This window comes from Camelina sativa, chromosome 9 (genome assembly GCF_030686135.1).
Source record: "Camelina sativa cultivar CO46 ecotype springtype chromosome 9, ASM3068613v1".
Lineage (NCBI taxonomy): Eukaryota > Viridiplantae > Streptophyta > Magnoliopsida > Brassicales > Brassicaceae > Camelina > Camelina sativa.
This window is the reverse complement of record NC_141888.1, coordinates 6,466,740-6,538,828: the sequence shown is the minus strand read 5'-3', so window position 1 is coordinate 6,538,828 and position 72,089 is coordinate 6,466,740. Positions and strand designations below refer to the sequence as shown.

The window sequence follows — 72,089 nt, the reverse complement described above, 5'->3', positions numbered from 1 at the left end:
CGGGGCAAAACTACTCTCTAAATTGAGTTTATAGCTACGCATACTTTTATTGCGCCTGAGTATACTTGCAAGTGCAGCCTCATGTTTGTTATTGTAGACCGTAGAAAGCTTTTCTTCTGTAAACCAGAGCCCAAACTGCAGAGACAACCCTAGTAGCTCCTACTAACTTTTTACTTCGTAGACCATGAAACTCCAATATTTGATTTGACCCATTGTTCATAAGGAGGATGTCATCCTCTTTGTTCATTGACAACATCCACATCCTCATATATTGTTGGTAATATTTTATATAACAATTTTTATGTTTTACTTTAAAAGAAAACGAAAAAAATTAATATTTTGTTTAAAAATAAAAGCAAATTTGAGGATACATATATATCCCAATTTTTTTTGTTTGTGCTAAAATTTCTGGTTTTATATTGATTAAAGGGACTATGTATAATTAGTTACATAGATGAAAATAAAATAATAAGTGTCCTCATATCGACATCGACATCAAGATGAACAAACCAGTACAAGAGCAAACAACTTAAAGAGAGCCATAGAGAGAGAGGCTTGAAACCAAAACTTAAGAGTATCTTTGAACTACCCAAGGCTAAATCTCAAACTATATATTTAAAAAAAATATATTTGTTTTGTATGAAGACCACAATTTCACGGTTTTGTTTTACTTTTTAGAAATACCTGGAGCTGTCATCGCAGATGATTCACCACCCCGAGCCCACTATTGAAGAAACAGAGGATTTGTACGAGTTTCAAGCTGTCGCAGAATATACCTGAAGGACTTCAGACGAAACGGGAAAGTGTCAAGTTGTCTTTGCCAGCACAACACCTTGAAGACAACGCGGTGCATCGAGCGTGGTGATGCTGAGCATGGGCGAAAAAGGTGTCAGGCTAAAAGGTGTTCGTTGGAAGCTACAAGCAAGTGGAGTGTTGAAGTCAACATAATGATGAGGTTTCTCCTATGACTCATTGGACAAAGAGAGGTTCTTGAAGAACATGGTGCATAGGAGGATTTGCTGAATAAAGAAGAGTATGGTGAAGATTGTTGCTGTCTATAAAAGAGAAGCAATTCACATCCTTGTTCGGTTACCACTTTTATAGAGAGAAAAATGTGTGTTTAGATTTAAGCAAGAGAAATAATATTGCTTGAGGGTTTCATTGGTGAGTGAATAAAGAGTGAGCATAACTGTTGCTGTGCAGGTAAGGTTGGGTAGATTAGGATTGTTTCAGTGGCAAACCAGCTGTTGTGGTGTTGCATCAAACTGATCAAACAAGCTTGTAAAATAGTTGTTTGAGAAATTCTTAATAAAACTCAGTTTACTAATTTTCTGGTGTTCTTGTATTAGTATTCAAGGTTCTAGTTATTTCAACTATGCTTTTTAAGTCATGTGGAAATAGCGTCAAAATATTGAAACACACGTACGTTCCTCTCTCTTCTTTAAATAATTAACCAAGCCCATCGTATCCATGATAATTTGTGTCTTACGCTTCGATTTTTGTTAGTCTTTTAAACGTAATTTTTGTTTATTAAGTTCCTAGCTAACGATAATTATGACCCAAAGCAAGAATATGAACTAACATATCAACTAGTTGTATACTTAATACTTTAATGCATTGACAAATTCTTAAAAAACTATAATTTACATAAATATCTGATGCGATCAAACTCTATTTTCCGGGGAAGAAGTTGGTGGCGTAAGCCCAAGCATTATTGTTAGCCACAGGGTTTGCGATATGATCGAACAAGTTCTCAATCGGACCTTTACCGGTAACAATGGCTTGAACAAAGAATCCAAACATTGGGAACATCGCAAGACGACCGTTCTTGAGCTCCTTCACCTTCAATTTCGAGAAGAATTCTGGATCTTCTGCTAAGTTCAATGGGTCATAGGCCCCACCAGGGTAAAGTGGGTCAAGTCCTTCACCAAGAGATCTGTGTTCCCGCCTTGAACCACACGGCTTCACCAAATTTGACTCCGTTTTTTTGAGAGGATCACTAGGAAAAGGTGCAGCCTAAAGCGCCTAACATTGTCCATCTACTGTGGATTACTTCGGGCTCACGGTTCATTGTTTCGGGATGATGGATCGGCTGAGAGACCGGCAGTGTCCTAGCCGTAGTCTCCAGATTAGGTATGATGGCGTGTTTTCCGAGAATGGTCCTAGGTATTTGGGACGGTCTGGTCCGTACCTGTGACAATGTTGTTATAGATAATTAAATGAGCTTAGCTATACCAATACTGAGCAAGAAAAAGTTATTGGGTCGATAAGTAGAGTGTTGATTGGATTATTTCGACAAATTAGTTGATGTGCAGAGGTTCTTTATGGCCGTCAGCGAACAATTGGATTGTGTTCCTACTCAACATACTTCATGACGACTCTCTTCTTGGTTTATATAGTAGCTATATATGCTTGCAAATTGCGATTGTAGAAAAAATATCTGATTTATTTGCTAATTAAAGTTATTTTTTATATCTTTCTTTGGCTAAATGATTTTTATATACTGTAGTTTCATATAAAAGTTAGCTGATGGTATATTTTTTCAGAGACAGACCCCTTAAAAAACTTCAGATCTGATTGTCGCAAGTTTGTGATTTCAAAAAAAAAACTTAATGACTTATTTCACAAAATAATTATAATCAACATAACATTCAAGAACGGAAAATCCGCCCATTAGAAAATCCGGGGAATAAGCTACTCGACTGCTATCTTGGTTATATAAAAACATTTTTTTTTTTTTTTTTTTGAGATATCTCGAATCAAAAACTAACAATAATTAAGAACAACTTAAAAATAGAAAACCAATCTATAAAGTATAATAAACTAGATAAGGATTGGCGTAAATACACGATGCAAAAAAAGAATTATAGTTTTTTGTTTAAATTTGAATTTAAGTGGTACTCTCTACACACTTTTGTTTAGATTTAATCTGACATATTTTTTTGTCTTTAAACCGATTTCAACCTTAAACATTCTATTTTCCATTTAATATCTATTTTATCATAACAAAGTAGATATCTTATTATATAATAAGATATTATATATCATATTATCACTAAAAGTATTTAAATAAACATTCAAAAACAAAAAAAAACACAGTTTGATATTATAACAATGGTTTCTCTTTTTTAATATTGTGTATTTATTACATAATTTTGTGGCAAGAAAATAACCATTTATATCCTATCGGTTTTATCCTTTTTCAAAATTCAATTTAATAGCCAAAATTTTACAGTGTTTTCACTTATAATTATTAATATTAATAGTTTATGAGATTATATATATACATATTTTAATATATTCAACTGTTGTTGTCGTAAATATTTAATTTATTTTATATTTTACATTCCTTGGTAAAGGACAAGAATATATTTTAGATGAAATGAAATTTTATTTATTAGGTACGTATATAATTTGGAGGAAAACCTAATACATTTTTACTTCTCAATTCTGTTTTATCATATAAATATAAAATATTAATATTAATAAATTCACGTTTTTAAATAATAATTTTTTTTTTTATTTTCTTTTTTATTTTTTTTTTGTCAACCAAACATTAAATTAGAAGATAACTCCAAGATTGGTAACCCAAACCGGAGGAAAAGAGTTTACAAAAGAAGAAGCAAAAAGTAAAGATCTCGAAGAACGGGCAAGGCAATCTGCCCGTACATTGGTTGTGCGCGGAATCCTCGAAAGCTTGAAGGACGGGAAGGCTGAACATAGCACGCTGAACTCATCCAATAAATTGGAAAAGTCGGGCCATTCCTCAGGGGATTGCACCATCGCCACTAAATCTGCACAATCAGTCTCGAAAGTTTGACAGTCTATCCTTGCCGCCAATATGGATTCCATCGCCCAAATCAACGCATGAAGCTCCGAATGTAAGGGTGAAGGACCGCGTCGCTGGCTTCGTGCTCCTAGTAACAATGTTGTATCCTCATTATTACAAAACCACCAACCTAAACCTTCCAAGGAATCCAAAGCTTTCCAAGAACCATCAAGCTGACACCAGGGGACAGAATCCCGAACCTCCAGAGATGAGGGGACCAGAGAAACCGAATTAAAGGATTTTACCCCTTCCCATAACAGCTTATCAGACGTCGCCTGGTTAATAACCTCAACTGGGTCCGCCTCAATTCCCTGAAAAACTTTCTTATTCCTATCTTTCTAGATTGACCAAACAAGCCATGGTAGGGTAAAATGTAAGCCCGAGGCGACCGACTGAGGGGGCACCCTCCAATAAAGAAAATCTAAATTTGTGAAAATAGAATTATATGGGAAGCCATTCTGACCTAGATCAACTGAAAACAGATCCCAAATCCGACGCGAACGGGGACATTCAAAAAGAGCATGATTAATAGTCTCCACCACCAGACCGCATCTTTGACAAAGAGGGTCACACCGTACTCCCCGATAAGCCAGCCGTTCCATCACATGAAGGGATCCGGAAGCAATTTGCCAGAAGAAATGCTGTATCTTTGAGGGAACCTCAAGTTTCCAAGCCTGTGCCCTAAGAGCCGTACACGTCGGTCCACATTCGACCTCTCGAATTAACTCACGTGCTAAATGATAGCCGGATTTGACCGTAAACCTCCCTGATCTAGAATAATGCCAAATTAATTGATCCGCTTTAAAGGTTTTATTGATCTTTATCGAAAGAATAATTGGGATATCCGCCGGATCCATGTACTCTTCGAGAATTGGCATATGCCACTCCTTCGTATTGGGATTAATCAAATGATTAACCATGAGATTGGGATGTAATAACCTGCTACGGCCGTTTGCGGGTCTAGGCTGAATATCCGGAATCCACGGGTCTCGCCACACCGAAACATTACATCCCGAGCCTATTGCCCATCTAGATCCATGTTCCACCAAGCCCTTAGTGGAGAAGATACTCCGCCACGCGAAGGAAGGGGAGTAGGGCTTCTTAGCCTTTAGATGATGTTTCTTTCGAAAATATCTACCTCGCATAACCCGAGCCATCAGAGATGATGGACATTGAATTAACAGCCAATATTGCTTAGCTAGCATTGCGTCATTGAATTGTTCCAGGGCGCGAAAACCTATACCGCCATCACATTTATCCTTACACATCTTATCCCATGCTACCCAGTGTAAACCTCGTGCCTTATCGTTGGATGTCCACCAAAACTTTGAGATGGCACTTGTTAGATTAGACATTAATTCCACTGGCAATTTATAACAAGACATTACATGGGTAGGGAGAGCCAAAACAACCGATTTAATCATAACTTCCTTACCACCCTTCGATAAAAGCTTAGCCGACCAACCATTCACACGGTCATCCAACCGCTCCTTAACATAACTAAAAACCTTAGTTTTCGAGCCCTGTAAATTTTCAGGGATTCCCAACTAGGAACCCATACCACCTTCTTTAGTAATACCCATAATAGAGTGTAACTGAGTTCTTACTTCTGGGGGAACTTTTTTACCAAACATAATGGAAGACTTCTCCAAATTAACCTCCTGACCCGACGCTTTCCCGTAATCACCTATAATTTCCATAACTGTGGTACATTCAGCTGCCTCTGCCTTACAGAAAAACAAACTATCATCAGCAAACAACAAATGTGAGATGGTGGGACAATCCCGAGCTAACTTGATACCCGTGATCCTCTTAGCTCGTTCTGCCTTCTTAATGTTGGCAATTAAGACCTCCGTACATAAAATAAACAAATAGGGGGATAAAGGGTCCCCCTGTCGAAGCCCTCTCTGTGGCCTAATAAGACCCCTAGGTTGACCATTAATGAGAACCTGATACGAGACTGAAGATACACACCACATAATCCATGAAATCCATTTGCTATGAAAACCCATCTTGACCATAATCGCCTCCAGAAAATCCCACTCAACCCGATCATAAGCCTTACTCATATCCGTCTTAAAGGCCAAGAACTCCGATTTACATTGTGGATTGGTATTTAAGCCGTGAAACATTTCCTGAGCCACCAAAATATTATCTGTAATTAGACAACCAGAAACAAAAGCCGATTGGGTCTATGAGACCAGAGATGGGAGAAACCGTTTAAGCCGAAAGCACAGTACTTTAGATATGATCTTATAACACACATTACAAAGGCTAATCGGTCTAAATTCTGTCATCCGTTCATAATGAGACAAATATTCGTTTCGTTTAACCGAGGATCAAAACGGTCAGTACGGAAAAATTCTTTTATCAGAGCTATCAAATCTCTTTTGAGAGATGACCAAAACCTCTGGAAAAACATTGCCGTCATCCCATCGGGTCATGGTGTCTTCTCGGGATGCATAGCAAATAGAGCTTTGCGTACCTCTGATTCTGTGATCTCCCTGATTAGGGACCTATTCATACCCTCTGTGATGAAATGAGGAACTTCATGTAACATCTGTGGGAAACCCCTCACCTCAGTCCGTTTAAAGAGATCCGCAAAATAATTTGTTGCAATATCCTCCATACCCAAGTCCGACTCCGTCCAGGTATCATCAGGCCCGTATAGACCAATAATCCTATTTTTTACCCTCTGCTGCTTCGTGGATGCATGGAAATATTTCGTATTTTTATCACCCACTCGTAACCAAAACTTCCTACTTTTCTGCTGCCAGTAAATCACCGCATCCCAATAAGCCTCCTTCAGTTTCCTTTCAATACTACAGATTTCCTCCTGTGAAATTGAATCTTCCATCTTAGCCTCCTGTAATGCCGCCTTCAAAGAGGAAATAACCGAAGGCCCAGTAGCAACACTATTCTTCCGCCACCAAGAAATCGAATTCCGGCAATTTTTAATTTATTTTTAGTTAACTGATTAAAAATGAATGAATTTGAAAAGGGGGAAAAGCAAAAATGCCCCTTTTTCTCTTCCACTTTTTAAAAATGCCTTTGGGAAGGATCCATTTTTAAGGGTACACTTTTTTTTGGTAAAAAAGACTATTTTACCCTTAATGAAGGAAACCTAATTTTCTCTTCACTTCGCCGTGCTTCTCTCCTTCTTCCTCAACCGACGATTCTCGATCCTTCTTCACTTCGTTCATCGGCGATTTTCGCAGCGATTCTGCGTGGCGATTCTCGATCCTTCTTCGCGGCGATTCTGCGCTTTCGTCTCTCGTACACGTAATTCCCGACATCGATTCCTGTTCTATCGCAGGCAGGTTCCTTCTTTCTTTGTTTCTTTCTGGGTTTATCAATTTGGACTATCGCTTTTTTAAATTTAGGGCTTTTAGATTTCTTTGTTATCGATTTGGAATATGTAAACTCTTTTAAATTTGGATTTATGTTCTCGTAAAACAGTTTTTAAAAGCCCCTTCAGTTTCTTTGATATCGATCCAGATTCAGATCTGACGCATTCAGATCAGATCGATAATTGTGTTTGATATGGATTTGAAATTAGTAAAGTCTTGTAAATTTGGATTTTTGTTATCTCTTGTAAAACACTTTTTAGAAAGTCCCTGTTAAACCATTTGATATCAATTTTCAGATCGGTCGTAGTTGAATTATGTCGTTAAAGTGTGTTGATAAGATGACTTCAGATCGATAACGTGTGATGTTGATTTTTAAAAATTCTTTTAAAACTCTTGTAAATCCGTTGAAAAGTCTAATTAAGTGTGTTTCTTTAACAGATGGCATCAAGTGATTTTGAAGCCCTTGCACTACCAGAACCAATATATGGTATGGGTTTTGAACCAATTGTTGGAGCAAACATATGTCAACATTCGGACTTAAGCCTAGTTGCCAAAGTTAAACATGCATTAGGAAAAGCATCTTTCACAAAGCTTCAATCTTCCTTCCTTGGGCCTATCATCAATCTTTCGGCCAGAGACATCAAATTTTCTGGGAAATTATTCCACTACCTGATGCTGAGAAGGCTGAAGACAAGAGGGAGAAACTTATGGTTTACAGTCGACATGCAACCTCTTCGGTTCTCCATGAGAGAGTTCTTCCTTACAACAGGTAATTATAAAGTGTTTGCAATGGTTTTAAAACCCTTTTAAAACCCTTCAAAACCTTTTAAAACCCTTTTAAAACCCCTTTAAATTTTAAAATTGTTAAAAGCCCGTTAAAACCCTTTTAAAAATCTTTTAAAACTCTTTTAAACTCTTTTAAAACCCTTTTAAAACTCTATTGTAAAAGGATTTTTCCCGTTTTAGAAGTTTTAAAATCCTTTTAAAATTCTATTGTAAAAGGGTTTTTCCCATTTTAGAAGTTTTAAAACCCTTTTAAAACTCTTTTAAAAGAGATTTCAAAGGGTTTTAAAACAGTTTATATTAGGCAAAGTTTGAACAAACTAACATCATTGTTTTATTAAACATAGGGATTCAATGCGACCCAATTCATAGAAAACCAAGGAATAACGGCAAAGATCCAATTAGTGAAGCATATTCTTGGGCGGTGAGAGGAGATTACACTTTAACTCAACTTCAATATCGACTATTTAATGAACTAGAAGAGGGTGAAGAACCTTTGGATGAAAAGGAAAAGGAATGCCTCGCTGCAGTGGTATTAACAGAAGGTATTTTGATGACACCATATTCATTACAGAAGATACCTCTGTCTAGGCTTAATCATGCATCGGATTTCGAGATGTATACAGCCCAACCATGGGGCAAGGAAGCGTATAACATTCTCGCCACATGCATTCAGAAATTCGATAAAGATTCTTGGTCAAAAGGTCAGTATAGTGTCAAGGGATTTCCCATGGCATTATATATATGGGCCTTGAGTGCTGTTCCAATTTTTGGTGATACATTTGGGAGAAGATGTAATTTTTCCAGAACATTCTATCCACTGATTCTCAACTGGCAATCAAGTCGATATGCAAGGTTTGGTGATATTGTTGATGCTATTAAGACAGCAACTTGTGTAAGTTTTGAATTCTATTAAAAGTGTAGTTTTGATTATTCATTGGTTATCTATATTTGATGAGTTTTGTTTTGATGGATTTTGATTATTTTTGTAGGTTGAAGTCAAAACAATAATTGGAAATCCAGAAGAATATAAGCATTTGGTTGATAAAGATGAAAATGATTTTGAAGAAGTTATTGGCTTGGTTATGAAAGGCTATAGGTTGAAGAAAGAAGAATGGTCTTCTAGATTAGTTGATATTTACTATGCTTTGTGAGAGTTGGGTGACAAAATGGGGAAAAAATGCCAGTCTTTGAGAAACATGAGAAAATGGAGAAAAATTTGTCAGAAATTCTGAAAACTTGACATAATCCTTTTTATGTTAGAAGACTTCAATAAAAAACTAGAAGCCATTGAAGAAGCTGTCAAAACCACATCAGAGAAAGATAAGGATAAAGGAGTAAGATTCCAAGATCGCACGTTTTCGCATATATTGGACACTAAACTCTTTAAACTGAGCTCCTTTTTTTTCTTTTCCCTTTGCAGTCTCACGAAGATGAAGATGGACAGAATAGAAATGTAGAGATTATAAATGAAGAGGTCAGTATCTATTTTAAAAGTTTTAAAAGTCCCACATCAAAGTTTTCTGTTTTAAAAGTGTTTTTAATGGATTTGCAACATAACACTGATTAATGGGCAACCATAGTGACTTAAACCTTTTAAAACCCTTTTAAAACAGAATGTAAAACCTTTAAAATGATGTTGTTATATGTTCTTTTGTTTTGTTGCAGGCTGGCAAACAAAATGTTGATGGAGATATTGCTAGAGAAGATTTCGTAGAAAGCCAGTTTGCAGATTCTGTCCGTCCGTCAAACACACAAGATGGGAGCTACGCTGGAGATGATTAAAACACCCAAAAAACTGGTGGTGATGATGGTAATTACTTTGAAGAAACACCAAAGGTACATATATCTAGTATTTTTATAAGTTCTCAAATACCCTTTTAAAAGCCTGTTGTAAACCACAATTGTTATCATCTTTGAAGGATAAATTTCCTTCTCCACGCCCTTCTACACCAAAATTTGATCTTCTTTCTGAAAAAGATGAGGATAGTGGAAAAGATAAAAGCATGGGTAAAGAGAAGGGAGCAAGCAGTAAGAAGAGAGTTTTGAGAGAGAGAAAACAGGTAAATCATTATTTTTTTATATAGTTGTTATGAGTATTTTAAAAGATTTCATCAAGTAAACCAAGCAATGATGAGCTGCAGAGAAAGTCTAAGCAAAGCAATGATGGTGATGATGATGTTATGAACAGAAAAGAGGTTAGTATCTAGTTGTATAATGTTTTACATTTTATTAATGTTTACAAAAAATTGTGATTTTCTTGAGGCACTACAGAGGAAGAAGCGTAAACCAAGTGACAATCCAGATGCTGATATTCAAGCTAGAGAAGGGGTATGTATCTAACTTAATTATTTCTATGAGATATTTAAATTGTTTTCCAGTGTATCGATATAAAGTGCGAAATTTTTTTGTTTTGTAAAGCCACAGAAAAAGAAGAGTAAATCTGATGATGTTGGTGGAGTGCAATGAAAAAGTGAACGAAATACAATTCCTTCTATTCACACTCAGCCGCCTTACACGGCTGAGAAGAAGAAGGACCCAATACTTTATCCTTTTTCCAAAGTTGATAAGACCCGGTTAGAAGTATTTAGTGACTAGAAGAATTCAAGGAAAACAAAGTAAGTTTTAGTTTCTAGCAACAAAAGTAAAAGTTCAATTAGTCTTTTAACAGATGTATTCATGGTTTTGTAAGTATGCATGGTTATTCTGTTTATTTTTGGATGTAGGCAACTAACAATTCTGGGTAAAAAAGTTGATGCTAGGTGGTTCACAACACTAGAGACGCCAGGGAAGTCGTTAACAACAATGGTATGATTACAAAGCTTAAGGTTTTACAATGTGTTGTTAACGTTTCATGGGGTTTTAAAAAAGTTTTAAAGAGATTTAAAAGGGTTTTTAAAAGTTTTTACAAGAGGTTTAAAAGGTTTTAAAAGGAATTAAAATATGTCTTTTAAGCGTTTTCAAAGTTTTACAATGTGTTTAAATTGGTTTACAAGATGATGTGTGACCGGGTCTGAGCTTATTTATATGAATTATTTGACAACAAGACTTGTTCTAATCCGTTTTTTGTTGTTGTTTAGCATGTTGTTGTTGTTTAGCATGTTGATACAGTTGTGAAGTTGTTAAGCAGAAGAGAAGAAAGTCATCCGCACTTCTATAAAAGCAAAGCATTGACGTTGGCTGGAACATCTTTTTTGAGAGAGATTGATAAATATTACTCAATATTCATTGACAACAAAGATGAATATGAGTTCCCTGAAGAAGGATTCAGTCAACTCTTCAAAGAAGCACCTACAAACAAAATATTGGCGCCAATGTTGGTTAAGGAAAGGCTTTGGATGCCATTGATGATCAATTTGGAGAATAAGGAGTTGATTATCTACGACTTAGGTAAGCATTTCTACACCAACAAAATTAAAGACAAACAGGTGGGTGCATATGCTGTTGTAATGCCTTATATTGCCCAGAAGAAGTTTGGGATGAAAAATGATACAGAGAAATCTCCGTTCAGAATCAGTATTATAAATTGCATACCTCAGGTAAATACTGTTGAGCTTGTTTTCTAGTTTTTTGATATGGTCTCTGTAAATACTGTGGACTCTTCACTTTGTTTTTTCTTGATAAGTTGATAAGATTAAAAATGTTAAGTTACTCCTTTTATATATATACTTCGTTTAAGTTTAGGTATTTACAATGAAGTTTAAAACGTTGTTTATCATTTCCGAATCCTTTTAAAAACATTTTAAAACTCTTGTAAATCCTATAAAATTTATTGAAATACCCAAAAAAAACCCTCTTAATCCTTTTAAAATACGTTTTAAAACACTTGTAAATCCTTTAAATTCATTGAAATACCCAAAACAAGACCCTTTTAAACCTTTTAAAATCCGTTTTAAAACGCTTGTAAAAACTTTTAAATGGTTTTAATACTATAAAACGTAATTTATATTTTAAAAGATTTTACAATGTTTTTGTATAATAAGGATGAAAGCCCTAGGCCTAGGCCCAATAGTAAAAAATAACCTCCCCTCCCCCCCTGTATCAATTGTCCCTAAAAGTCAAGGGTTCCTCTTTCAAAAAGTACAGTTTTCCGTCTGGGAGGTTGAAAGTCGCGAAATTCACTCGAATCTGTATTTGCTTAAATTGGGTTCTCGATTTCGTCGGATTGCAGACACGAAATCGTCGGATTTAAAGTAGGAGTCGACTGATTGGGTACGCGAGGACTTCAAATTGCAATTTTCTTTGTCGAATTACGGACTCTTCTTCTCCCTCGTTTTTCCTCAGTCCTCTATTCGAATTCGTCGTCTCTTCTTCTCCCATTTGTAAGTTTGGTTTGGAATTAAATTTTGACTTCAATTTCTATTTCAATATGAATTTTTATGATGTTTTGGTGAACTTGGAATACGAAGGTTGGAAATTTATCAATGTCTTTAAAAAGTTTTATATTGGTTTTAAAATAGGATTTATAAGGGATCTTGGGTGCATGCCATGAATATGTTCTCTGTAAACAATGTTGACAGGTTTTGCGATATGAGTAATTTTGAAGATTTTGCGAAGAAACTGTGCTTTCCAAAAAGATTAATCACGCCAGGCACAGAGGGAGATACATTAGAAAGAGTTACTAAATATTCTTCAGAGCAAGCTGTTTTGGCGACTGTAAAGGATGCATTAAAAAAAAAAGAGTTCCAACAGTTAGAGAAGTCTTTCTTGGGTCCAATTATAGAATTTGTCCACCACTTACTACAGAGGAGGATTTTGTCTGCGAAAAACGAGCTCTGGTTTGCATTTGATGATCAACCTATGCGATTTTCGCTAAGGGAATTCGTCATTACAACAGGCCTTCCTGTAGGCACTGTTCCATCAGGTACTGTTACATCGAAAAAAGATTTGTGGATGAATGATAAATGACCTGCAAACGTCTTCTTGATACTTTGAAAGTTAAAAGAAAAGACATGAAAGCTGAGGAAAGAATTAGATTAGGTGCTTTGATACTAGTGGAGGGGATATTGATAGCTCAAAATCCAGTAGTTCAAATTCCCTTAAAGAATTTGCTGAGAGCCAGTAGTTTTGAGAATTACTGTAAGTATCCTTGGGGTGAAATTGCTTACGAATCATTAGTGAGAGATGTGAAACAAATGACTGTGGGAACGTTGGCAAAGAAACAGTATGGAATGGCTGGCTTTCCATTTGCAATCCAAATCTGGTTGTTATCTTCAGTTCGACAGCTAGGGGAACATTTTGGTGTTAGGGAAAGCATTTCAAGCCAAAATCAACATCTCCCACTAATCTTGCAATGGCAAAAGACATCTTCCCCAAAATTCAATGAAATAAAATTTGTTCTCGAGTCTTGCAAGATACCATTACTTCTCTAGAACTATTTTTTTTTGTTTTCCAACAGTTTTAAAACACATTGTAAACCCTTTTAAAAAAATGTTAGTAACGTAATTTTGATTTACAATGTGTTTTAAACTGGTTTACAAGACTTTACAAGGGATTTCTAGAGTTATAAAAGAGTTTTAAAAGGTTTTACAATATCTGTATAAGACTTTTGAGATATAATATGAATCGATTTATCTTTGCAGTTTGAAGTGAAAACAATTGTCGGTGATCCCGATGAATATAGCCATTTGGTTATGCCACCGAATGATGAAGACAAGGATTTTGACGAAGTTGTTAAACTTGTAATCCAAGGCTATAGGATGACTAAGGAGGAATGAATTCAAGGATTTATTCAAGTTGAAAAAGGAGAACAAAATCAAAAAAGCGTGTGAGAGGAGCTGCAAGGCCATTCTTGAATCAAACTAACAAAAAAAAAAGAATATCTTTTAGTGAGAAAATTGACATGATTTTAAAAACATGTCAACTTACTCACAAAAGATTAGTGAAACTGGAGAATCATGTGGGGATCACTGCTGCTGCAACACCACAGTGGGAATCAAGGGCATTTCAAGAAGAGGAAGTACCAGCCTCGGCAACTGCATTTCAAGAAGAGGAAGTACCAGCCTCTGCAACTGCTTTCCAAGAAGAGGAAGTACCAGCCTCTGCAACTGCATTTCAAGAAGAGGAAGTACCACCTCTGCAACTGCTTTCCAAGAAGAGGAAGTACAAGCCTCTGCCACTTCTTTTCAAGAAGAGGAAGTACGAGCCTCTGCCCCCGATTTTGAAGAAGAGGAAGTACCAGCTTCTCCAAGTGAATTTGTAAGTGAAAAAAAAACTTAATTCCTTTTAAAATCATTTTTAAAGTGTTTTAAAGAGTTTTTAACAAAATCATATAATCGTTTTCAAAGGTTTTGCTAGTGTTTTAAATAGTATTAAACAAAATTTACAACATTTCGAGGTATCTAAAGAAGATAATCAAGATTATCAACATGAGAAACATACTGACTTGAGAGGGGATCCAAGTGTTATTCCTGAAGAAAATACCCAGGATACTAATGAAAATAATCCACAAGAAGAGGATATGAATAATGATAAGGTATGTGTTACTTGAATATGATCGACAAATTTTAAAAACCTTGTAAAAATATATTTGAAAATAATTTACATATGGTTAAAAAAAATATCATTATTTATGCAGGATGAGAAGCCTAACAGTGTTGATGATGTATACTCAAGCCAAGAAGAAGCGTACACTATTATATCGGATGACGAAGAGTGTATTAATATTTCAGATACTGATGAAGACCCAAGCCAAGAAGAAGCTCCCACTCAACAAGAAGACCCAAGCCAAGAAGAAGCTCCCACTCAACAAGAAGATCCAAGCCAACAAGAAGCTCCCACTCAACAAGAAGACCCAAGCCAACAACAATATCACACCAGCCAGGAAATGGGCAGTTGTAAGTTGTTGAAGTCTTTATTATAAATGATTTTTCCTGTTGAAAATGACATATAATATTTTGTTTCTTATGTTTGTATTAGTGCAAACACCTACTACGCAGGAGAACAATATAAGTGACGAAGAAATGAAACAAATCGAGGAAGTTATAACTTCTTGGACGAAGAGCGAGGACATCAAAACTATGCTTTCGTCAATTGATAAAGTAAGTTTGAAAAAATCATATACTTGTTATCATAGGCGTTAAACATTAATAAAATTTGGATGTTCTACATTGTAGTATCTTTGGCAAGGGAATAAGTGGGAAAAAGTCTATGGCATGGATTTGATGACTAAAGAAGATGTAAAAAAAGTAACAAGGAAGGCAATATTAATTCTTCATCCTGACAAAATTCCTAAAGATGTTACTCCACAAATGAGATACCTTGGTACCAGAATGTTTTCAAAATTAAAGGTTAGTGAACCTCGACTTTTGTTAGATTTTATGCACATTTTACTGTTATTTAATATTAACTTATATTTTTGTTTTCTTTTGCAGGAGTACAAGGACAAATACTTAGGTTAAGGAATTTGGCATCTTGCTGGTCGCATCAAGAAGAATAATGAATGGCAAAGTATTTCAATGTTTAGTTTGCAAGTAGATTTTTTAAAATTGTCTTTTTAATGTTATGTTATTTCTTTTCGCTTGTAAAACTTTTTAAATGGTGTTAATCCTATAAACAGTTTAGTTATAAGTAGTTTGTTCAAACTCGCCTAATATACGAGGTTATTGCTTAAAAAACTGTTTTAAAAAAGGGTTTTAAAAGCTTTTAAAAGGGTTTTAAAACGTTTTAAAAGGTTAAATCTTCTAAAACGGGTTAATATTCTTTTAAGTTTTAAGGGTTTAAAAGGTTTTAAGAGAGCTTTAAAAGTTTTAAAACCTTTTTAGTGGGTTTTAAAACTTTTTAAACGGGCTTTTACAACTTTTCAAAGGTTTTAAAAGAGTTTTAGAAGTTTTTGAAAACTTTTTTAACATCTTTTAAAAGCTTTTAAAAACCCTTTTAAAACCATTGAAACCCTTTTAAAAACCATTTAAAAATTATTGCTGGTATATAAACGTGATCACATCAAGAAGAATAATGAATAGAATAGTATTTCAATATTTAGTTTGCAAGTAGATTTAAAAAAATTGTCCTTTTAATGTTAAGTTATTTCTTTTCGCTTGTAAAACCTTTTAAATGGTGTTAATCCTATAAATGGTGTTAAACTGTTTATAGGTTTTAAAAGGTTTTAAAACCATTTTAAAAGGTTTTAAAAGGTTTTAAAACCATTTTAAAAGGTTCTAAAACCATTTTAAAAGGTTTTAAAACCATTTTAAAATCTTTAAAAAGATTAAATCTTCTAAAACGGGTTATTATTCTTTTAAGTTTTAAGGGTTTAAAAGGTTTTAAGAGAGGTTTAAAAATTTTAATAACCTTTTAAGAGAGGCATATAAACCTTTACAAGTTGTTTCTAATATTTTAAAACAGTAAACTCTGAATAAAATATTTTTTAAAAAGAAGTTTACAAGAGCAGAGACTGAAATATTTTATTAAAAAGAACAAAAACAAGATAAATTATTCAAGAGTTCTTAAAAATAGATATGAACTATTTAAGTTCATATTTCAGTTTTCTCTCCCAGCATATTGATTAGTCATCTCTCTAGCCATGGCTTCAAACCTTCTCCTATCAGATTTGTAGAGGTTGGCAAGATATTCAATGGTCTGTTCCTCATCAAACACCACTGGTTCAATCAACTTCTCCACTAATCCCTTGAAAAGCTTAACAATCGGCATGGGGATCCAACAGTCGGTCCTCAAAACTTTTAGGTAAATGCCACCACTATCTGATACATTTGGGTGGCAAATTCTTGTGATGAAAACAACCTGCATTATCAAGAAATTTTATTTAAAAAAATATTGAGTTGCTGCAAAAAAAGGAGTCCTAATAAACAGGCTTGCTAAAATAAAAAGGAGTATAATCAAAAATAGATACCTTGGGGGGACTTCTTGGGTAATCAGGTGGAAAACTAAGCCTAAGTTTAAACACTCCCCCTTCATAAGGGGTGTTCACCGGTCCGATTAGAGTGGCCTCCCAACGAAAAATGTCGTCATCAACAATTACTAAAAAAAAGGCAAACACTCAATCTCTTTTATCCTTAACAGTAAAACAAATCTAATCTGAAGATGTATGTGTTTACCTGCTGTGACGTTTGGCGAAAGATCCCTGTTCAGATATTTCAGATCAGTTCTTATATGGCTTGAAGGAGAACGACGGGCCATTTCTGACGGATTGAAGGAAGAAGGTAAATAGATTTTTTGAATCTGGGAGATGATTTAGGAGACAAAAGTTTGATTTTTCGAATCTGAGAGATGATTAAGGAGTTATCATGAGACAAAAAGTATATATAATAGACGAAGCGTCGCTTTGGTTTACAAAAAGTAAATCTTCAACGCTTAATAAAAACCGAACCAAAGCGACGATTCGCGTAATACCCCTTCAATAAATTAACCCTTTGAAATCTTATCCCTTAAAATCTTACCCCTTCGCTGTTTCGAAGTGACTCTTCGCATATTACCCCTTCAATCGTCTTCCACAAAAAAAACTTAAGTGATTCGAAATCAAAATTTGAAATCGTCTCTATCTCTTCAAATCATCTAAAATCGTTGGAGGGTTTTGCTTGGTGTTTGATTACAAAGCAGTGAAGGAGACTAAAGATACCCAGACCTTAAATCAGAGGAAAATTAGGGGTTTTGCAGTGAAGGAGACGGATCGAATTTGTCAAATTTAGGGTATGAGCTTGTTCTGAAATCAGAGGAAATTTAGGGTTTTTGCAGTGAGAGAGAAGAGAGAGAGAGAGATGAAGAAGAGTAAGAGGAAGGGGAAGGGGAAGGGGAAGAGAGAGAGAGTGTGGCGACTTGCTTTTTACAAGAGTATATATATATGGTTTTTAATCGTTGGAGGGTTTTACAAGAGTATATATGGTTTTTAACATGTTTTAAAAGGGTTTACAAGTTGTTTGTAAATGATTTTAAAACAGTACAACTTGCTATTTTAAAAGACATTACAAGTTGTTTATAATGATTTAAAACAGTAAAATCATTATAATCATTTATAATCATTATAAAATCATTATAAATCTGAAAAAATTCTAAGAAATTGGAGTTTACAACACCACAGACTGAAAATATTTTATTAAAAAGAACAAATTCAAGTTGAATTAAAGAGAGAGAGAGAGAGTTAGATAGCAGCTACACAACTAGATTTGTTGTGTCCACACTGACCGCACCTACTGCATTTGTATTGTTTTGAATTTGTCTTAGCTTTTCCATACTCCCATGAACTAGCTATTCTATTTTTCTTTCGCCTGCCACTATGTATACGAGTAGAAGGTGGCCGAATAAAAGTACTAACACTCTCTGGAATCTCCCAATACTCCATATCACCTACTGGGTGAATGCTCTCTGAATATCCTAAACGCCATCTGTAAAATAAAAAAGAGGAAGATAAGACTTATAGAACTTTGATAAACCTTTGAAAAACCTTGTAAAACCTTGTAAAACCTTGTAAAACCTTTTTAAACTGTTTATAAACCTTATAAATAACTTATAAAACCTTTTAAAACATTGTAAAAACCTGTCGGATCCGTTACTTTAGCAAACTTTTAAAAACCTTATTAAAGAAGAGAGTTATAACCTTTCAGTGGAATGATAATCATCAACAAACATGTTTTCATTGAGATTGACATGTTTGGCAGCAGCAATTCCATGTGCACAAGGGAATTTGTCAATATCAAACATACAGCATGTGCATTTCCTTGTGTCCAAATTCATCATATATGTCTTTAAAGCTGCTTTAACCTCGAAGACATTTTCATTTACTTGACTAACTTCAAGCCAGCGGGTAGTATTATTATAAGATTCATTCATCTTATTCCCAACTTTTGGAGTAACAGCATATGGATGTCGACAGCTCTCCTCACGTCGTTCATTAAACCACCTAGTCAAAATAGACCTGATTGTATCAAACAGGCAGACAATTGGATACTCACGAGTCTCTTTTAACCTGGAGTTAATGGACTCAGCACAATTAGATGTCATGATGTTGTACCGGTTAGAAGGAGAATATGCACATGACCATTTCCTAATATCAGCTTGCCAAAGATAATCTCCAAGATCCGGATCACCATTGGAAATTTGACTGAACAAATAATCAAAATCATACTGAGTGTAAGCTCTTGAAGCATCATAAACAACTGGAAGAAGAGAAGCAGAAGCTCTAAATCGTGTTTCCAGGTTCTTTTGCAAGTGGAAAGTGTAGATCCCATGATGTGCATGTACATAATTTACTAAAAGTGCAGTTGCAATTGAAGAAGCCCGATCAGACACGAAAACTAGATCCTTTTCATCAGGAATAATAGTCTTCAAACACCGCAAAAACCAATCCCATGATGCATCATTCTCAGAATCAACAACGGCAAAAGCAATAGGATACAACTGAAAATTACCATCCTGAGCTGATGCAGCAAGCAAAGTCCCTTTATATTTTGATTTGAAATGGGCGCCATCAATAGAAATAACTTTTCTCATCAACTTAAAACCTCTAATTGATACACCAAAAGCCAGAAAACCATATCTAAACTTATTATCAGAATCAGCTTTGATGTAAGTGATAGTACCTGGATTCTTCTTTTCTATCATGTGAAACCAACTCGGTAAAACCTCATAACTATCAGCAGGTATACCCCTAGCAAGTTCTGATGCATGTTCTTGAGCTCTCCATGCTTTTGAGTACGAGACACCAACTCCATGGTCATTCCTAAAAATTTCCATGAGCTGTTTGGGTCTGAGAGGAAGCTTTCCTCCTGCAAAATGGTTACTAACCAAACCAGCCAAAGTCCTTGCAGATGCTTGGCGATGATTAACATTCCTTAAAGCAGAGTCACAGCTGTGCTGACTAATATACTTTCGAACAACAAAGCTATCTGATGCTTTAGCCTTAGTTGCACATAGCCTCCATCTACATTTTTCATCAATACATTTAAGAACATACCTCTTGTTGTCTGACTTAAAAGTATGAAACTCAAAACTATGCTTGACTGCATACATCCGCATCTGACTTCTCATTTATGTTTTGTCTTTGAATAACTTTCCACAAAACAGTGAACCAGATGGATACCCAACAGAGGTTGTCATGTTACGAGGAACACCCTCGACATATGGATTTGGTATTGGTTGACCCTGAAAGTACAAATCAATGGTTATTTAAAAGGTTTTACAAGTTATTTAAAAGGTTTTACAAGTTATCTCAAAGGATTTAATAAGGTTTACAACCGTTTTCAAAAGGTTTTTTAAAGTGTTTAAATGTAAGTTACCTGAGTATGAGTAGAAGTAAAATCATCAGAAGTGCCAGTATATTGACTTGAAGAAGCAACAGGAGAACAATAAAAACGAGGAACACCCTCGACATATGGATTTGGTATTGGTTGACCCTGAAAGTACAAATCAATGGTTATTTAAAAGGTTTTACAAGTTATTTAAAAGGTTTTACAAGTTATTTAAAAGGGTTACAAGTTATTTAAAAGGATTTAATAAGGTTTACAACCGTTTTCAAAAGGTTTTTTAAAGTGTTTAAATGTAAGTTACCTGAGTATGAGTAGCAGTAAAATCATCAGAAGTGCCAGTATATTGACTTGAAGAAGCAGCAGGAGGAACACTCTCGACATATGGATTTGGTATTGGTTGACCCTGAAAGTACAAATCAATGGTTTTTTAAAAGATTTTACAAGTGATTTCAGAGGATTTAATAAGGTTTACAACTGTTTTCAAAGGTTTTTAAAACGGGTTGAAAAGGCAATTAAAACATTTATACCATTGTAAGTTACCTGAGTATGAGTATAAACATCAATAGCATTCCCAACTAACAGATTTGAGCTTGTTTGATCCTGAAAGGATTTGTAAAGTATTGAAAACGTTTTACAAGTGTTTTCAAAGAATTTTATAAGGATTTGTAACAGCAGTAAATTCTAAAGTAGAAAGTTACCTGAGTAACAGCAGTAACACTTTCAATAAAAGGAGTAGAGCTAGGTTGACCCTGATAAAGAAACATTCCTCAAATCAGTTACTTTTCTAAAAATATATTAGAAAGAACAAGAGAATGAGTTTACTAAAAATACCTGCTCTACAGTCTCACAAAAATCCTCAACAGTAACACATAGATGAAGAACTCCTCCACTTTGTGCATATTTGAGTTTAAAAGCTTCAAGCTGCCTATTATTTCTAATAAAGATAGGAATACTACCTATAGTAGAAGACTTAGCAGGCAATGTATAACTAAGCTTTAAACATTGTGCCTGAATATCAATGTCAAAATCTTCTAATAGAATCTTTACCAACTCACTAAATCTAGTATTCTCATCAATGTTAATCAAAGAAGCTCCCCTTTCATTATCCATCTCAAATTCCCAATGAATGTTGTTGTTCAACTTCCACAAACCACATACTGAATACAATTCAATCATTTGTACACCCAAACAAATCCTGAGAAAACAAACCAAGAAAACTACATTAAAAGAAGAAAGATCCGAACAACTATATCAAAGAATAACAGTAAATGTCCAAAAGATCTAATGAAGGACTTTATTATCACGAACATATCTAAAAGAGTAAGTGCTTAAGACCTAAAAAAATTCTGACATCAAATTTGAAATCGAAACAAACAATCTAATAGATAACACAAAATTGAAATTGAAATCAAAACAAAAAAAACAGAAACAAGCTTACACGATGGGAGAAAAGGACTTTATTATCACGAACAGATCTAAAAGAGCAAGTGATTAAGACCTAAAAAAATTCAATTTATAACGGCGGAGGAGAGATTTGCTTTATAAGACCTAAAAATTCAATTGCTCAATACAATGGGAGAAACACTTACACGAAGGGGATAGAAGAGACGACGAACTAAAGAGAGAACTAAGACGACGGGAGAAACAGTGATAACGGCGGAGGAGAGAACCGACCGGAGAAGGAGAGATGTCTCCAGAGAAGAAGAGACGAAGACGAAGACAATGGGAGAAACAGTGATAACGTCGGAGGAGAGATCCGACTGGAGAAGGAGAGATGTCTCCGGAGAAGAAGAGACGAAGACGAAGAAGATATAATTATAAAACAAGGGCAAAAATGTCTTTAAAAAATAAAGGAAGGGTATAATTAAAAATGATCATCAGAAGGGGTATTATTAAAAAGTGGTATCAAAGAAGGGGCATTAGTAAGAAATTCTCATTTGAAAATTAGATTTTATAGAGATTTTTGTTACCAAATGTAAATTTTCTAAATATCATATTTTAATATATTTTTCAGTTAAATATTATAGATAGTATGACATAGGTTATGTTTGATTATAAGGATGTATTACTTTTAATTATTTTAGATAATTTAATCCTTAATGAGATTTTCTTTGTTCTTAATGCTAATGGAAAACAATGTGATATTCTACATTTTGGGAAGTCATTTTAAAAAAAATTCTTCCCAAATAAGAGTAGTAGGGTGGCAAAACATTGTAGTTGATTTTTTATTGTTTTAATTTTAATAATATATATAGTATATTATATAATCATAGTTGAAGATAATTAACTGGTTAAAATGAATGAATTTGAAAAATCAGATTTGGTAAAGATTTTTTTAACCACATATGAATTTTCTAAATATCATATTTTTATATCTATTTCAATTATTATTATTGTTGAAGAAGAGAAAATTCAATTTAAATGAAAATAAAAGAGTGCAAACTTCAATTTTTCCCTCCCTCTCCATGGAGTGGCCGACTTCCGCTTGCACCATCATTTCCTGGAAGATCCCTGTATTTAATGAGAGGAGAAATAAAGATGCGGAGTTAAAAAGAAATATCATTCGATGGAGGGTTAAGCAGACTTCTGGCGAGAAAAAGGGTCATGGTCGAGCTCAGTTAGAGGAGCCTTCTGCTATGATCGAGGACCATTCGATGGAGGTAACTGTGGATCAGGGTTTAGGTGAAGGGGATGAGGATGTGGAGGATCAGGCCTTTAATGTAAGTACCGATGATCTGTTAGAAGATGGAGAATTTGAGGATGTGGATAATCCAGCGGATGTGGATAATCCAGCGGATTCAAGGACAGAGGTGGAGCCGACTCTTGACGCTAATACTGAGGCTGGTTTAGCTGCGGAGGATACTAATATCCAAGGTAATCCTGTCTCTGATTCTTTAAAATTAAGTTTGAAGAATATGAATTCTGCCATGGGATCTATCAATTTGGGGAGAACGGTTAGCTTTAAAGATAGAGTGGGTAGTCCGCAGGTATAATTATAAAACAAGGGCAAAAATGTCTTTAAAAAATAAAGGAAGGGTATAATTAAAAATGATCATCAGAAGGGGTATTATTAAAAAGGGGTATCAAAGAAGGGGCATTAGTAAGAAATTCTCATTTGAAAATTAGATTTTATAGAGATTTTTGTTACCAAATGTAAATTTTCTAAATATCATATTTTAATATATTTTTCAGTTAAATATTATAGATAGTATGACATAGGTTATGTTTGATTATAAGGATGTATTACTTTTAATTATTTTAGATAATTTAATCCTTAATGAGATTTTCTTTGTTCTTAATGCTAATGGAAAACAATGTGATATTCTACATTTTGGGAAGTCATTTTTAAAAAAATTCTTCCCAAATAAGAGTAGTAGGGTGGCAAAACATTGTAGTTGATTTTTTATTGTTTTAATTTTAATAATATATATAGTATATTATATAATCATAGTGGAAGATAATTAACTGGTTAAAATGAATGAATTTGAAAAATCAGATTTGGTAAAGATTTTTTTAACCAAATATGAATTTTCTAAATATCATATTTTTATATCTATTTCAATTATTATTATTGTTGAAGAAGAGAAAATTCAATTTAAATGAAAATAAAAGAGTGCAAACTTCAATTTTTCCCTCCCTCTCCACGGAGTGGCCGACTTCCGCTTGCACCATCATTTCCTGGAAGATCCCTGTATTTAATGAGAGGAGAAATAAAGATGCGGAGTTAAAAAGAAATATCATTCGATGGAGGGTTAAGCAGACTTCTGGCGAGAAAAAGGGTCATGGTCGAGCTCAGTTAGAGGAGCCTTCTGCTATGATCGAGGACCATTCGATGGAGGTAACTGTGGATCAGGGTTTAGGTGAAGGGGATGAGGATGTGGAGGATCAGGCCTTTAATGTAAGTACCGATGATCTGTTAGAAGATGGAGAATTTGAGGATGTGGATAATCCAGCGGATTCAAGGACAGAGGTGGAGCCGACTCTTGACGCTAATACTGAGGCTGGTTTAGCTGCGGAGGATACTAATATCCAAGGTAATCCTGTCTCTGATTTTTTAAAATTGGGTTTGAAGAATATGAATTCTGCCATGGGATCTATCAATTTGGGGAGAACGGTTAGCTTTAAAGATAGAGTGGGTAGTCCGCAGGCTAGAAAAGGAATGCATAGTTCAAAGAAGGTTGTTTTGCCTCTGGCTTCACCCGGGAAAAGACTCTTAGCTAAAGCCTTATCTTTGAAACCTGCAGGAAAGGGCACTAAACAGGTGACAGTGGGTAAGCAAGGCCAAAAGGCCAAAGACGACATTCCGATGGGAGGAGGAAGTCGTCATCTTAAGAGAGGAATGGGGGCTCTTCCGAAACCTCCGGCTCAAACGTGAAAATACTAAGCTGGAACTGTCAGGGCATTGGGGCGGACCTGACAGAAAATTATTTGGGCGATTTATGGAGAAAACATAGACCCGACATTTTATTTTTATCAGAAACAAAAAAATGTTTTTCTTATTTACAAAAATTTCAGAATAAGTTTGGTTATAATAAATTGTATACTGTTGAAACTCGTGGGGCAAGCGGTGGTCTAGCTTTATTTTTTATGGATGAAATAAAACTTTCAATTCTATTTCATAGTGATCGTATTATAGATACACAAGCGTTTATTGGTCAACAATTGGTTTGTATGTCTTTTGTTTATGGTGATCCGGTACCCCAAAATAGAGGAAAAGTTTGGGATAAATTAATGGATATTGGCTCATTTCATGTTGATCCTTGGTTTTTAATTGGTGATTTTAATGAATTAGTGGGTAATCATGAAAAGCAAGGTGGTGCTTTGCGCTCAGCTTCATCCTTTATACATTTTACTTCAATGCTTCGCCATTGTGGACTGCTTGAATTTCCATGCTATGGTGAACAACTTTCTTGGCGAGGGAATCGATGCAATAATCAGGTGGTTCGCTGTCGTTTGGACAGCGCATTGGGAAATGAGGATTGGCATAGTTTTTACCCTAATTCGAGGGTAGATTATCTAGAGATGATTGGTTCTAACCATTGTCCAATTTTAGCAACTTGTCTGACGAGAATGGGGAGACGACTCCGTCAGTTCCGGTTTGATAAACGCTGGTTGGGTAAGGAGGGTATTGGTGATGCATTTGAGTCAGGGTGGAATCATACGAACAATTTTCGGGTTCCAGGTTTTGTGGATAAAATAAGGAATTGTAGGAATTCAATATCTTGGTGGCGGAAAAATAATGTAAGTTCCGGTCCTTCGCTTATCTCTTCGATGAAGGCAGCTTTACAGGAGGCGAAGATGGATGATTCGATTTCCCAGGAAGAGATTCGGGAGATTGAAAGGAAATTAAAGGAGGCGTATCGGGATGAGGAAATTTATTGGCAACAGAAAAGCAGAAAATTCTGTTGCGGGTTGGGGACAAAAACACTAAGTATTTCCACGCCTCTACTAAACAGAGGAGGGTGCGGAATAGGATAGTGGGTTTATTTGATACGGATAATGTTTGGAATGAATCACCCAAAGGCATGGAGCATATTGCTACAAAATACTTCGAGGAACTTTTCAAGCATTCGGATAGTAGGGGTATTTCTGAGGTGCTGCAGGAAATTACTCCAATCATTACGGACAGTATGAACAGGGACCTAACTAGGGACATTTCTAAAGCGGAAGTCCGTAAGGCGTTGTTTTCCATGCATCCGGAGAAAACTCCAGGTCCGGACGGAATGACAGCCTTGTTTTTCCAACGGTTCTGGTCTTCTTTGAAAGGGGATTTGGTGGCTCTGATTAGAGAGTTCTTTCGAACAGGTGGTTTTGATCCCCGATTAAATGAGACAAATATTTGTCTCATTCCTAAAGTAGATAGGCCGCAGCGTATGGCAGAGTTTCGGCCCATCAGTCTCTGTAATGTGAGCTACAAAATAATTTCTAAAGTATTGTGTTTTCGACTTAAACGCTTCTTGCCTCTTCTGGTTTCGGAGACCCAGTCGGCCTTTGTTTCTGGTCGTTTAATTACAGATAATATTCTGGTGGCGCAAGAGATGTTTCATGGGCTCAACACTAACCGTCGCTATAATTCGGAGTTTCTGGCTTTCAAAACGGATATGAGTAAGGCCTATGATCGAGTCGAATGGGATTTTTTGGAAGCGGTACTGGTCAAATTGGGTTTTGATAGGAAATGGATTTCATGGATTATGTGGTGTGTGTCTTCAGTGTCGTATCAAGTTCTTATGAATGGTCAGCCTCGGGGTTCTATTATACCACAGAGGGGATTACGTCAGGGAGATCCTCTGTCACTGTATTTGTTTATACTTTGCACCGAGGTTTTGATAGCAAATATTAAAAAGGCAGAACGAGAGAAGCGATTAACGTATATTAAAATCGCTTATGGTAGTCCTACAGTTTTGCAATTATTGTTTGCCGATGATAGTCTGTTCTTCTGTAAGGCAGAAGCAACGGAATGCCTGACGATCATGGAAATTATCAGTAATTATGGCAAAGCCTCAGGGCAGGAGGTTAATCTAGACAAATCTTCAATAATGTTTGGCAAGAAGGTTCCTCCTGAGAAAAGGGATATTTTGAAGTCGGTTATTGGTATTTCTAAACAGGGCGGTATGGGCTCTTATTTGGGTATTCCTGAAAGTCTCCAAGGTTCGAAAACGAGGGTTTTTGGCTATGTTAAGGATAGGATGGATGATCGAGTCAACGATTGGAATGCCAAGTTTTTATCGAAGGGTGGTAAGGAGATTATGATTAAATCGGTAGCTGTGACAACCCGTCCCGTGGACCCCACTAGCCTCACTGCTAGCCCGCTAGCCTCACTGCTAGCCGGCCCAACAGACCCCAAGCTGGCCCTGCAGGGCATCGATCCTAACCCCTCACTGGGCAAATGGAACTATTCATCCAAATCCACAGTAGGTTATTGGTGTACCAGGCGTTCCTCGAACCCTGGTCCCCACCCTTTAACAACCTTCCCACAGGACAAGCTGTCACCAATTGATGACCTGCAGATCAATTGGTGACAGCTTGTCCTGTGGGAAGGTTGTTAAAGGGTGGGGACCAGGGTTCGAGGAACGCCTGGTACACCAATAACCTACTGTGGATTTGGATGAATAGTTCCATTTGCCCAGTGAGGGGTTAGGATCGATGCCCTGCAGGGCCAGCTTGGGGTCTGTTGGGCCGGCTAGCGGTGGGCTAGTGGGGTCCACGGACGGTCCGTTGGGGCAGCTAGCGGTGGGCTAGTGGGGTCCACGGGACGGGTTGTCACAGTAGCGCTGGCACTTCTGACTCATGAAATGTCATGTTATAAATTGCCGCAGGAGTTGACAACTAAATTAACGAGTGCCATTTCTACCTTTTGGTGGAAGTCCAATGATAGGACTCGAGGTCTACATTGGATGGCTTGGGATAAATTGTGTAAAGATAAATGTGAAGGAGGATTAGGCTTCAGAGCTCTGGAACAATTTAATGATGCCATGCTAGCGAAACAGTTTTGGCGGCTAATTCAACATCCGACGTCCTTAATAGCTCGGGTCTTGCGAGGGCGTTATTTTAGGAATAAGCACCCTCTTATGGCCAACAAACCATATAATCCCTCTTTCGCATGGAGGAGTATTTTTTCAACAAAAGAATTGGTCAAACAAGGAGCACAGTGGGCGGTAGGCTCAGGTTGCTCTATTTTGGTTTGGCGGGACCCATGGATACCAGATATTCAACCACGACCAGAAAATGGGCGGGGAAGACGCTGGTTACCGAGTTTAATGGTGAATCACTTAATTAATCCGGCTACGAAGGATTGGCATTTGCCTACCCTGGAGGAGTTCTTGGATCCAGAGGATATCCTGATTATTCGGAGCATGGAGGTCAGTAAAGTCCAGAAACCAGATAGATTAGTCTGGCACTTTACTAAGTCAGGGAAGTATACAGTGAAATCCAGATACCGGTTAGCCCGTGATTCAGCGGCGGAGGTTGAATTCGGCCCGACATGTATGGCCCTCAGGGCCCAGTCATGGAAACTTAACGTTCCCCCGAAGGTTCAACATTTCTTTTGGCAGATTGGCTCGGGTACTCTCCCTGTGCTAGAACGGCTATGGTATAGGGGTGTCCGGTGTGATAATACATGCAAGCGATGTGTGTCTGCAATAGAAACAATTAATCATGCTCTTTTTGAGTGCCCTCGTTCGCGAGATGTTTGGGCCATGTCACCGATATCGTTAATTCTGGACGGTTTCCCTTTTGATTCAATCTATGCAAATTTAGATTTTATTTTTTGGCGGGCGGCTTCCCAATCGAGGGATTCTGATATAGCTTCAACCCTCCCCTGGATCATTTGGTCACTATGGAAATATAGGAATAAAAAAGTTTTCCAGGGTTTACAGGCTGAACCTATGGATATCTTAAACCAGGCAAATAATGATAAATTTTTGTGGGAGGAGGCCAAGTCTTTCTCGGGGAGTTATCCGCATCCTCCGCCATTGGTGGAGGACAGGAGGTCATTTCCTCGGTGTCAGATTGATGGTTCATGGAAAAGTTCCGACCCCCTACAAGGTTTGGGTTGGTGGTACTGTAATGGTGATGATTCGACGCTTCTCTTGGGTGCTCGGAGTCATAGACGCGGTCATACTTCCTTACACGCAGAGATACAAGCTTTGATCTGGGCCATGGAGTCTTTGTTAGCGGCTGGTGTCGATTGTCAGAACTTTGAGACAGATTGTGTAGAATTAGTGGCGATGGTGCAAACACCTGAGGATTGGCCCGTTTCTCGAACCTGCTGGAGGAGTTATTTTCGCTCAGATATTCTTTTCCTTCCTTCACCCTGACCAGGATCACCCGAGAGTTCAATGTGAGGGCAGATTGTCTTGCCCGTTCTTCAAGGTCGTTACCTTCTGAAATTTCATTTATAAATCTGGGAGTTACCTTTTAATTTAATTAATGTTTGGTTGAAAAAAAAAATATATATCATTATTAAAAAGAATTCTATTATATATATATATGATTCCTGTTATAGGGATGGATATTTCGGTTTAAGTTTGGGTTTGGTTCGGTGTGGTTAATACTGTTTTCATAAAATTCTAACCATACTCAACCAAAGTTAGTTTGGTTTGGTTTGGTTTGTATCGAGGTCGGATTATATTCGGTTTGGTTTGGCTTGGCTTTAATTCAGTTCGATTTTTCCACAAAATAGAGCTTTCATTTCATTTAAGAAGAGTCAATACAGATGGAGTGCCGTAGCCAATCCGGTAAAGATACATAATCAGTATAGGAAACATTGTCTAAACAGCCATATTTTGCTAAGTTATGAGCAGCAATATTACATTCTCTCTTTGTAAAAAGAAAGGAAATTGAATCAAACTTTGATATCCAATGTTGTATGTCGTGAAGGAAGTTTGCCAAGGATCTATTATTCTAAATACCATTTAAAATGTTGATGAGATTCACGCAGTCATCTTCAAAGATAATATTAGTGTAACCTCTGATCCATGAATGTTGTAGTCCAAGAAGTAGGGCTTTTGTTTCTGCTTCAAGGGGAGATTCAGCATAACCAAGGACAGAAGGACCCCAATAGAGAGGTAACCCGAGATGGTTATGAATTATCCAACCACCTATGGCTTGAGATGTGTTCCTATCACAAGCGGCATCAAAGTTACATTTCACCGACGAATGTGGTGGCGCTTTCCATTGATGTGTTTGTTGAAGTGATTCTTGAGTATTCTCCCGATGCACTTTAATGTCTATCCATTCTTGTACTTCGGCTTTGGCTTGTAGAACTGTTTTTGATGCACTTTCTCTGTAATTGTAAAAAACTGTGTTGTTCGCCTTCCAAATTATCCATAGTAACCATAGTGGTTGTAGAGCCATCCGACGAGGAATATCTTGTCTTTGTGAAAAATCAATTAAGTTCAAGATATTTTCCTATGCATTGTCAGGCAATTCAGTTCGATTTTATTCAGTTTAAAAAACAATTAATGTAACAAAAACAAAATTCATTGTCCTTTGATAATAATTATATATATATATTATATATATAATAAACAAGTTGTAAGTTGAGAAATTCAAAGAATCCATGAAAATTTTACTTAAAATAATAACAATATTAATATTAAATGTTTAGTGATTATAAGAAAATAAAAATGAAACAAACCAAACAATGTAAAAAGATAGAAAAGTATAATTTCTTGTAAGAAGAACCTTTGAGGTATTTACAATCTTTACTTTAAAACTTAGGGTTAAAATTTTAGAGATAATTAAATCTAATCTAACATAAATGAATTCATACAGAATATAAGATTATGATTACATATTATACAATAATTATGAATATTATTTAAAGAAATAAGGATATCTTTATATTAGAATTTTGAAGAAATATGAATATTATTAATTATTTAATAAATAAAATAAATATTATTAATTATTTCATAATAATTATTGTATAATATGTAATTTTAAGAAATAAGGATATCTTTACAACCCGAACCGTTTGGGTTGAGAAGAAACTTAACCAAATGGTTTGAGTTCGGTTGGGTCGGTTCGGTTCGGTTAAAATGCCCACCCCTAATTTCCTGCATTATTAAAAAGAACTAGATTATGACCCGCGGTACACCTCAAGGTAAGTTTTTCTTTTAATTTTTTTTTTGTTAATGTACTATTTTAATACTAATTTTACTAATATACTCTTTTGTTAATTTTAATGGTTTAGTATATAAACAGTGGTATACCGTACAATAATTTTTATTTACTACAATCTTAAGTAAATCAGTTTGATCTGACATATTTTATATTGGTGTTGTTAAAACATTAAAATGAGGATTTAACCCGTATTGAAATATCATATTACTGATAGTTTACTTTTTAGTATTATTAATTCAATCATGTAACGTCATATAACCCGTCATGTAATATAACTCGTTTGTGTAATTTTGAAAATTTAATATGTTTAAATATTTAAAATTTTAAACTTTTTATTAAGTTTAGATATATCAGTTATAAATTATAAACTTCTTAAAATTTTATAATTTACTATATAAAGTAAATTTACTATATATGTATGTTGAACACACACTTTTTATATTAATTGAGTAATATATGTTTGTTTTAAAAAATTCAAATCACAATATCTGAAGGAAAAATACAATTGTTTTATTAACTTTATGTATTATATGATGATTCACTACATTTAAATTTTAAAATAAAAAAGAGATGATAGGAGAATAATTTTTTAATCTGGAATAAATCTTCTAAATATCTATATTAATTATAAAACATTATATATATAGATATTTAAAATATTTTAACTGTGTTTCGTTATAAGGATAGTAGAGAAAGTTAACAAAAGTTGTTTGGATATGAATATATGCATTAAATAGCATTCAATTTAAAAACTTTCCAAAAAATATTTTTGAGCAAAAACTGATGCAAATATACTAGTATAGATTATATCCACAAATGCTACTTGATTTTATCCTCTTTTTTTTTTTGTCAAACGATTTTATCCTTATTTCTTTAAATTTCTATTCTAAAAGATTTTGTAAAGATATCAAATATGTGATAAGTTAGAACTAATACTGAAGGATATCTTGTGCTAACAATAGTAATGCAGATGCGTGTGTATATATAGTACCAGAAACACAAAAACCAAGTTAACCTACACAGAAAAATTAAATAAAATATATAATGAAAATCGTTTCAGTTTTTCTATTTGTTTTATGCTTGGCCATGTATCCGGTGCCAAAATTAGAATCGCGAACGAACTCAGATTCAAGAAACTCCTTTGGATGAGGTGTTATTCCAAAACTAATGTATTAGGTCCAAACATAATACCAGTCAGTCAAGATTCTATAACTTCGTTTCGCCCTAACATTTGGGGTAGGACTCGTTTCATGTGTACTTTAAAACAAGAACCTAACTATAGACATTATCAGAATTTTACAGCATTTAAGCAATATAGTGGTCTTGATGGTGGAGGCTTATGGGATTGGAGAGCCCGAAATATATTTAAAGAAAGAAGGTAGCCAAAAGTCGACTGATATGCATAAAGTATATGACTGGATAAATTAAAAATGTTATTAAGCTGTGTGAAAATAAAAAAGTCTTATATTTAAGTTAATATAAATATAAGATTTTAGGGTATAACTTAAAGGATAAATATATCTATATTAACATTTTTGAAGTACATTTTGGTTTATGCCCTTTAAGTTTTATTTATTTAATTTTTTTTACAACATTAACCCCTAAAATAATTCCATAAATAACATTACAGAGAAACTCAAATACTAATCTTTCTAAAATTTACTAACATTTGTTACATTTGTTGCCATAAAATCTTAACAACATCTATACATTCTGATTCTTCCAAAAACAACTCTACCCATTAAAGTTTTAACCCATTAAATCTCCCAAAACTATTTTTATGGATGCTAGAATCTCTCAAATTTAAATGATATACAACAGATTTTCCATAACAAAAATTTACAACAGATTCTCCATAATTATATTAACATTAATAAATTTCCTAAACCGAAAATCCAATTATAAAATGTCTTATTAAATATGTTGAAAACACCCCATATAATTTGGTTTATTTTTTATTTTTTGAGGAATTACCAAAAAAATTAAAATTCTATTAATTATCATAAACTATATATATATTGACATGGAAAAGTTATAAACTATAAAAATATGCTAATTTGGTAAAACAATTAACATAATTAAACTTGATAAAAAAAACTTATTTTGATTATTATTTTTTTATGCAAAAACTTATTTTGATTTTGGTGAGACGAGTTGACATTAATCCCATATAGGGAGTTAAGTGGAATTGTTTGTTTTAAAACACTTTTAGATGTGTACCAGGAGATAAATGTATTACTAGACTATACATATACCACACGGGTTAAAACCTTGAAAACACTACAAAATCCTATACTTTGAATACTTATATCATATACATGTAAACTTTTATATTTCTAAAATTAATAAAACAATAATAAAATAACAAATAAATAAAATATAAATTTTAAATTTTTAAAATTAAAAATATTGTCCCGCGGTGTACCGCGGGTTAAATCCTAGTTAATATTATATTTTGTGCATGTGTTTTATCCTTTAAGTTATCCTTTAAGTTAACATATAAATCTTATATTATATTTTGTGAAATTTTCTAGAGTATAACTTAAAGGATAAATATAATATGATTTATGTATACCATAACTAATATGAGTATTATAAGATATCTTCACATGTAAGATACATATTTGTTATAACTTAGAACTAATACTGAAGGATATCTTGTGCTAACAATATTAATACAGAGGTGGGTGTGGGTGTGTGTATATACTATATAGCACCAGAAACAACCATAAAAAAAAAACTAACAAAAACAAACATATACCCAGAAAAAAAAATTATGAAAAACCTTTCAGTTTTTATAATTGTTTTTTGCATTTACATGTTTGACCATGTATCCGGCGGCATGTTCAGAATTGGGAACAAACTCATTCGAAAAGCTCTTATGGATACGATGTTATTCCAAAGATGGCGTAATAGGTCCAAAAATAATACCAACTGGACAGGATTGTAAAATTGGTTTTATGGCTGTCATTTGGGGTACAACTTGTTACATGTGTACTTTGAAACAATGACTAAATTATAAACATTATCAGAATTTTATAGCATTTAGGCAATTCAATTGGTTTGATGAAGGAAATCTGTGGGATTGGAGAGCTAGAGAAGATGGGATCTATTTAAAGAGATAAGATATTTTCAAAAATGATAATATGCATAAAGTGTATGATTGGTTGACTTAAAAAAATTATAACAAGCTATGTCAAAATAAAAAGGTTGTACTATTATTTTAAAGTAAAATTTATATGGCAAATTTATATATAGATAAACCAAAAAGCATCAGAAAAATATAACGTAAATATGTAATTAAAAACACAAAAATAAAGTACAACTCGTTACGTACCAAAGACAGAAAGAAAAGCTCAGATTCGTTATGTACCGAAGAAAGCAAGAAGAAGCTCATATTCATTACACGAAAATTCTATTATATTAAAACGTGAAAATGTCTTTTACTATTCGCACTACTAAATCTATACTAGTATTTTTGCAGCAGTTTTTGCTCAAAAATCTGTTTTGGAAAGTTTTTGCATTTAATACCATTGAATGCTTATATTCATATCCAAACAAGTTTAGTTAATTTTCTCTATTATCCTTATAACAGAACAGAATTAAAATATTTTAAATATCCATATATATAATATTTTATAGTTAATATAGATATTTAGAATATTTCTTTTATATTAAAAAAATTATTCTCCTATCATCTTTAAAAAAAAAAAAAATTAAATGTAGTGAATCATCATATAATACATAAAGTTAAATAAAAATGTGTATTTTATTCTACATATATTGTGATTTGATTTTTTAAAACGAACATATATTACTTAATTAATATAAAAAGTGTGTGTTAAACATACATATATAGTAAATTTACAGTATATAGTAAATTACAGAATTTTAAGAAAATTATAATTTATAACTGATATATCTAAACTTAATAAAAAGTTAAAAAAATATAAATATTTAAACATACTAAAATTTCAAAATAACACAAACGAGTTAATATTACATGACGGGTTATATGACATTACATGATTGAACTGATAATACTAAAAAATAAACTATCAGTAATATGATATTTCAATACGAAATAAATCCTCATTTTAATGTTTTAACAACACCAATATAAAAAAAAATTATTGTGCGGCATACCACGGTTTATATATTAAATCACTAAAATTAACAAAAGAATATATTAGTAAAATTAGTATTAAAATAGTACATTAACAAGAAAAAATTTAAAAAACTTACCCCGCGGTATACCGCGGATCATAATCTAGTATATATATCTAAGTACAACAATGTGGGAAACGAAAATCCCATTAATCACCCAAATATCCCAACAGTAAAAAAAAAAGTATATACAATAGTTTACAAGGAATCAAACAAGAGCAACTTTGGTAGATAACCATGAGTTTAAAAAGAATAGAGAAAATAGCCTTGTGTCAGAATTTATTGGTAAATAACGTTTTGTGGAGTGGGAGAAATACTAAAATATCCCTACGTTATTTTGTTTTTACGGAATGGAACACTTATCATTTACGAGATCTAATGTTATATAATTCTAAAAAATCACATGATATATTGATATAATAGTGTAAAATTATTAAAATTCATGTGATTTTGTGATATAACATGATATATGGGCAAAATATCTATGTTGTTGTGTAGAATTGTTAAAACTCATGTGATTATGTGAAATAACATGATATATGGACAAAAACATCATGTGATTCTATTTCATAGCATGAAATTTTATACGTATTTTGAATATCAGATCTAATTTTAGATGTTACGTCGGTGAGTGGCGGAGAACTCCGACGGAGGAGAAAACAGAGAATAGACTGTGATGAAAGAAGGATAGATTTCCAGAGAGAAAGAAAGATAAAATTGGTGGTAAAGAGATCTGATGAAAGAGAGATAAGAGAAAAAGAAAAAAAAAAAGATTAAATCTGAGGGTGGTAGCGAGAAAATAAAAAATTAAAAGGAATTAAAGAGATTATGAATATGGTGGTGATGGTGGCTGGACAATGGCATAAGAGAGATAGATATGGAGGAGAGAAGATGACTGAAAGAAAGAGAAAAAGAAGAGAAAGAAAGAGAAAAAAGGAAGAAGGAAGAAGAAGAGCTTCGCAATTTTAAGTTGCATGGTCGACAGAACTACATGGGTCATAGTTATTTTATGAATTAATTCCAAAAGTATAGTCATCTAGTATATATACTCATCAAACAATGTCCATAGAAGCAAGTCTAAGCTGTTTCTCAAGAGGCAAGTGATCTCTGAAGGCTACACAAATGTAATGCATTACTTTCATAATCATTGGTGCTTTTTCTCTTTCGCTTCCCTCAATCTGCTGTGAGCTTAGCCTTGCATTGGCGTCTGTGTCAGTTGCAAAATTGTAAATACGTTCCAATGAAGTCCATAGAAACGAGATGAAAGGCTCTGCGACCACTTCATAGATGGGATCAGACAGGAGAGAATTTATGGTAACAGACATATCGCTCAACACCGTGGAGCGGTCTAAAGTGAGAAACGGCATGTATTCGCAGCAGATGCTACAGAGAAGGCCAACAAAGAGAATTGCCTGTAAAAGGATAAAAGCAGATTTCAACATAGAAGAAAGAAAAATTTCTTTTGATGAATGAGTTATTGACATTGACATTGAGGCTTACAGTTGAAGGATGGCTAGAAACGCAGCTGATTTCAACTGCATCAACGAGCCACTGTCTTTTGATTCCTCCTTCGGCGTGATGCAGAGCCGCTACTATCTCAATCAACACGTCCCAAATACCTAACAAATACGGAAACTTTGATTGTACAATGATCTTTGATTGTACATATCTAGCTTACATATAGCAATTGAGGATAGTAACTGACCTGACTGTTCACAATTTAATATAATAGCCTTCAGTTTTCCTAACTCGGAAAATGGAATTGAGCCAAGTTTTGCTAGCTTGGCTTTTGCCTGGATCTTCTTAAGATCACCTTGGAAGTCTGTCTTTCCGTTTCCAGGTTCAACATTTGAAACCTGATACGAGAAAAAAAAAACACACACAATTAAACGATGAGATGTCCACAAAGATGGTACGTAGCTTACAAACTGGCAAACAAAAGATGCATGATGCAGATATTACATACCTGCAGGAATTTGTATAACCAATCCAGACGCGACTTCTGCAAACATCTAACTGCCTCTGACCACTCTTTCACCGAACCCATCTGATCTGGTATAGGAGATTGTGATGCTACTGGTAAGACAGCAAAAACCAACTCTATGCATTTTTCAATCTTTGTGATGTATTCTGAAGAATCAAGCGAAGTTTCTTCAAGACACTGACTCAGGCCCTTCCAACAAGAGACCCTCAATGAGCTCTTCTGTTCACAGCTATATGCTTGGTCTGAAGATAGCGAGATTACAAAGCAAGAGACATCGTCAAACAATTTATTCATTCTTGAACCTGAGAATATTCTCATTAAATACCCTAGATGACAGAGCAGGCATGACTGGAGACTTTGCTCTAGCGCCTTGAATCTGGCTAGTTCAGACAATTCGTCCAGAAAAGCTAGAAGTTCATCAAATTCTCTTGCGTGGGCTAATGAAAATTTGAAGCACTCTTCCCTAAGAGTTCCTTCCTTGGGAACATCCCCTGATTGCGATACATCAGTCTGAGTGTCTTGTTTCATTAATCGTCTTATTGTTGCTCCCCAGTCCAAGTTTGGCAATCTTGGAGCATGAGACAAACACCGCAAAGCACTTTCCAGTGTGCCAATATTCAGAGGGCTACCCGCCTAAAATTCAACAAAGATTAATAAGTATGAGAACAGATTGCGGTCTATTTCCAAACTAATCTCCTTATACTTTACTATAGCAGCAACATAATGAAAACAATTTCAAGTTTTTTTTTGTTCCACCTACAAGAATCAAGAAAGCCTTTAAGTTTAACAGACATACCAAAGGAAATCTTGGATTTGTCAGGCCTTGAGCAAGTTTCATGACCATGGTATGTTCAGGAACATTGTGAGAGATGGAATTACGATGAGAGGCATCAGATTGGTTTTCATTGCTGAGACTTGATGCTTCCTCGGACCGCATGTAATTTCTAAGAATTGAGATTGCCCATGCAGCATAATGTTGGAGCTGGCGATCCTTGGTATTTTGCGCGATAAGAAATATTTCTTGCACAACTGGCGTCAACTGCTGAGTAAAATATGCGTTTGAAAGCAAAGGACCTGACACATAAGAGATTTCCTGTAGCAAAATAAATGAATGTTAGGAACCCAAACACATTTATCTAAATGGAAATAAATCAAGTAATGATCTTGACAAAAAGATAGACCAAAGAACTAACGTTTTCATCAGAACTGGCTGGAGGAGCACGGGGTAGCGGATGGGAATACACCAAATTCCCAGCACCTGCTCCTAAAACATTAACAACTCCGAGCATGCCTCCAAAGTGAGCAACCGGTGGGTAAAGTCCAGAGTAACATGTCTTGAACAGTTCTAGCAACCCTTTAACAGACTCAATCTTAACAGGGTGGATACCTTCATTCAAAACAGAACCAAGGAGGTCTCCCGCCCCAATACAGGATGCCATCAACAACCTCTTACGTAAAGCACCAGACTTTCTAACAATAACCAACTCGGAAATAAGGTCCTTGAAACAACCGATTAGATGATCTACCTCATGTGCATCAAACAGTTCTACTTTTTGGCAGAAAGTGATCACAATAGGAAGTGCAAGGCAGGAACCAACTGAAAACAGTCTCACTGATACCTTACAATCAGAACCCGAAGTTTGCTTAAGAGAATCTGCATATGGGATCCATGATACAATCAGGTTTTTAATCTTTACAACAGCGTCTTTCTTCCCAGCTCTGTATACTGCACCAACTGACATCCCCAAACCTATAATGAGTCCAGCTATACCCCATGTATCATCATCAAAATCATCAGAACTCTCATCCAACAGCTGAGGTAAACCTATAACGTTGTCTTCCTTTCCAGGTGGGAACAGTGCAGACAAGCTTTCTAGGATATCACACGGAGTGTGCAGGAAACAATGTAATATTGAAGATAGCAACCTCAGTATCCTCCCTAGGAGCCGTTCTTCTTGGTTCCAGTAAGAGTCCCTGTCCATATCAGAGCTCGCAGAGGCTTCATTCAGAGTGAGCAGATCTTGGCATGAAAAACCCAATCCAACGCCACAGGCTCCTTTTACAAGAGTGCTTTTACTGCTACACAAAACCTGAAAGACATGAGAAATATTTTTAAGTGGAAATGTAAGGAGTGAGAAAGACCAAGACTGATTGTGCATGCAAATTTACTACAAAGTATGCGTTTTCACAAAAGAGTTAGCACTGTAAATTTTTCCCGTAACTCATAGGTATAGGAAGTACCTCAAGAAGCCCAGATATATTCTGAAATTTCTGCTTGTGGTCAGTCACATGTAGGGACGACGAAATCAATCCAAGAGAAATAGCAGCCGTCCACTGACGGTGTTCATGCTCATGCTCCAACAACCAACTCAACAGAAATTTTGATGCAGTCGCTTTAATATTATGAGCAGCAGCTGGCAAAGCCTGAAACAACAAACAGATTAAAATACGTATTGAGACAGTTGACCACTACAGATATGGAAACACATTTCTATGAAATCTTACTGCACATAGTGCACCCAGCGCCAGTGCTATGTTTTCTGCACACCTCGGAAGAGCTTCTTCTGCCATATGTGCCAAACTCTTCATGAAAAGCACAACATAATCCCAATTAATGTTTGAACACTTAGAATGAAGCATCCGAATTAAGCTGCAACAGAAAAAAACTATCTCAAACCTTCATGATTTTGTTTGCAGCATTAGAGGTTTTATCCAATGGTAATTCTTTAGTCGTTGCATCAATGGACAATATATTAGCTCTCATCCAACGCCGCATAAAAGCTTTCAGTGATTGCAGGGAAATAAGAGCAAGGGAAATATTTCTTGAGAGCTGGAGTGATTTGACTACTACTTTAAATGCCTCCTCATATTGACCATGAACATCACGAAAGCTCTGCGATCAACAATATGAAAGTCAGTATGCAGAAGTATAGAAAATCTCCTAGCAGAAATTTGAATTTACAATACTTACTCTTGATGACCCAAACTTCACATCTCTAGGGTTATAAGATAGACATAATAATGCCGCACCAGGTAGTTCACCAGTCTTCATTTCTTTCCCTGTGAATCAGATGGTGCTGCACTTAGTTTATGTGGAGTACAAAGAATATTACATAACTGATTATTTGGAATATTTAGCGAAAAGGTATACATAACGAATAGAACTGAGTATTTCATAATGCAACTGTATCATAAGTTTCAAAGCACAGCAAGAACTGAAAATTATTAAGTTAAGTTAGTTATTAGGCATAAAAGGAGCACAAGTAAAAATTCCCAATCTCAAGGTTTTATTTATTTATTCCAATTCACTAATTGTGTTAACAATTTAAGGACTATTTTAGTTGAAAATCAAACTACACCTGCGGGGAAGATGACCTGAGGTATCACATCCAGCAACTTTTCAATCTTATTACCAGGAAGTTTTTTCTGTCTTACATATCTACGCCGGACGCTGTTAGGTCAGAAAGAGAAGTAATTTTAATATGATGATGATGAGATTCTAAACCAGGAAAAGTTTCGTTACATTACAAGCTCTATACCTGTGCTCATGAATCATGATCTTGATTGAAAGGTCTTCTAAAGCATTCAAAATTTTCGCATTTGTCTCCGAGAAGAACATATATGCACAATTATTGTTGAAGTCAGAATTTTTTTTTTTCCATAAATGATACCTGAAAAAAATGGATCATGATTAGATAAAAGTGTTATATTAATAGTTTAGAGCCAAAGATGGTCTGGAACATACCAAAAGAAGACGTACAAGAGACTGAAATCCAATACTTACCTCATATTGACCCAGGGCCACTATGGCAGACACTCGTGCCTTTGTCCATAGGGAATCAAGAGGCATCTGCATAGAGCTCCCAATTTCCCACAAAATGTTCAAAACGTTTTCTGCATCTTCCGGATATGCTTCGGCATCCATTGCACCCCACTTTAGAAGAAGGCATACACTGCAACATATTCACCAAAGCAATGCTAGTTATACATCAAATATTTTTTGAGACACCTCAAACAGCAATGGCTAGAAGATCCATGCACCAATTTAGACACCTCAATTGTGCCTATAAATATGATTTGGGATGTTAGCTCTGCTAACCTATAAGCAAGGAGTGGATCCAGTTTGATGTTTTGAGCATGTTTCTTAATGACACCCCATGCAGTATAGAAATCTGGATAAACAAAGCAAAAGTTAAGATAAAAAATGAGTAAATAGAAAGGCATTAAGTCACACAAATAAGTATTAAGATAGTACCAATGACATCGGCTTCACAGAGATGGGAAAGACTCTGAAAACCAAGTGCTCGAACTTGACAGTCTTGGCTTTCTATACAGGCCTATCAAAGTAGGAATCCAGTTGAAAATATTGAAGGCACTCCAAAATTTCCAATATACAGCCAAAGCAGCAACAGCAAACGTTACTTGAGAAACTATACCTGAACAGACAAGATTAGGTCTACTCCCCTATCAGGGTGTCTCTTGCATACATCGTGAATGGAAGCAGCCATACTAATGCAGATATGTCTCTCTGAAATAAAGTCTATGAATCCTTTTGGGCGCAACACCTCCTGAATATTTAAAATAATTGGTACCATAGAAGTACATATAAGTAAGAATAGCAAGCTGACTTTATCAATCTCGAACAAAATTTCACATTGGTAAGAAGAGCTTACTTGCAGACTCGAAAAGGCACGGTCATTGACTACCCAGGTCTGGCAAAGTAATCTAATGGCTGTAGCATACAAAAGACTAAAATAAACAATCATCAGAGCTACTCATGTCGACTCCATTTTATGACAGTCAGAAACGGAAACAAGGTAGAGCCCAAAAACCCAATTCAACAAGTTTGGTAAATGTAGGTTAAAGCATGAAACATCACATACTAATCTTTTGGCTTACAAATCAACCTTTTATCATATATTATATAAGCCGAGTATCAAAGTTAATGGAACCACTTATAGCTGCTTGCAAAGACTACCCGTTTACCACATAGAAAAGGTGAAAATCGAGCGCAAGCACCCGGTAAGGGCTTCAACCCAGAATCAACTATTATAAACACGATTAAAAAAATATGATACACAAGAAATTATCAGAAAAAGGTGTACTGACCCTTTCGCATCCTTGTGCAGCATTGGAGTAATAGTCTGAACTACAAGCGGAATCATCACCTGTTGTGCAGCTAATGACGGGAGTAACCCCAGAAGTTTGGACTGCATATCAAAGAAATAAATTGAGAACTAGACTAAAGGAGTGCTAATAGAAGGGACCAGCACTTGGATTTGAGATACATAAATGAATGAGAGTAGCTCACCAATAGACTCTGACAAGGGACGTGTGTTCGAGATAACAAGTTGCTGTAATATAGAACAGCTAGCAACAGCGGGACACTCATCTTAGGATCAATGCCACCAATAATATTCAAAGAATCAATACCATCAGCTCCTAGGGACGGATGCATCACCATGACACCAGCAACAGCACCAAGTAAAATAGGTATCTCTTGCGAAAGACAAAACGATGCAGCCTTTTTTTTATCCCAAAACCGTTCAGTGTGTTCCCTAAGTAGTGAATTCCAAGTCACTGGTCCAGAATAAGTTTCCTGTTTTTCACTTTCATTGGGGTAAGCCACTCCGAGGAAGGAGGACGTGGAAGGTGCGTAATCATTCTGAAAGAAAAAATAAGAACATTCAAAGAATTAGTGAGCAATTTGATTCTGAGTTACTTTTGTGTAACACTTTGATAGACATAAATTAAAATAAACATGTTTATCTCCAACCCTCAAAGGAGTAATTATATGAAATAACCAAACCCATGAGTGGATCTATGTAACTCATTATATACAGATTCTGAAAGAAAATAGCAGGTTTCTCCACAAGAACTAAACCTGATGCCAGAGTTGCTGCATGACCCTAAACACGACAGAGCCCACCCTGCTGAGTGGTGAATCTCCCTTACTTGTGTGGAGCTCAATCTTTGGTGAATTTGACATTGTTACCAAGACATTTTCTACGATGGAAAGAACCTTACTTGCTGCTACTTTGACTGATTTAGAAGGAGAAGACATCAGTGCTACGATAGGGAACAGTAATAGAGACTCCACACTTGAAGAGGCTGCATCTTTCACCGACAAGTTTTCTACGAAAGGATTGCAAATAATCAAATTCTTAGTCCAAAAAAATACACATATAGAAAAAAGGATGAGGACACAACAGGTTGAAAGGAGTAAATCAGCTACTACGCTATCAGACAGCAAATCGAGTAAGAGGGCAATGAAAAGAAAGATGGATCTACAATATACCATTTTCAGTTTTCCATTTGAGCAGAAAAAGTAGGAACTTCAAAATAGAGAGTTGTTCATGCTCAACATTGGATTTGGCAAGCATGAAAACGAGCGAGAGAACCACCAAAGATAATTCAGGTGAGTATGGTAATCCAACGTCTTTCTGAACAGCCAACAAGTGCTTCAAAGATTCGATAACATACTCTTGTTCGGTTGTTTGGACATGAGGAGAAGAGCAAAGAAGAAGTACACTATCTACCAGTTGCACACCGAGAAGATGAACTTCTGTTACTTCCTGGTAGTATAGATAAATGAATGAATATCCAACAATGAGCACAAATTTTGAGATGAATGAATGATGAAATTAGCAACATACCGATCCAGTTCCAACCAAGTCTCTCACTACCACAGTATAAGCATCCGCTAGAGTCTTGACAATGCAGCTGAAATTTCTATTGTCCTGAAAAGTATCAGAAATTTAGAACTGGATCCTAATACTGCACCCAATTATTTGCCTTTACCAAAGTGGCTGCTAATTCATGCATACTTACTTCCAGATTTTTTCCTGGTATATATTTTAGGCAACGCATAAGCAATCTGACTATTGGCAGTGCTTCCTGGCCGGATGAGCAACAAAGGGAAGCCATCGATGAAATCAATTCCCTCGCAAACAACGATGAAGACGAATCTGCAAGTGGAATCCGAAGTACTGTGAAATTCAAGAACGGCTCCAAGAATTCACATACTCCCACCATTCCTAATCGCCGGTTATGCATCAGAAAGAGTGATACTTGATGAAGAAGCTCCGTATGTGTCTCCGCTCTGCTAGAAAGAATCTGAAACCAACAACAAGAAGCAATCAAAGACTAATTACAACAATTCACATAGAACAATACGAACGAATCAATGAAAATCACATACCCTAACAAACGGATGATTCTCCGTAGAACTAAACGTCCAATTCCCATCCTTCTGTTCATAACCAATACGAATCAAAAACCCTAACCCCTTCACGAACAGCGAAACCAATTTCGTATCGCATCCTTCGAGAGCTGATTGAAGTTCCAACAAACCACGAGAGAGGTTTAAAACGGAGTCTGATACTAATCGACATAGCTCACGAACGGATTGATCAACGACAGTGATAGATTCTGAAGTGAGGCAGAAGGAGATAGCTTCTCTTCCAGCTTCGGATTCTGATCCTAATCGTTCTGGAGCAGATCGTAACTTAGAGAAGACGGAGATTACTGCGAATCTTTGTATGGAAGGTTGAGGTACACGAGTTTTCTCTAGTAACGGAGCATACGAAGCCATCGCTTTGACCGGAAATAGAGAGAGAAGACAACGGCTAGTTTGGAGGCGTGAACGGTGGGGTTTGGAATTTACAGCGCCGGGAAGAGGAAGTCCGATCAAGTTAGAATAGAAATTGACAAAAAAAAAAAAAAAAAAAAAAAATTAAATTTAATAAGTTAATTTACCTCTTTGGATTTTTCTAAACAAACCAAACCGAACTGAACCGAACCAAAATTGTTAGAATAGGATGACCAACCGAACCGGGAAATTGCGTGAATTTTTAGCTCTTGAATTTTTTATTGATTATGCAGCGGCAAATTACATATTGTTTTTTAATTTGTTTTTATCTCGTGGTACCACGGAGTCAATCCTATTATATGATATTTTTTGTTTTATTAGTAAAGTCTTTAAATTTTCAACATGTAGTATACCAATTTAGATTTACTTACAACATCACAAAAAAAACCGCTAATTTATGTATCTTATTTTTTCACATAATTCATTCCAAAGTAATTACTAGGAACAACAAATTTGTTTTAAAAACTTCAACTTTTTTTTTAGAGGTCGTATTAATTTGGAAAATTTTCATCAGACAGTTAAATACTTTAATGTTAATATTTTAAAGTTACTTAATGCAAAAGATACTCAAATGGTATTAAAATATGTAATTTGTATATTATATACTTATCTAATGAAAAAGGAAGACAAGATAATTTTGAGTTTGAGGCTTTTAATTCAAGGTCAGAGAAAACGATTAATACAGAAAAATCATAGTTAAATAATGAATCATGTGTACCTAACTTCAAATACATGTACAAGATCTACACACTTACATTACGTTAATAAAAAATGCTAGTTATGATAAATTCACTTTGACTTTTGTTGAACTTTTCATGGTATATTTTCTAAATTTACAACTACAGGTAGAATCATCAAATGGGTTAGGTATATGGAATTAAAGTTTTTAAAATATCATTCAATAATTTTATGTTACATTTAAGTTTTAAGCAATCATTTGTAGCCCTATTCATTTTAAGCAATCATTTGCACCTTTTATATAGCTGATTATTCGCTATATTCACTCTTTATTTTCAGTCTGACCGCTGATCAAGTGCTTCTTCACCCCTTTGTTTGGAACAATGATAAGAAAGTTGATTTCTTCTAGAAGCGGTTACGGTTATACGATTACGGTTATTTAATAATATGATATGGTTGTTATTATTTGATGTTATAACACAATTGATATTATTTATTTATAATTAATATGTATTTTTAGTGTACTCATATTTCTAAATATCATATGATTTATATTAAATAAATAACTATTAGTATATTTTATTACATTTTTAAAACGGTTATTGTTAACAAATTATGGTTTAACTATGCAGTGAACCAACGATTTTGATAAGGTTATAGTTAATTAACAGTTATAGTTAATATAATTTAATCATATATTTACTCTTAACAGTTATGATTTTTAACTATTTTATACAATTATAGTCCGAAATATGGTTACGATTTAATTTTGGTCATGCTTGGTTTCAACCATGTATAATACACACTTAGAACTGAGGCACTTCTGCCTCTTCGTCGACATGTATTTAGTGTTTATGTTGTTTCTTTTTCCTTCCCACCGTCCAAGACAACCATTGTTTTCCAGCAACTGATGGGGATTCAGATTCACTTGATGTATATACTCTGGATTTTAATATCTTACGATTGCATTTTTAAGAATATCTATATTAAGAAGGAGTTTTCGTCTCAGAACTCCCTAAATTTTTTTGACAAATCTCTTATCTCTCTCTCTATTCTTCATACCCTCACTTTTTTTAGTAAGAGATGGTGAGACGATTTTAGCCTTCTAATTTCATTGATTTAGATTAAAATTTTTAAATAAAAAAACATATCCAGCTCTCGTTTTCGACCCGATAAACCCACTCGAAACCCACCTGGTTACTCACGTCTCAATCCAGCCGCCGGCGATTCTTCCGTCGTCGGAGCTCCTACCGCTGTCGTTCTTCACCAAATCAAGTTGAATCAAGTTGTTCTTCAAAATGCAGGTGCGTTACTTCACTTTAGAGTTGCTTTTGGTTGAATTTGTTTTTGATTTGTAAATATAGAAATTCAATTGGATTTAGATCGAAGAAAGCTTAGCACATTGGGTGTTTTACAAAGGTTTATGGGTCGATTGAGCTATCTATTAGATAAGAAAGGGATTTGGCTTTCGATTTCAGTGAATTAACTCGATTAGAACTCGTGTACCATTCGATTCGATTTTGATAGGAGAGAGAAGGTGGTCAAACTGGTAATACTGATATTTTTAGTAAAACTAGTAAAACTACTAGTAGTACTAATTATGATTTTTTTATATTGGTTGGTTTGGCAGGATACAATATGCGAGAACGTCAGCCTACATTTTAAATATGAAGGACGCATGTATAGTATAATGTTTAAGAGAAATATAACATTGTTGATGTTAAAAGCAAGGATACAGAGGAAGCTTGGGTTTGTTGAAAGTAACGTTCAGTTGCAGCTGAGCTACAAGCCACTACTGGTAGAAACATTGGAGCATTGTGAGCTTAATGATGATGAGGATGTTAATGTTTATCTAGACTCCGTTAATTATGAGAAGCGAAGATGTATGTTGTTTGTGAATGTCATCCCTTCTGAGCCTCAGCCTGAGCAAGTTCCCATAGTGCCCATAGTGCCCACAGTGCCCACAGTGCCCACAGTGCCCACAGTGCCCATAGGGGACCAAAGTTCTGTTGGTATGAACTATGAAAACCAACATGCGAAGGATGGTGAAATCGGACCTAACGCCATTGTTGTCTACGTAGGCAAAGAAAAGGCTGTAGAGGGTGATTCTAATAAAGAGGGTGAAGCTGAATCACGTGATGAAGGTGATGAATATACTGAGCCACGCCCTGTTGTAGAACCGTGTAAGTATATTGAACCATGGGATGACGGTTTGGATCTGACTAAACTTCAAGAATTTCCAAACAAGAAGGCATTGCAAGATGTGGTGGATAGAGCTTCATTTGCTAACTGTTTTAGTTTTGAAATAGTAAAGTCGGACAAGGTGCGTTATGTGGTCAAATGTCCTAAAGAAGGATGTAACTGGGGTTTACGAGGTGGTAGGATTCGAGGTACAGATATTTTCTCGATTAGAAGGCACAACAAGATGCATACATGCTCTCGGGCTAGTCAAAGTTCAAGCAATAGTAAGAGGCAAGGCACTCCACAATTAGTTGCTTCTCTTTTACATGGTGATTATCCAGGGCAAATGGAAACTCGACCTCCGAAAATTATCATGGATCTTGTCAAGACAAAATTAGGTGTTGATATATCATATTCCACGGCGTTGAGAGGGAAAAATCAAGCTGTTACTGATTTGAAAGGTAGCCCAGAAGAAAGCTACAAGATGCTGCGATGTTATCTGCACATGTTAGAGAAGGTTAATCATGGTACAAGATCATATGTGCATTGCGATGAGAATAATAAATTTATGTACTTGTTCATAGCTTTGGGAGCTAGCATTGAAGGATTTAAATTCATGAGGAAAGTTATAACTATGGATGCAACTTTTCTAAAGAACGGATATAAGGGTGTTCTTGTTTTTGCGTCGGCTCAAGATCCTAACCGTCACCATTATCCCTTGGCGTTTGGTGTTCTTGATGGTGAGAATGATGCAAGTTGGAATTGGTTTTTGGAGATGTTGAAAACCGTTGTTGGGGATTCTTCTGAAATAGTATTTATGACTGACAGAAATACAAGTCTCATAAAAGCTATAGCTAATGTGTATCCTCTGGCTCATCATGGTTTTTGTATATGGCATTTATCCCAAAATGTGAAAGGTTATGCTCGTAACGTGAACAAAGACGTTGTTGCATGGAGATTCATGGAGTGTAGTAGGTTTTACACAGTGGCTGAGTTCAACATTGCTTACGCATCTTTTACGACAAGATATCCTTCTGCTGCCAAGTATCTTGAAGAATCTACCCAGAAAGAAAGATGGGCACGATGTGTTTTTCCAGGAGATAGATACAACCTAGACACAAGCAACTGTGTTGAATCTTTGAACAGTGTATTCAAAGATGCAAGGAGGTACACCTTGATACCCATGCTTGATGCAATACTTAAAAAAATCTCTGAATGGTTTAATGAACATCGAAAAGATGCTGTGTCTGGATCAGTCGCAAATAAATTGGTGCCTTTAGTGGAGAACTACTTACATGATTTATGGGCAACTGCTGAGAAACTAAAGGTGATAGAGCTAAATGGTTTCGAGCTTGAATACAATGTCATTGACAGTGACGGAAAGCCTTATTTGGTGAAGTTGCGATTGAGAAGTTGCAGTTGTAGGTTTTTCGATATACAAAAGTATCCTTGTGTGCATGCATTGGCGTCTTTCATTACATACCAAAAATATGGAGGTAAGGATTTCGAGTTACATGAGTTGTGTTCTAAGTATTATTGGACGGAGCTGTGGGCAATTGCATATTGCAGGACAATTTATTTAGTACCTGATAAGTCTCGATGGGATGTCCTAGATGACGTCCAAGATATGGAGATCATACCTCCGAATCGGAAAATAAGAGGGGGAAGAAAGAAAACAAAAAGGTATGCATCTGCTGGGGAAAAACGACCAAAAACTCGACCTAGGACGCAGAATAAAAGGCGCCGGAGACAAGGACTCCAATGGTTGTTATTTGGAGATAATGTTTATGTTTGATTCACCTCTTCATGTATCAATTGTGTTTGGTTTGATACTTAATGTAAAACTTGGTTTGAAACTTAATTTGAAGTCTATTAATATTTTCTTCTTTCAAAATATGTGTATATGAGAGAGTAGAACTGGCAGAACTGGCAGAACTAAGATAAAACTGGTAAAAATAATAAAATTGGTACTACCTAAAATCAATAAATCAATACATATTGTATAATACATATTGTATAGTATAAATGTTCTACATAGGTTTCTACTATAAATGAATAATTTTCGAAAATATACCAATTTTAATTTATTTATTGAAGAATCTCAACAAGTGTTTCCTTACACTTTTAATGTCACTTTGTAAATAATTACCAAGTAAGCATGAAAAAAGTTATAGAATTATAAGTTTTAACTTATGAAGTTGCAAAAAGCTTGTAATTGTATGTTAGTTAAGTTTAATCAACTGTAAAACTAAAAAAAGTAATGCTAAGGTTTAGTAAAACTAATTAAACTGAGAAACCTCTAAAGTACAACTATTTGCAAGTTTAGTGCAACCGCATTACTCGGTAAAACTGTGTGTGAACACACAGTGTGAACTCACACATCTTTTACACGTGGCCAGAATTGCGTTTTTTCTTTCTTTTCTGACGATAGCATTGCGTTTTTCTTTCTTTCTTTCTTATTTTATCTTCACTCCAGCTCATTCTCCATTCTCAGCCATTCATTCATTTTCTTCTTCGAAACCTAAAGTACACCGAGTCCTCCTTCTCTCATATTCAAAGTCGAAGATCCTAGATCTATTTCTCTCCTTCTCAAACTATGGAACAATTTGAGGCCGACCCATACTATGCTGATCAGAAGAAGGCGAGGAAGTTACAAGCATGGCGAGAAGCCGATGGTGATTTTGGCATGCCTCAAATTTGCCCATGTGGCAAACGAATCGTCAATGAGATCTCTCCAACAGAAACAGAGAAAAAGAGATGGTTTACTTGCGTTAAGTATAAGGTAAATTAAATTTAATCAAATACAATTGAGATACCTGATTTTGTTAACTGTTCGTTGATATAATTTGCAGGATGATGGATTGCACAGGCGGAAAAATTGGGCTGATGCAATTGAAGAAGAAACCCAAACCTTAAGGAAAGATGTTGATAACCATTGGGAGAGATTGAAGGAATTTGAACCCCATCATACTAAGATCTATAATTTGCAGATGGAGCTTAAGGAGAAGAGTGACGAGATTGCCAAACTAAAGGAGGAGTTGGCGTTGCTTACCACTCGAGTCGATCTCCTGGATAGATTGTGTTTCGATTGATATTATCTGAGTCGATCTCATTCTCCATTCTACGTTGGTTTAAAACTTGTTGAATCAGATTCTGTTTCTTATCTTTTCCTTGAATTCTCTTGTTGAATCAGTTTCTTATCTTTCATGTGACTTCTCTTGTTTAATCATGATGTTCTGTGTGACTTCTAGGATTATGCCTCCTTCTTGAATTGAATCATGTTCTATATTTTTCTTATATGAATTCTCTAGTTTTTGTTTAGTTTTACGTACTTTTACCAAAAATACGAACGGAAAATCCAAGAAAATAACGTAGTTTTACATAGTTTAACTAGTAATACCAGTACCAATCGCAAATCCAACAAAATAACGAAGTTTTACATAGTTTTACTAGTACTACGATGACAAATCAAAGAAAATAACATAGTTTTACTACTTCTTAGACCTTTTCCTCTTCGTCCCTCTCCCTCCTTCTTGCGAAGTACTCGGTTGCTCATCAGCTACAGGCGCCTGACATGAAACCAAATTTTGTTAACACCTTCTAGTATTATCAAGTATTACTATAGTATTACGAAGTATTACCTTTGGTTTCTCTTGCTCTTTCACATATACTTCCAATGGTTTGATCCTTTTTTCAAGCCCATCAATCTTCGCCGAAATGTTATCGAACTGGGTTTTCATATCCTGCTTCATGGTCCTTAGAAGATCCACCAACTCAATAGTATCTTCTCTCGGTTGTTCATTGGCGACTATTTCCTCATTCGCATCGTTTTGTCCTGAACGAGTAGCCACATCGGCTGTGTACATCTCCTCCAAAAGTACAGGTAGTCCTCTACGAAGGCGCCACATCCAATTGGCAACAACGACATCATGGGTATCCTCTTCCTCAGCTTCTTCCATGATTAAATCGAGAAGAGGAATTTCTTCATCATTATGAGGGATCACACTAGCAATTGCCTGTGTAAACGACCTACTTTAGATACATTACAAACCAATTTATTCAAATGATTAATAATGGCAATTGCTAGGATAACTAACCGTTGTTGTACCAAGTGTATCACCAATATTCTTTAGAGGAAAACCTTTCTGACGGATCCTCTTAAATTTCCTCCTGCACATCCTAGGACAACTTGCATCCGCCTCAGGAATTTGGTCAATGTAAGTGTTCGCCAAAATTGGAACTGCCTCAAATAGTAAAAACTACACAACACAAGGAAAAAAACTAAAATCAGCTTCACTTATAAGAAATATCAACAATGAGAAAACTTCAAATTTTAAACTAACTAACCTCCAATGGAATACAGAAACCTGGAACAGGCCATAACGCATTCTCTTTAACCACGACCCCATTAAAATGACTCATTGTATGGGAAATCTCTTCTAGCATGTTCTCGAATGATAATCTCCCCCAAGGAAAAGACACACAAAAACCTAGATCATTCACTGCGCTTACAACAAAATCATCGATACCCATTGCATCTCTCCCCGAGTCTTTTGTATAGCCTGCAATGATGCTTCCTAAAAAGTAGAGAACCGCCATCTTCAACCTATCATGAGTACGATCTGGTTGCATTACCAATAGGTGTCTCCTCACATCTTCAAGTGTAATCTTTTTTTTTTCGTAAAAAATATTTCCTTCGAAACACGGTACCGCCGGCTTCCTTGTAATCAAGTGGATAGCACCGACAATCTAATCCAGACATCAAAGCATGTTCTCTCAGACCATACCGGATTGGAACACCATTCACAACAAACCATGCTTCCTTCTTTTTTTCGATTTTAGCCGTTCGAAGTAAGAGCATCCACATTCCCATAAGCTTGTGGTTTGGTTCCCTTGGCATGTGAAAAATGTGCTTGAATTGTGGATGATTCTCAAACCAATCCCTCTCAGAACTAGTCAGTGGATGCTCTAATTTATCCAGCGTTTTCAAAGTTTCAAAAATATGACACCTAGTCGATAGCTTGATTTTCTTGTTGTACTGGCTAGGCTCGAAGTGCATTCCTAAAGGTTTCATCGCTTCTGTTTCCTCCGATTCCTGCAACAATATCAGTTTTATATGAGTTATACCAATTATACAACAACTAGTTCTACCAGTTCTACTAGTTCTACACCACCTAGTTGTACCAGTTCTACTAGTTCTACACCCAATAGTTGCACAAGTTCTACTAGTTCTACACCGATAGTTGCACCAGTTCTACTTGATCAATTTCAAATTCCAATGAGTTTTCAAATTCCGAACGAATGACACAGACTTGTTGTACTTACACTTGCATCGTTGTCCTCCTCGTGCTCCATCTCACTTTCGCTTGTACTCCTTCTCGAGTTACCTGCCGAGTTCGAACTTCCCTCCTTATCTTCTTCTTCTTCTTCTTCTCCTTCATCGTCTTTTTCTTCCGATTCTTCTCCTTCATCGTTTTCTTCTTCCCCTTCATCGTCTTTTTCTTCCCCTTCTTCACAATCTTCTCCTTCATCGTCTTTTTCTTCCGATTCTTCTCCTTCATCGTTTTCTTCTTCCCCTTCATCGTCTTTTTCTTCCCCTTCTTCACCTTCTTCTCCTTCATTGTTTTCTTCTTCCCCTTCATCGTCTTTTTCTACCCCTTCTTCACATTCTTCTCCTTCATCGTTTTCTTCTTCCACTTCATCTTTTTCTTCTTCCCCTTCATCGTTTCCTTCTTCCCCTTCATCGTTTCCTTCTTCTTCTCCATCGCTTGATTCCACAGAAGTAGATCTCTCGTTATCTCCTCCTTCTTCATCATCTTCTTCTCCATTACTTGATTCCGGAGTAGCGGATTTTGCTTTCTCTACTTCGTTCGCATTTTCTCTTCCGACCACCGGATTGGGTTCCTCCAAAACTCGACTTTCACTTTCTTCCGCCACCGTACTCAAAGCTCTCTCTCCTCCTACTGTCACCGGACTCAAACCCGACACACCTACTTCCGGCGAATCGGATTTTGCTTTCGAACCACCATCTCCTTCTGAGATCTTCTTCTCTTTCAAACGCTCACTCCTCCTCCTCACAAGACCTCCCCTTGTTTTCACCATCTTCTTACTCTATTTTTGGTTGATTGAATGAAAACGAGAAAACCCTAGTTCTACAGTTTTACCCAAATCGATTCGAATTTCCCGAAGAAAGAGAAGAGTGACGAGAGAGAGAGCAGTTTTGTTTTTAAAAAAAATCCGATTCAGTTTTTTTTTGGGTTTTAGATCCGATTCAGTTTTTTGGTGGATACTACCCAGGTATTTTTTGTAAATATCTAATTTTTCTATGGACAAGAGTGTAAAACAACACATTCTCGATTTAAAAAAAAAAATCAAAAATAAATGCCAAAAAAGAGAGGGACTTTTGAGATTGTCAGAAATGTTTTAGGGAGTTTTGAGACGTTTACTCGGCTCTCTCTACTTATCTTCTTCCTCAGTTTCTGCTTTTTCTTTTCTCCTCTCTCTTAATAAGTTCTTCATAGATGGGGTGTTTGCATTTTGGACCTATAGGTACAGCTCGGCTGTAGCCTCCTATGGGTTGGAAGATAGAACAAATGCGACAGCGGCTAGAACCACAGTAGCAACTAGAACCAAAACAGTAATGGTTATACCTTTGAGGCTGATACTTCCACGAGGGAGTCTCCTAGATATCACTTTGCAGGACTGGTCAGCTTCTTTATAAAGAGAAGCTTTGGCTTTTCTTCCAGTGACGGCTTTTTTGTTCTAAAAACATCACAGGTTATTTACGAAATGAAATTACAACTGAGTGGAAGGTGAAGAAATTAGTTAGCTTAATTAGAAGAATAAGAGGTAATTAATTACCTTTAGCATGAAGCTCTTCATAGTTTGAGTAAGAGTGAGAGTATCACTTGGTGATGATGTCAATTTGAGGGAATGATCCTTCCATTCGACTACAAGCTTTTTAAGAAGAGCAACACTAACTTTCAGGTTCTTCTTATTATAGAGATTGTTCCAGCGCTTCCAGCAATCAACGTTTTCGGTCAGAGACCAGACAGCGATTGATGTAGCTTCCTCGGCTAAAACAGGGTTTCCTGTAACATGTTTAGCTAATTTCAAAGACAAACTGAATATCTCTAGAGTGACTTGTTTGATTGCCTTGCTTCCTATTGAATGGGTACGAAAAGTATATTCTTCACACACTGGTGATGATGATCGTTCGAGGGAATGATGATCTTCAAATTTCTTTACAAGCTTTTTAAGAAGAGAAACACAAGCTTTTAGATTCTCCTCACAGAGATTGTCCTTCCAGTAATCAAGGATAATGGTCAGAGACCCGATAGCAATTGCTGTAGCTTGCTGGGGTAAAACAGGATTTCCTAGAAACAACGGTAACAAGAATATGAGAACTCTAGCTACTTGGAGAATAAAGAGAAGGGAAGCAGCAGAAAACTCAAGGATTCATCAAGGTTTGGATATAGTTACTAATTAATACCTTTTCCAGCTAATTTCAAAGAAAAAGTGAATATCTGTTGAATCTTTGCCTTGCTTCCTAGTGGACTGTCCTTGCATCGGTTTAGAAGCTTTTTTAAGTAAAGCAACACTCTCTTTTAGATTCTCCTCGTAGATATTCTCCCAGTGCTTCCAGCAATCAACGAATTCGGTCAGAGACCGGATAGCGATTGCGGTACGTAGCTTCCTTTGCTAAAACTGGATTGTCTGCCAACAACAACAACAACGGTTACAGATTACAACTCTATTTGAATTCCAAGGTTTAGTTTGTTACTAATTAATAATACCTTCTTCTCCAGATAATTTCAAAGATAAAGTGAATATCTGTTGTATCGTTTTGCTTCCTGATGTCTTAGCAAGAGCTACTTCCTTCAACGAGGGATAAATTGCCTCAAACCTACTAGTAGTAGCCTGTGTGCATACATACCCTTGTGATCAGAATATTCCATAGACGCAACAAGGTTTTTGTTTCTATAAAATATAAGTCCAATTAAATACAACCTACCTCTTCTCTTGCGGATGTGGCAGCAGGCCCGGCTCTATGCATGTGCTGGGTGTGCATTTGCACAGGGTCCATTGATTTTTTCAGTTTTTTTAGTTAACATTTAGGGTCCAAATTTTGTAAAAAAAAAAATTTACATGGAAAAAGGGTCCAAATTTTTTTTTTGCTCTGGGTCTATACAACTATTGAGCCGGGCCTGTGTGGCAGGATATGTAAGCCGCAGCAAGGTCTCAAATAAATGAGGTGGAATCAGTGGCGTTCCATCCCAAACAGGAGCATTTACAAGTATGGTTTGAGCATTAGGTTTCGCCAGAATTCTGATAAAAGAGTATTGCAATGAACAAAAACAAGATTTGATATGATTGTATATATATATATCTCTATCTGTCGATATATATAGCAAATTAATTAAGGAGGAGACCACAAGAAACACTTTTGACTTACTTCTCAACCAGCTTTAGGATGGGGATCACTTGACTGAGGGTTTTTAGAGACTAGTGGTAACAAGTTATGCACCCATGAATACAAGCCTACAGGTAAATTATCGTGGGAGGCCTGTCCACGTATATTACATATATTATAATCAGAATACAGAAACACACACAAACAATTGCAAAACTCTAGGTCCTAGTTCACATAAAAATTAAAAGGGATCACGCGAAGGAACCTGCGCTATAAACCAAATTGTAACCGGAATCCGGTAGGGTCCATTATACTCACGCTCTCTCCGAAGGGTGGGCAAAACACTAGTGAAGCAAAGAGGATCGCTCCGCAACATCATTGCTAATGTAACACATATTGACACCTAAATCGTAAAACAAATATAATATAGTGCAAACAAAATGTAAGTAGATACACAGATTTAATAACAGAGAGAGAGAGAGAGAGAGAGAGAGAGAGAGAGAGAGAGAGAGAGAGAGAGAGAGAGAGAGAGAGAGAGAGAGAGAGAGAGAGAGAGAGAGTCACAGAACATAAGTGAAAGGGAAATGATAATTTACCTCAGCTACGCAAGGATCACCTGGTTTATTATATCCTGTATAAAAATCAAAAGCATGGAAAACTCCTCCTCGTTGTATATATAAATCACAGAGAATATAATTAAACGTCAACAAGACAAAGTTACAGCGGGAACGAAAGTCTGTAACTAGTCTGTCGAGCCAATCGACTGATGTTTTGTAGAGAGGTTCAGGAATACAAGATAAAGGAACCTGTATATATATATATATATATATATATATATAATCATTGGATGAATCTGGCGTACGTAGAGTATTCAGATTGACAAGAAAAAGAAAAATAAAAATAGTAGCTCACATGAAGCACATTGAACAAGTTGGGCAAATCATTCTCCTGGAGCATCGCACGCCATGGACATGGTACTCCGGGAAGTGCATCCTCATAGAAGTCGAGAAATTTTGCTAGCCGCAAAGGCGATACATCCGGATCCGTTGGCTATATATATTTGTTAACAAGTAAACAAAAATATTGATCATTTAAGATGACAACTAAGTACACTTGAGAGACATCATCATCGCCTGCACGTACCAGTACTTTGACGAGGAAATCGCCAATATCTGATGGAGCAATCTTTGCCAAAGCTTTGGCAAGAGACACTTCCCAATCCGGTTTTTCTTCTTTATCCTCCTCCTCCACCTTCAGATTCTTCGATTCATCCTCCACGTTGTGATCGCTGTAAGCTAGGTTTATCGCCGTTTGCTAGGTTTCCGTTCGCTGGTTTTTGCTTCCGCTTCCGGGACACTACTTTCTTCCATCCATGCTCGTTGACTCCATTGTACTCCACTGATTCGCTCATCGGATGATCCTCAACAATTATTTTTAGGTTCTCCGTCAAAAATAATTAATAAAGGGTCGAATTCTTAGCCTAATTAAGCACACAAGTCACCTAGCCACTAATATGATTGCACGTGGTTTATGTCCTATAACTTAAAGTAATTAAAAAAGTTTGTATTAAATGAAACGAAATCATAATCACCATTACACATTTCTACGATTTTATTTCCTAAATTATAAATATTTCATTGATAATGAAAGTATGAAACACAGTTTCGGTTACAATCACATATTAGAAACCTATACTAATGGTTCCATGGCAAAAAGAAAGTAAAGGTATGGAAGCATAAGACAGTAATTAAACAAAAGTTTTCGGTGGTGCATATCTAAAGAAAGGCAATTGCAGATTGTAAAACACCACCTAACAAAAATTAGTTCTTGAAGCCTTTTAGCAGGAGGCCGGAGACCGAGCCATCACATATTCACAATCTCAAAATCTTTGAAATTGTTGAAATATTGAGAGGAAGAAGAAATACAAAACAGAGCAAGATACCTTTGTCTCTTCTTTTTGGAGAAGACAAGAGAACGAATAACTGAAATATTTATTTACATGAAACTTGTTGCCGTTTACAATACGATCACAATGTCTATTTATAGACTTGAAACAATATGACGAAACATGACAAAGGATTCCTGACTCTACACTTGTACCTTTTGACATAAGCGTCGTTTCAACACATCATGCCCCTTAATCACATTTTTCTCTTATCATACATCATTACATATTTCTATATGATGACGTAACTCAATTATCACTAACACTCCCTATAAAAACTAGGTTTCCACAATGAATTTGTTTAAGGGGGAAAACAAATTCAGTAAAGTAATCTCTCAAGAAAACCGATCTAAGCTTTGGAATTAAAAGAAAAGGAATTGATCTCAAAGAACTAGGGTTTATTGCTAAGAACGAGAAGAGAACTGAATAATTATATTCAATAATCGATGATTTACAATGTAGTCTCTCCCTATTTATACATATTCATAGATCGCATAATATATTAACTTCCTTTATAAGACGAACTGAAATAAGGAAAGTTGCTTTATCTCTTGAGTCGGCCGCCAGGCGAAGTGGAAGTCGGTTCTTCTCCTTCGAGGCTGGGCTTCCTCCGTCCGAATTGGGCTTAAATGACCTAATTGAGTTTTTAACCGGATTCCCGGTTAAATAACCAAATTGTCTTTCTGGTTTAGTTCGGTATGTCGGGGGTGCTAAATCCCGCACCAACACTCCCCCTTAATTGAGTTACCCTCTGAACCAAGTTTGTTTCTTGTCATACCAAACTCCACCTCCTTGTTGACGTCTGTTCCTTCTCTTCACAACTGCTTTCTTGTTGTTTCTTCAGTTCGACGTTGTACAATTTGATTTTTTTTTTTTGACATAGGAACTCTTGAGATTATTATTTCCCTCAACACTTTTTTTTTTTGACGATTATTTCCCTCAACACTTCTCCTTTGTCAACTTCAAATTTTCTCCACGTGGGCTTTTTTCACATCACCTTTGTGAACTTCTGTCACGTCTGCATCCGACTGTTCTTCAAACCTTCTTCCACTCACTTTCTTCTTAGTGAACATTCTGATTTTTCCTTTTGGTGTCTTTTTGATCACCAAATCTGGGCGTGAACCCTTTCACCAAATCTGTGCATAAACTTCGCTTCCTTTCTTGCTTGATGTCTTCCTTTGATCACCATCACATTTACATCTCTGTGACATCTCGTGCGTGAAGTGAAAAGTTTTCACGTCTTCTTCGGTTATCTTCTCAACCGGCTACTGCTCCATTTTTCTTCGAGGTAAGCATCCTCTTTTTGTGCTTGTGCTTAGTGTCTTCCATTGATCACCATAAAATGCTCCATTTTTCTCTGAGGTAAGCATCCTCCCTTAGTGCTTGGTGTCTCCCATTGATCACCATAACGTCTCCATGACGCCGTACACGTGAATCTTCTTCACGTCATCATCAGTTAACTCTTTTCAACCGATGTTTGCTCCATTTTTCGCCGAGGTAAGCATCCTCTTTTTGTGCTTGTGCTTGGTGTCTTCCATTGATCACCATAACGTCTCCATGACGTCATACACGTGAATTTTCTTCACGCCCTCATCCGTTAACTCTTTTCAACCAACGTTTGCTCCAACTTTCGCCGAGGTAAGCATCTTCTGTTTGTGCTTGTGCTTGGTGTCTCCATTTGATCACCATAGCGTCTCCATGACGTCTTACGCGTGAATCTCCTCCACATCGTCTTCGGTTACCTCTTCAACCGGCTCCTGCTCCATTTTTTTTATGAGGTAAGCATCCTCATTTTGTGCTTGTGCTTGGTGTCTTCCATTGATCACTCCATTTTTCTCGAGGTAAGCATCCTCATTTTGTGCTTGTGCTTGGTGTCTTCCATTGATCACCATAAAATGCTCCATTTTTCTCTGAGGTAAGCATCCTCATCTTGTGCTTGTGCTTGGTGTCTTCCATTGATCACCATAAAGTGCTCCATTTTTCTCTGAGGTAAGCATCCTCATTTTGTGCTTGTGCTTGGTGTCTCTCTTTGATTACCATCACGTCTCTGTGACGTCTCTTCTTCGGTTAGCTGTGTAACCTCACAATTTTTGCAGTGCGTGAATCTTCTCCATGTCTTCTTCGAACAAGTTTCAGAATTCTCCTTCCACAACTCTAATTCATCATCTCTTTCCATTTCCTTTTGAGAAGATCTCATATCTCCTTCATTCCTTTGGAGCCTTCTTCTTGAAGGTATTGTTTGCGAATGTTTGTGAAGGTTGATGGTATTCTCTCTTATCACCACCATCTTTTCCTATTTCGATTTTATTTTCTTCTTCTTCTCACCCTTGGTTTGTTGTCTCCATCTTTTTCTTCTTCTTGCAGCGGAATTTTTTCTTATTTTTGTTTTGCTTGGACAAGCTCCAAAACCAATATAAGCTCTGATACCATGTTGAAATATTGAGAGGAAGAAGAAAAACAAAACAGAGCAAGAAACCTTTGTCTCTTCTCTTTGGAGAAGACAAGAGAACGAATAATTGAAACATTTATTTACATGAAACTTGTTGCCGTTTACAATACAATCACAACGTCTATTTATAGACTTGAAACAATATGACGAAACATGACAAAGGATTCCACTCGTGACTCTGCACTTGTACCTTTTGACATAAGCGTCGTTTCAACACATCATGCTCCTTAATCACATTTTTCTCTTATTATACATAATTACATATTTCTATATGATGACGTAACTCAATTATAACTAACAGAAATTATACCGTTTCATTTCTTCTCCACATATTTAACTCCAACTGATTTCTTTGCGTTTTGGACATTCTGAATCCTTAAGTTCTCTTCAACGCATCAAAACTGTTTCATCTTCCTCACGACGGCTATTATGGAGCGGGACCGTCGTTTATATTTCCGGAGATATTTTTCTCAGACTGCTCTGACTCCGACTCTCTCGCGTACTCAAAGGATGAGAGTAACTATCGCGATGTGTTCGTTTGTGGAGCTTATGATGTCGAAAAGAGAGTTTGGGTACGGTGAAAAAAGCAGAGAATAATGAGAGCAGTGAATAAAGCTAAGAGAGGAAAAGATTGGTGTGGTAAAAAGGTACAATTCTTCACTGCTAAGAATTGGAAGAAACATAACTATGACACAACAATTTTGTGTTCATAATTTTGGTCTATTAAAAACTGCGTGTCAAAATGATTGCTACAAAACTTTTTCTCTTTTACTTCTACTTTTGGACTAAAATAATTAGATGATATAAATTAATTATGAATTTTTGTGGTTGTTTGTCATGTCGGAAATTTTGCAAAGAGAACGATTATGAAGGTGACTTTAAAAATAGTGAAGGAGCACCGTATCAAGCCAAGAAGAAGGCTTTACATGCCACATAAATGAAATTATGCAAGTAAATAAGAACCTAAAAAAAGCCTTCTAAGGTTAATAAATCGAAGGTATCATTTGTCTTAACTTTGCAATTCATGTCTATGCATTCTTTTATATAATCTAAATTTTCCACAGTCCAAAGATATCATATAAGAAGGGACCTTTTCCCTAGAAGCAACGGTAACAACACCAAATTTGACACTTTAAATCACGACGGAAAAACTTCCGGTTTTGTCAATATATATATAAATGAGTACATGACTGATAGTTTAGATATTTCTTCATCTTAACCTTACTTTACCTCCTGTAGGCTTCCCTGTTTGGCACAAAACATCAGTCCCACTACAAAAAGGGTTAATTTCAAAAATTAAAATGATATTAGATGAATATGTGTAGTAAAATATATAAGAAATCCCTTTATATATGGTACTTCCCGGTGCATGGCCATGCTTCCACAACGACCTAGTTGTTCATGTTGGACAAGAAATCCCACAATAATATATATGGTGGATCAAGTAACCTCTTGGGGCATAATTAAACACATCAAACAAACATGCCTTATGTGGCTCATCTTTGTGACCTACGACTATTTGTTTTCCGTCTACCCCTTTTCCAATAAATTTGGCAGCATCCTACTCGATAGCTTAGTTTGATCATGTCATCCTACAACTAATATATATATATACTAGATAAGGATCCGCCCGATGTGCGGGTTTTAAACTTTTGTAAATATAAGATTAAATTTAATAAAAATATATTAAAATTTGTTATACGTTATTTATAAAAAAACATTTTTTTGCTATAATACACTGATTTATATCCATTTACAAATTTTTTTATTTCTGTTACCATTAAAAGTATATTTTTTTACACCTAAGTATATTGTATGTTACAAATATATCACTACCTAGGAAAATATCTATATAAACACATTACGTCAACTATTATATGCCTATTTATTTTAGCTTTTGCATAGTTTCTTTAATCACTAAAATTGTTGATTCAAGAAACTTTTCGAATAAATAATATATTACATAGTATACTAATCAATGATGTATCATCACAATAGTGTATGACCAACCATGGAGAGAACCTCGGCTCCGCCCTCCTCCCTTGTGGAGAGAATCATGTGTCCAACCTCCTCCACCATGAAGAGAACCTTGGCTCCGCCTTCCTCTCTTGGGAAGATAACCTTGCATGCGTCCGACCTCTTCCACCATCGAGAGAACATTGGCTTTGCCCTCCTCATGTGTGGAGAGAACATGTTTACGTCTTTTAGCTATCTCAAAGTGGCATGCTCCGGCAACCAATGAAACTAAAAGCCCTTTTCCAATGTCACAAAATTTTTTAATAGTAACTAATGTTAAATTTTCCAATGTATTCATGGAAGTTTCTTTGACACATCATGATGTATGTAACCTCTATCTCCGAGCTCCTATGGATCTATCAAAAACAGTTTATAGTTTTCCAATCTATCTATCTATGTTTGTTGTAAGCTTGTGTATGATTAGCCTATTTTATCCAGCCATTAGGTGTATTTTTTTACATCTAAGTATATTGTATGTTACAAATATATTCTTTACCACCACCTAAGAAAATATCTATATAAACACATTAACCCAACTATTATACGTCTATTTATTTTCATTTTTGCATAGTTTATTTAATCACTAAAATTGTCGGTTCAAGAAACTTCTCAAATAAAAAGTATATTACATAGTATACTAATCAATGATGTATCACACAATTGTGTATAACCAACCATAGAGAGAACCTCGGCTCCGCCCTCCTCCCTTATGGAGAGAACCTTGTGTCCAACCTCCTCCACCATGAAGGGAACCTTGGCTCCGCCTTCCTCCCTTGGAGAGATAACCTTGCAGGCGTCCAACCTCTTCCACCATGAAGAGAACCTTGGCTGTGCCTTACTCATGTGTGGAGAGAACATGTTCACGTCTTTTAGCTATCTCAAAGTGGCATGCTCCAGCAACCAATAAAACTAAAAGCCCTTTTCCAATGTCACAAAATCTTTTGATAGTAACTAATGTTATATTTCTCAATGTATTTGTGGAAGTGTCTTTGACACATCACGATGTAGCCTCTATCTCCGAGCTCCTATAGATCTATCAAAAACGGTTTATGTTTTTCCAATCTATCTATTTATGTTTCTTGTAAGCTTGTGTTTGATTAGCCTACTTTATCCAACCATTAGGTTGATGGGGTTCTACTCTTTATCTTTCTTTGGGATTGAATGAATGGTAACAATTAGTGCAGTGGCAGGAGGTAAGTCCATTTGTAGAAGGCACCATCACACCCGGGATCGAGTTTCGGTTCCTACGAATGTAGGAATTTGGCTAATGGGCCGGCCAGTTGTGGTCCAATGGTTGACAAAAAAAAAGGTCTATGACCAACCAATCAAGGTTGAAAAATTAGAAAAAAATTAATTTGACATAATTAAAGAAATAATTGAAAATTATAAGCACGGTAATATATAAATCTCAAATCAGAGATGAAAATATAAATTAAATAAAACCATCTAAAAACAATCTAAAACACTAAAATAAAATTTAAAATACAGTATTAGAAAAAGAAGACGCATATATTAATCTTATATTTTTGTTTGGGTCAACATATTAATCTCTTACCTATTCCAAACTGAAAAAAGGAGAAAATAGGAGAAAGTTTTGGTTTAGAAAAATAAGGAAAATTTACCTTCCCATTAAAACTTTTTTACCAATAGATTAAAGTTTAAAGCATTGTTTTGAATAAATTATTTTGTTAGATGAAAAATGTGAGACGATTTATGTTTATGTAGAAGTGAGTATTTACATTCTTTAGAATTAATAATTAACTGTACATTTTTCTTAATCTCTTTTCTATTTTTTCTAAATTAATAAATTAAAATTAAAATAAGTAAATAATGTTATAATTTTAAATTTTATGAAATATATAATCTGTTTATAATTATTTTTTTAAGAAACTGTTTAATTTTTGTAATTTTTTTATAATTATCTATTTACATTATTAAATTGTTTAAATAATTTTTTTTTGTTTTTTTCATTATCTCAAATTTATCTTATTAAATATTAACTTTTACACATGTCAAAATCTCAAATTAATAACTTGACACGTGTCAAAATCATGTTAATGACTAACTTTCAAAACTCAACTTTATATAATAAGACTAGATAAAGGCTCGCACGATATGCGGGTATTGAGATTGTTGAAGAGAATAAACCTAAATCCTAAACATTTTTTTAAAAAATATAAAAGAAATTTTATTTCTTGAAGTAAAAATATAAATAATTAAAGAAAAATTCATATTTGTATTTACCTTAATACATTTATCTATATTTTTTATATGTTATAACAATTATTACAATAATCTAAAGCTAAATTATATCCCACCAAAATCATATTTATATTAACCGTCTTACACTTATTTATATTTTTATATTTTTAATATATTATAACAATTATTATAATAATAATCTAAAGCTAAATTGTACCCATACCAAAACTTTTGCCAAATACTCATCATTAAAAATTTTATTACTGTGAAATTTCAAAAACGTTTCACAACTTATTACAAAATAATTTACATGCAAGGAATTCATCAAAGCAACATATAATGTAGTAACCCACATACAATTTTACTGTATGTTTCACCATTAAAAATATGCTATTATACCCTAAATTATTTTATTGTTAAAGTATGCTCTTCATCACCACCTATAAAATGTCTTTTAAACAAATTAAACAAATTTTATGTTGCTTGGTATAATTATAGTTCTTATAATTACTAAAACTGTATTGTGACATAATTTCTTTAACCATTAATTTTGTTTACTCCAAAGATATTTTGGATGAACAACTGGTAAAAATTATCTACTCTATTATAATGATTTTATGACCAACCCAATTAAAGTTGAGAAATTGAAAAAAAGGTAATATCAAATAATAAAAATAAAAATTTGAATATTATAATCATGATGGTATATATAAAGCCTTAGGTTATTCATATATACAAAATAAAAACTTTATAAACAATCAAAAACATGATATATGTCATAATCACGTTAAGGATCGATGTCTTATTTACTCCTCAGAAATATCGCATTGTACCAAAACTACTTAGAACTATGACCTCATCTCAAATATTCTCGAATTGTAAGTTCTCAACTTATTTCTTTCTGAATCAAAAGTTCTCATATATTTTCCTATATACCTGGATATAAACGGTTTATGAATTCGATAGAAAACCACATAAATCAGGTTTGAAACCAATTTTAAAACGGTTTATCGTTCCAACTTCCCAAATTACAATCGCTACCAAATAGATCAACCACCGACTAATCTTTGAAACTTATAACGCTACTAACTGTAGAATTACTTTTGGAACCTCCATCAGTGTCTCCATCCTCGATTAATTTAGCGGGCTTTATATACTTTGATTCCATTTCATTGCATCTGATAGCTTCCATTGAAGAACCCGCACAAATAAAAGACCCAAAATAGATTTGCAAAATTATATCAGAAAAAAAAATCAAATATTAAAGCTTTTGATATAAACATGTAAATTTTATGTAGATATAATGTTATTTTCTTAATTAGTTGTTCCTATTATGTTTCAAAAATAATAATTCTTTTGACATAACTTATGTTTTTTTTTTTTTGACAAACATTTTAATTTTTTAGATTTGTTATTCACTATTTCTTGCAATAATATACATGCTTCATTAATTGTTTTTTTGTTTATACATGTCAAAATCTAATTGACAAAACACATATAATATAATAAGCGTAAGATATCTGTTAGATTCGCTTGCAAGATATATGTGGTTAAATTTGATGGTTCAAATGTTTGCTAGTTTTAACTTCTTTTGATTGTTTGTAATAAATCCTGAAATATATGTTTTTGTTAGATGAAAATGTCTCGAACAAAAGAGAAAAAGTTAAAAATTAAAAGTTGTTACCATTTTCTTAGCTGCATAGTTGTAAGCTAGAGTCTCTATATTTTGTTAAATAATATTAGTCAATTATGAAAAATATGTATGTGAAGTTGAATATAAGTTTTATACTTACGTATTGATTTAGTTTGTCGACCCATGCCTGAAGTGTAGATAGTTTCAGTCGCATATGAGGTTCATCGGTAAGTGTCTTCTCCATCATATACAATCTGATCATTATTCATAATGGTTCTCTTCCTTTTCTTAGCTGACTTTTCGTTATTTTCACAGTTTTGGTTTCCATTTGTAGTGCTCATGTTTGAAAATTCTAATTCTGTTTGATACATCGGAATGACGTATTCCTCTCTATATATATGATAAAGATCTGAGAGAATACATATCTTTATATTTAAATTCTTTTTCTATTAAGATTAGGCCAAGAAATTCAATATAACGTAGAAGATTCCTTTTTCTTTAAAATTACAAAATTGATATAGAGGGGTGTATTTACAATTATATTCTTTTTAGGATTAACAAAAAAAAATTTAATATAAGAAGATTACAATTATCTTATTCTTTGTTTTGCCAAGCTTGAAAACTGTGATTTATGATTGTTAAAATTGACACATGTCACGATCTGATGAATTACTAACTTTCATATTTAATCTTTAAAATTTATATTTATCACGATCCGGTGAGTTTTTAATTTTGATCGTTAAAACTAACACGTGTCACGATCTGGTTTGATATTTAATCTTTAAAATTGACATGTGTCACGATCTGGTGAAGTAATTTTTAAGTTTGATATTTGATCGATAAAACTGACACGTATCACGATCTAGTGAGTTACTAACTTTAAGAACTAAGGTATATATATAATGAATAAATAAGATACAGTAATTAATCAGCTTCCTAGGTTGAAAAGAGAACACTTGCATGGCACTTCTTCAAGAATGACAAGCTTATGAAATATGGCACTTCTTCAAGAGTAAAATCGTCATCACCATCGCGGTCTAATTTTCACTTGAACGCTCTAACTCTCTTTAGAGCTACATTCCAAAAGGTTCGATCATCATCGATGTGTCGATGTCCTCATTATCCAAAAGGTTCTTTCGGGTGGCCTCGATCGAACAAGACATTTGATCTTCTTCTCTCGGCTTAGTATCCAAATGGTGTCCTTCCTTCATTCAATGCTGGTTTTCAACTAATTTTGTATTCAACTAATGGTTGAGAACTCGTAGGTTATGATTGATTATGATTCCAGTTTGACTCTCTAGTTTGTAATTAAATTAAAAAAATGCAAGAAAACTACTCACCCGAAACAAAAACAAAAAATAGTATGAAGTTTCTGGTTATCTCGAAAAATACTTAAAACATGTTTATTTTCATTTATTATTTAACTAACAAGGGTTTTTATTAGGACAAGACAAAACGAACGTACACATTGACAAGATATATATTCTAAAAAGAAGAAAGAAACTGGGACATATAACATAAAAGGTAAAATTACATTATCGCCTCCCAAAAAGACTCACGCAATTTTTATGTTATGTTCCTCCTTGCTTTACCCGGTTCATGGGTCTCAGTAGTGAGTTCAGTATCACGAGCCTCATGTGCCTTATCTTGCACATACTGGCCCATCTCTTTTCCCTTCATACCAGCATAGCCTACCGCATCAGCCATACGTCGCTTAGCATAGTCCAATTGCTCTGGCACTGTATCACTCCTCCCTCGGAGATAGTTTAAGACCCACGAGACAGAGCTCAGACCCGTCAGCCCAAACAACCCAGAAGCCAAGATTCCGGCCACAGCGAGCCCGACAGTGAGAGCCGCTGGGACGAGCACCGGACTAAAGAGAAGGAAGAGGGGAATGGAGACCAGCAAGCCGATCACCGAACCGGCTAGAGTGAGCCCAGCTAGGGTTAGCAGTGTGCCACCGATGGGAACTCCCGCTATAAGGGCCATGATCTGCATGTTTACATTTAATAAGTGTTCTTTATTTAGACCTTTTCTATCTCAAAATCTCAAAATGTTAAAAGCCAACCCTAAACCTCTAGATATGATCCTTTTATATGCATGCATGCATGATCTATTAATCATACAAGTGGCGTCGTATAACTCTTGTTTTAAACTTTGCTTATTTTGTAGAAATTATTGCATATGTGAAAGAAAAATAAATAAAAAATATCCTAAGACTTGGAAAATAAGATGGACTAATCACATGACGTCTTCGTTCGAAACTCATGATTCTTTACTATTTACTTTTTTCTATTTTAAAATTTTCAGAAAATCGTTATATAGTTTTGAGTGAGCGATTAGTTTAGATGAAAAGAAAAATGAAAAACTAAAGGGAACACGAAATAATACTTGGTTAGTGGAGGGGCCGCGACTCTTAAAATCAGAACCAGCACCATAACCGCCATAACCACCGTAACCGACATCATCTTCGTAGGACGGCTGAAGATGAGCACGTTTGTCAGTACGGTCGACATGCCCACGCCTATCACGGTCCACATTCGCCATATTGACTGATATGATCTATAACTAAAGAGCAAAGTGGTAACAGAACTAAGGGGAAAAGTGTAACAGAACACAAAGGGGGTATCAGAGATAAGTCTAAAAGAACATATATATAAATGGATTGAAATACAAATTTTTGTAGTAGAAGGAGCTTTGGAGTGAAGAGAAGAGGACACGTAAGAATGTGTTGAAGGGAGAGGTGTGGCTTTGCATGATTTCCAAGTTTCATTCTTTACCTGATCTTCTTTGCCTTCTTCTCTCCACCGTACATATTTAAACAAAAACAAACAAAACATTCGATTGACAATTGCTCTCCTCCCGACGCATCCACACCGCTGCGCACCTGTGTGCCAAAAACATCTCTCTTTTTATTAATCTTTTTGTATAGTTTTTTTTTTTCAGCTTTAGGATAAATCCTCTAATCCGGTTAATTCGACCTGCTAAGAATAAATTTTCATATGTATACAGTATACCTAATCCAAGTTTGGAAACAAATACATAGAAAAAAAAAAAAAAAACCTATACGACTAAGAACATCCACATTGGTTATTTTATGGGTGTACTTTAAATGGGTATCTTTAGATATAAAAGAATTAAAAAAAAATGATAGGTACATTTTAAAAAAAACAGTTGTGTTGTCTCCCCAGACATTTTATTTATTTTAATTAATAACTAAATTAAAAATAAACAAAAAATACAAAAATCTTAAATCCATGTTTTCTTTTCTCACACTTTTTTTCTCTTTACACATCTCTTCTCGTTTTCTCCAAAATTTAGCCGTCGCCTATCTTCTCTCACGACTCTCTCCTCCTTGTCTCTCCTCTAATGTGCCTACATCAAATTATGTCACAAGCAGCTCAACATGTCAATTAGGGCTAAAGCTCACGGGTTAGCCCATCCCTGCCCTGAAAATATCGGGCTTAGGTTTAAATATATATGTCTAGAAAAAATTGGGCTTTTTGAGCTGGCCCTAAAAAATATCAGACTCGGGTTTAAATATATATGTCCAGAAAAAATTGGGCCTTTCGGACTCAGCCCGTTTGGACTATAGGGTTTTTCGAGCATAGTTCTACCGGGTTTAGGCTAGCCCGAAAAGTCTTTTAACAAATATATTTGTATTTTTGTGTTGATATTTTTGTTTGATTGCAATATTTGATTAATAATTTATTATAAATAAAGTTTTAAACTCTAATCATAGTTTTCATATTTACTTAATAACCTTACTTAATACTTTTAAAATTTTTATCTATGATATTTTCTATAAATTATATATGGTTTTATTTGGTTAAAGTATTAAAATTTTATTTAGTTTTAAACTTTTTCTTGTAAATTAAGTTGGTTGTAGTAAATATACATGAGTTATTAAAATTTTGATTGATTTGTTTTATAGTGTACCTTTAAACACTGCTTTTTATGGCTTATAAGTTTGAATATTTGATCTCTAACATAAGCCAGGAAAAGCCCTATAGCCCTGTTAGGGCCGGACTCAGACTTTGAAATATAGACTCGGAAATATTTTGGGCCGGGGCGGGCCGGGCTCAAACATATGCAAGCTTTACAGGTTTCAGGCTGGGCCAGGCCGGGCCAGTCCGATTGACACCCAGCATCGATAGTTTCCTTTGATCTATGGAATTTTTAATAAAATGAGTTGTAAAAGTATATTGCATGAAAGATGTTCGATAAATTGTCATCTTGACGAAATGCTTATTTTATTTTTTGCTCATCGCATATTTATTTTAAGTAATCATAGATTTGTTAATGTATATTATAGTATCATATTGCCGATTTATTTTGATTGGTTGCAATTATTCCTGATATTAAAGTTATTTGTTATTTTTGCAGATTTATTTGTTTCTCTTCGTTAATTTGTTTGTAAGTATTTTTTGATTTATATGTTGTTCATCAACATTTGTTTGTTGGTAGCATTTACAGATTTATTTGTTGTTTTTATGGTAAGGGAAGGAAGGTTATCAAACATTGAATATATTATTAATACCCAATATGCTCCAAACGAGTTTGATTTTTACATAGAATTATACAAAAATTATAATTAGAGAAGTTGATCAATTCCTAAATTTTCAACCAAATCAAAACAAAATTTATTTACATTAATCTATATTTAATACAAACCAATTTATTTAGTATTATCCTACTATATTAATTGAGAAGTACAAATATGAAACTAACCTTAAAAGTGTAAAAATTCACATTTAAATACCATTAGAAATATTTAATAAAGATTAATGACTTAATTTAATAAAGATAATAAATACTTTGACCAAATATAAACAATATATCAGAATTTTCTAATAAAATCTATTAAATAATTATTAATTTTCAAAAAAAATATTTTCTTTCTAATTAATTATGGACAAAAATTATTATTTATTTTTTAAAATATATAACCAATCAGAATTTTTAAAACTAAGATTTTATGTCCAAGTAGATAATATGATTATTTTTAATAACTAGATGAGGAAGATTTTGTTAAGATTTTAAATTATGGTTTCCTATCATCTTTCTTTAATTTTATTTATAAAGTTTTTTGAATTATCATATAATAATTATGATTAATAAATATGTAAAAAAATTATGCATATGTTGTGATTTGAATTTTTAAAATCAAATATATATTACTCAATCTATGAAGAAAAATGTGTATTTTAATTTTTCACATTGGCGGATTGGTAAAACTAAATTTATGTGGATGATAAATTCATAAATTTTATTTACTCACAATTACTATACTATAATTACTACTACAAAATATTTCACAAAATAATGATGCAAATAATACAAACAAGCAATATAAAACTGTATTATACATCAAACAAATTAAAACCTATAATATTCTAAATTAAATAGTATTCGAAAAGATATATATAGATTTACCGAACAATTACAATATTAAAAATACATACTATCTCAAACAAAATATTTTTTATAGAAATATAATAATAAGTTTATTATTATATTATTATTTTTAAAAAAGATATTGACCGTGCTGTAAAGCACGAGATATCTTCTAGTATTTAATTAATTGCCAAGTAAAATTTTAGGGTGCATCCAAACTAAATAAGGCCTCTACACCTTGAAAGCAGAACCAAAAGCTTTATTATAAATTTTTGTAGGTGATAATGAAGTACTAGTCAAAATTTTAATGGTGACACTTAGAGATGTTAATTTGAGTATAAAACCCTATTTAATATATGGGTACCCATTAAGATTTTTTTTTTGGTGCATAAAACAAAACGTTGCCGTTTTGGTTTAGGGTTAAACATTATCTTTCCCAATCCCCACGAGTCCAAGTCAGAGAATGAGCGACACTGAAAAACTTTCCGGCAACAATCTCGATTCCAACGTGAATATTGCTTAGTTTGCTGCTTTTTTGGATCTGGGTCGTCGTCCTCTCTTCCATTTTCGATCAGGGTCATCTTCTTC

General features: G+C 34.9%; 7 protein-coding genes and 6 pseudogenes across 7 annotated transcripts; 6 read left to right on the top strand and 7 right to left on the bottom strand.

Annotated features, from left to right (window-relative positions):
- Positions 1-16,440: 16,440 nt before the first annotated feature.
- Positions 16,441-17,097, bottom strand: LOC104715060 (ubiquitin-conjugating enzyme E2-16 kDa pseudogene; annotated as a pseudogene).
- A 958-nt stretch (positions 17,098-18,055) lies between these two features.
- On the bottom strand, positions 18,056-21,335 carry LOC147937813 (uncharacterized; annotated as a pseudogene).
- Positions 21,336-24,890: 3,555 nt separating this feature from the next.
- Positions 24,891-25,637, top strand: LOC147937812 (uncharacterized). The gene has a single exon (XM_087465277.1). The coding sequence runs from the start codon at positions 24,891-24,893 to the stop codon at positions 25,635-25,637; it is 747 nt and encodes a 248-aa protein (XP_087321403.1).
- Positions 25,638-25,684: 47 nt separating this feature from the next.
- LOC147937811 (uncharacterized) lies at positions 25,685-28,975 on the top strand. The gene is made up of 2 exons (XM_087465276.1): positions 25,685-26,917; positions 27,476-28,975. The coding sequence occupies exons 1-2, from the start codon at positions 25,685-25,687 to the stop codon at positions 28,973-28,975; spliced, it is 2,733 nt and encodes a 910-aa protein (XP_087321402.1).
- A 586-nt stretch (positions 28,976-29,561) lies between these two features.
- On the bottom strand, positions 29,562-30,014 carry LOC147937810 (uncharacterized). The gene has a single exon (XM_087465275.1). It carries the CDS (start codon positions 30,012-30,014, stop codon positions 29,562-29,564), a length of 453 nt encoding a protein of 150 aa, XP_087321401.1.
- Positions 30,015-31,852: 1,838 nt separating this feature from the next.
- Positions 31,853-32,213, top strand: LOC109126368 (S-protein homolog 31 pseudogene; annotated as a pseudogene).
- Positions 32,214-33,561: 1,348 nt separating this feature from the next.
- LOC147937809 (S-protein homolog 16 pseudogene) lies at positions 33,562-33,961 on the top strand (annotated as a pseudogene).
- A 1,983-nt stretch (positions 33,962-35,944) lies between these two features.
- LOC147937808 (protein RST1-like) lies at positions 35,945-44,663 on the bottom strand. Its single transcript, XM_087467681.1, is given in 25 exon segments — positions 35,945-36,364; positions 36,453-36,571; positions 36,658-36,808; positions 36,919-37,569; positions 37,733-38,029; positions 38,130-39,026; positions 39,178-39,360; positions 39,442-39,519; positions 39,614-39,829; positions 39,908-39,996; positions 40,296-40,387; positions 40,476-40,591; positions 40,593-40,607; positions 40,721-40,889; positions 41,036-41,108; positions 41,192-41,273; positions 41,373-41,504; positions 41,610-41,685; positions 42,046-42,146; positions 42,248-42,601; positions 42,821-43,071; positions 43,235-43,511; positions 43,593-43,676; positions 43,768-44,052; positions 44,138-44,663. Coding segments are annotated over 25 exon segments (5,541 nt in total). The 5' UTR covers positions 44,531-44,663; the 3' UTR covers positions 35,945-36,004.
- A 2,487-nt stretch (positions 44,664-47,150) lies between these two features.
- Positions 47,151-49,241, top strand: LOC147937807 (uncharacterized). Its single transcript, XM_087465274.1, has one exon. The coding sequence runs from the start codon at positions 47,151-47,153 to the stop codon at positions 49,239-49,241; it is 2,091 nt and encodes a 696-aa protein (XP_087321400.1).
- Positions 49,242-49,964: 723 nt separating this feature from the next.
- LOC104710635 (uncharacterized) lies at positions 49,965-50,636 on the top strand. The gene is made up of 2 exons (XM_010427267.3): positions 49,965-50,228; positions 50,299-50,636. Exons 1-2 carry the CDS (start codon positions 50,043-50,045, stop codon positions 50,536-50,538), a joined length of 426 nt encoding a protein of 141 aa, XP_010425569.2. The 5' UTR covers positions 49,965-50,042; the 3' UTR covers positions 50,539-50,636.
- Positions 50,637-50,937: 301 nt separating this feature from the next.
- LOC104715067 (uncharacterized protein At3g43530-like) lies at positions 50,938-53,548 on the bottom strand (annotated as a pseudogene).
- Positions 53,549-53,778: 230 nt separating this feature from the next.
- LOC147937806 (uncharacterized) lies at positions 53,779-57,270 on the bottom strand (annotated as a pseudogene).
- A 10,223-nt stretch (positions 57,271-67,493) lies between these two features.
- Positions 67,494-68,973, bottom strand: LOC104710608 (oleosin 20.3 kDa-like). Its single transcript, XM_010427242.3, has 2 exons — positions 68,496-68,973; positions 67,494-68,096 (listed from the first exon to the last, which is right to left on the bottom strand). The coding sequence occupies exons 1-2, from the start codon at positions 68,649-68,651 to the stop codon at positions 67,671-67,673; spliced, it is 582 nt and encodes a 193-aa protein (XP_010425544.1). The 5' UTR covers positions 68,652-68,973; the 3' UTR covers positions 67,494-67,670.
- Between the last annotated feature and the right edge of the window lie 3,116 nt (positions 68,974-72,089).

Coding starts and splice junctions, on each gene's coding strand:
- LOC147937812 (XM_087465277.1), top strand. CDS start 24,891: ATGGATATTGGCTCATTTCATGTTGATCCTTGGTTTTTAATTGGTGAT.
- LOC147937811 (XM_087465276.1), top strand. CDS start 25,685: ATGGAGCATATTGCTACAAAATACTTCGAGGAACTTTTCAAGCATTCG. Junction 26,918..27,475: donor AGGAGATTATGATTAAATCG/GTAGCTGTGACA, acceptor AAATTGCCGCAG/GAGTTGACAACTAAATTAAC.
- LOC147937810 (XM_087465275.1), bottom strand. CDS start 30,014: ATGGCTCTACAACCACTATGGTTACTATGGATAATTTGGAAGGCGAAC.
- LOC147937807 (XM_087465274.1), top strand. CDS start 47,151: ATGTTGTTTGTGAATGTCATCCCTTCTGAGCCTCAGCCTGAGCAAGTT.
- LOC104710635 (XM_010427267.3), top strand. CDS start 50,043: ATGGAACAATTTGAGGCCGACCCATACTATGCTGATCAGAAGAAGGCG. Junction 50,229..50,298: donor TTACTTGCGTTAAGTATAAG/GTAAATTAAATT, acceptor TATAATTTGCAG/GATGATGGATTGCACAGGCG.
- LOC104710608 (XM_010427242.3), bottom strand. CDS start 68,651: ATGGCGAATGTGGACCGTGATAGGCGTGGGCATGTCGACCGTACTGAC. Junction 68,097..68,495: donor GCGGCCCCTCCACTAACCAA/GTATTATTTCGT, acceptor GTAAACATGCAG/ATCATGGCCCTTATAGCGGG.